Here is a 71439-nt window from a genome sequence, read left to right as displayed (position 1 = left end):
GAGCCAACCTGAGTATGCTCTGAACCCAGCTGTGAGGGATTCCATGGCAAGCATCTAAAGAGGGCAAAGGAGCTTGGAATGCTGGAAGCTTTCAAGAATAGCTTCCTGAAAGCACAGCAGTGCTCCACCCCTGCACAGGGGCAGGGAGAGGGCAGAAGCAGAGACCATCAGGCCTTAACAGGGAGCTTGTGGTGTGCCTTAGGGCAAGTGAAGCAGCAGCAGCACGGTGGCCGAGACTCGGACGCGTGACCGAGCCAATGGCCCGAGCGCCGTCAGGCAGTGCCGGGATCCCGGCTGCGGTTCTGGTCCCCAGAGCTGAGGAATCACAGCCCCTGCCTCAGAGCCTGTCAGAAAGCCAAGCAAGTGAGAGCAGAGGGAGGGCAGCCTTCCAGTCTCTCCTGGGCATGGCCACAAAGCAGCCCCTGCTTCTCCTTCCTCTGCCTGTGTTTGGGGTGTGCTGATGGCAGCGCCAGCCAGGCTGTGCTCTGTGTTCCAAAGGCTGTGGAGAGCGGGCATGAAAAGTGCTGTGTGCACAGCGGAGAGTCCTGGAAGGTGCTGGCAGGAGCGTCCTGCGGGAACAGGGCTCTGGTCTCTGGCCGGGAAGAGCCTGGTTTTGCTGCTGTGAGCGCAGGCAGGCGTCGAGGCAGGTGAAGAGGCAGCGGGCAGCTTGTGTTTGTAGAGGGCCTGGGGCTGCATGTGCGAACCTCCACCTGGAATCACACTGGGGGAAATCCCAGCTAGAGCTGGAGCGCCTGTCCAGAAAGCACCAGAAGGAATTCAGCCTTGCCAGGGTTTCTTAAGAGTGTGTTGGTGTTCCCCAGGAAAGGTACACATTTGGGGAAACGCCTCTGGGGGAAAGGGGCTTGCTGCGGAAGGAAAGCACTTTCCTAGGAGCTCCCAGTGATGTAGGAGCAGCTGTCCCCCTTTGGCTCTCTGTGGTCCTTTCAGTCCTTGAGGCCCGTTGCACTTGGCAGATGGACAAAGGAGAGGAGAAGGCTGTGAAGAGCGGGTTTGGAATCCACCCGGACCTGCGGAGACCAAGGCCAACACCTGCACCGGGGTGTGTTCCCCCCCGTTTGGACACAGGTGTGAGCAGGACCATCTCTGTCCAGCTGCCAGCCCCAAAGCTGTCTTTGAGAGCTGTGAATTCAAAGGCCTTCACGCACACACCTCTCACATCTTACCTGTCTGCTGTGTTTCAACTCTTGGCAATATGCATTTGCCTCTTGCTTGCTGGAAGCTGCTGCGGCCCAGAGGGTCCGCACCGAGCTGGGCTGTGTGGGCCAGTGTCACGATCCGCTCACACAAGCGGGGTTCGTGATGGTTCGTTTTAGGGATCTCAGAGCACAAAAGACACAGCGGGGGACAAACTCAGTTTACTCAATCACAAATGCACCTTTATTTAGTGCCAACAAATGCGATAGTGGGGAGAGAAAAAGAGAATAGTTAGAAAAACAGAAAAGAGGGGAAGGGGATTATAGCTACCAACATGGAGGGTCGAGTCCTCGAGGCTTTTGAAGATGCCTATAGACGCGGTCTTCTCCAGTGGGGAGATCTCAAAAGTGAGCGGGGGTCTCCAGGGTTTTTATAGTCCTCTCCGAAGCGACAGGCAGTTGGCCAAACAGGTGGGGGAAATCATTGCAGTGTGTTCATTTAGAGAACCCAGAACAAGTCGGTCGTCAGCAGGTACAGTGTCAACCAGTACAAGTCAGCAGGTGCAGTGTCAGTAGGCACAGTCACTTCACCGTGACTTGCCCATTGTTTCTGCTCAGATTCTGATGTTCCGATATGGGTGCTGGGTGTTTTCCATCAAACACACCTGCAGGCAGCACTTGGCCAACATCCCACCTCAGCCAGGCCAGAACTCCTGCATTGAGATTTTAAAGTCCCTTTTAGGGGTTTCAGTCTCTGTCCTTGACGATGGTCGTGAGGCAAATGAGGGATCTTCGGACCGTCTCTTACACCACCCCGTGACTCACGATTGTCGTCAAGAGAGCTCCTTCTGCAGGGTTCCGTAGTCTTGCGAAGTCTTCAGGACTCGTCCATGTCAGTAGCATATCCCGGAAAAACAGAGGCAGTAGAGAGTGTGTGTGAAAGAGAGAGAGAGGGGGAGAGAGAGAGAGAGAGAGAAATAGGAAAAGGAAATAAAAACAAAACAAAATCAATCAATATTGATTAAAACAATTTCATCAAAATAATCAGAACAAATCATCAAATTTCTTAAAGTTATAACAATTTACAAACAACAGCTTAATTTTGATTACAATATAACATAGTTAAAACAAATAACAATAATCAAAACAAGCCATTAACATTTTCAAATTAATCTGCTGTTGGAGGCCTAATTTTTACTGTTGGGGTAGTACGTCTCGTGTCAATAACTTTGGGGGTGTCTTTTGCAAAAGGGGTATTGATTAAACTGTGTGCTTCCATTATAGATGCCAAGTGTGTCAACTTCTTCATCATTTTCCAATTTAGGATGTATAAAATGACTGATAAGACAAAACCAATCAAAACCAAAATCAAAAGAACAACAATGGGATGACACACTTTGTTCAGGATACCTGTAGCCGTAGGTGACCACCCAAAAAGGGTATCCCACCACCTGTATTCAGCATCCTTTTTGATCCTTTCTAAAACATGATGTATTTCTTTCACATCATGATGGACTGTCACCAAAGTTTTTTGTCCATTTTTCTTAACCCTTTTTAAAATCCCTACTAAGTCTTCGTGAAGCAACAATTGCTTGATTAAAGTCAGATTCATTCCAATGGGGGCAGATGTTATTTGGTGAAACAGGGTAAAATTTGATTGTAAAAGGTGATAGGATGTAACTGGGGCTGAGTAAGAAAAGTCACACCCTGTAATTGTGGTAAAATTGCAAACACAAAAATTTGAGTGATTTTTAGGATTCACTACTATTTCTCCTACAAACACTACATCACAAGCAGTCCTTATACAAGCACATCCATTGCCTATATACACAAGCACTGTTTTAGGAGTTTCGTTAGGGTGTACTTCAAAATGACAAATATTTTGCTCTGTGTCTAAACAAATGTCTTGAGCTATGATTGCATTACTTTCACAGATGAAACCTTGCTGTTCCCGAACAATACATGAGTCTAAATTGACAGTTTGCCATCTCTCGCCATTTTGACGGGCCCATTCTCTGTGCTCAAAAGGATAGAGAATAGTTCCATCATGATTCAGTCCTAATGCAATGATAGGAAATATCGAGTGTACAGAGGCATTACATATGGTTAACACAAAAGCTGTAACTGTGTTAGTATTGGGGTTATAGGTAAAGTTTACTAGTTTCCACCAGGATTGGAATTCCTTTTCAAAATCATTTGCATTATCCCAAATTATTTTCCGAATTTCAGTAGGAAAAGTGCCTTCTTCTCCTTCCCTTATGATTGAGGCAACAACTGTTTGCATCCATAACTGTGCCTGGATGCAGCTAAGAGCCAAAGAGACATTGCTTTGTGTGGCACCAAGTGTATCAATTATCAATTTGTGATCATTCACATTTATCTTTTCCCAATTTGGTAATATGTTTGATAATAACCACTGATGTGTCCCTAAGGCAGACAAAGAGGACTGCAGGGGTTGTTGTAATTTTGTCAGATCCGTCGTGGTGGTAACTAACTTATTCAATAATACTTCAGAATCAATGCTATTTAGGATTCCCAATCCTGTCCCCAAAACACCGGTTATATCTCTTGCCATTCTTTTCTTAGAAGGGTTCCGTTTCCGCAGCCAGGTATTCCATCCCTGAAAAGAAGTTTGCAAAAAGGGTGAACAGCTTGGCTGAATTTCTGAAACATTATTCTGCATCAGTAATTTGACCTTTTTGAGGGACCACTCAGGATTAAACAATATTTGTTGTTGGCCAATTCTCCTGATTATATATGGTCCAATTTGAAAAATCTGTGGCCTTAGCATAACCGGTGGTTGGGTAGTGGGCGGTGTAGGCTTTACCACATTAACATCAAGTTTTCCCCAGTACTTAGTATGGTTTTCACCACATACCACTTTGTGGGAAGATTGCACATTAGTCAAATTCAACCAACAATTTTGATTTTGAGTCTCACAGTGTAAAGCACGGTCGTGCGGTCCTATGACAAAGCTGTGTATGGGTTCAATAAGGGATCCAACAATTAATTCACATCGAATTGCTATATCATTACCTTGTGTTACCATAAAGGGAGGAAAAACATGATTTTTGCTATTTAGCACTAGGGGAGTTTGCACACCAGGTTGTACGATCACTACTGTCAGCATAGGTCTTGCCACGGCATTGATTTTAAACGTGTAAACCAAGCTTTTTGAACCTGACTGACCTGCCGAGTCATTTCGCCAACTGCATATCACATAGGATGATTTGGTTAAGGTAAAGTTATGACTACAGTCAATAGGTTCATTTTTACACAGCTTTGTAATTTTAGCGTTGTTAGTGTTAGGGCTTAGTGTATAATTTCCAATATTTTTCTGGCGACAACACAATACAAAGGGGGCATGCTTTTTGCATTTCCACTTTTCAGTGGGACAAAGTTCTGCTGTGATGTTAGGGTGCAAACTGCTTGTTATGTCTGGTTCCAAAAGGTTTCCCGTTATTGTAATGGAGGCAGCTTTCTCTTGAGAAGATCCTGCTTTTTTGCATGTTGCCTTAATTGGTTCACCAACTATACCATTTAGAGTTGTAATCTGCTCATTCTTATCCCATCCCCACTCACGTGGACCACCATGATACCCTGAGGTTGCCAGGTTTAGGTGACGACTTCTGGGATGTGGTTCTTGAGTACTGGTATATCTAACAGTGGCTTCAGACCGCGGCCACTCAGCTGGCTCCTGGCCATGGGAGTGTGGCAGGATGCAGAGAAGTATTAATAATGTTAACATGGTTATTTTGTTTTCATGTCACTTGAAGTGTCCCCTCGGAGTTCTCCTGCAATAGCAAAACACAGAAAAAAAATCTGCCACCTAAGGGCAGAACATTAAAATGATGGAATTATCCAGCGGGTATTTATCCGATGTTCTTTTCCTAAGGCATCAGATGCTATCCACGCAACTTTATTCAGAGAAGTTTTCAACACAAGTGGTACTTCTCCCACCGTAGGGAGGTCTACCAAAACAGGTTGTCCCGGGTAATGAACTGGATTTTCGGGATCATTTGGTCCTCTTTGTGAGGAGACTAAGCTCAGAGGATTTGGGCAAAAAGCAGTAATTTTTGGGCACCCATTCACCCCCCATCTTTCATTTACACTCTGCACAGCTTTATGCAACCGGCCATCCCAGCCTCCCTCTTGTGGTTTCAGAAGTCGTTTTAAAAGACCGTTAGTCCTTTCTACAATTCCATTAGCTTGAGGGTAATAGGGAGTGTGAAAGGTCCATTTTATCCCTTCACCTTTTGCCCATTCCTGTACTACTTTAGCAGTAAAGTGTGACCCATTATCGGATTGAATTTCCTGTGGTTTTGGGAAAGTCCCGAACCATATCTGCAATGCTTTAACAGTGTTTTCCCCTGTAGCCCTTTTAAATGCCTCGGCTTGAACTGATCCAGATGTAATCTCAACCCCCACTAACACAAAATGTTTACCTCCTGATTGCTTAAAGGGACCTATGTAATCTACCTGCCATGCATCCCATAAACCTTTACCTGTCCTCAAGTGTAGTGGGTCATCCTCTAAAGGATGTCTTTCTAGCCGTTTGCGACACTGCTCACAGGCTGAAATGCAGGTGTTACACATTTCTCTGGTAACGGGCCAACCCCGGGCATGAGCTTCCTTGTATAAATCTTTTGTACCTGTGTGTTGTCGTTTTACATGCAGCCATTCTAATAAGTGCTCCCAATCTTCAGTGATTTCATCCTTTTTCAGAGGACTTAGTTTTGCTAATTCATCAGCTCTGTTGTTCCATTCTCCTGCTGGATTATCATCTGTCTGGTGAGAGGCTACCCACCCTACAGCAAAATTCCCTTGACTTGCAATTTGTAAAATTTCTTGCCACTTTTCTTTCTGCCACACTGGAATTCTGTTAACTTCCCAATCGTTTTGTTGCCAGAAAGGCAGCCATTAAGTGCAGCCCTTATATACAGCATAGGAGTCAGTGTAAATACAGACAAGAGAGGTGTTTTGTGCCTCCCTCTGGAAAACACTCCAAACAGCTATAAGTTCCCCAATTTGGGCACTGCCTTCCCCTTCTGTAATGATCCGCTCTCCAGAAGAAGTGTGCAAAGCTACAGCTCTGTATTTCCACACTTTTCCTTCACGCTTAGCTGAGGCATCAGTAAACCATGAATATGCTGTTTGCTCAGGGGAGAAGGGAGGGGCTATTTTAATAACTGAGGCAGGTTTGTCTTGGCTGCTATTCAGATTCTCTGTGTCTTGTATTGGTAAATTTTTCACAGCGCCTTCAGTAATTGAAAAGATGTTATTATAATGCTCTATTTGTGCATACCATTTCCTTACTGAGGCTCGTTGTGCTATCCCTTCAGGAGGTGGAGTCCCTGTGATCACTATTTTAATTACTTTAAAGGGACCTCTCAACACAATTGGTTGTTTTCTTGTGATTGTTTCTACTTCTATGAGAGCTTGGGTAACAACAAATAAGCCTTTCTCCCAAGTTGTATATCTTTTTTCAGCATCTTTAAAGCCACGGGAGTAGAAGCTAACAGGTCTGATTGGGCCTCCAGGACCCCTTTGCCATATATGTACTGACAACCCTGAGGTAGCAAATCCCCATTCTACCTGAAAAGGATCTGCTGGGTGGATAGGGCCTAGGGCCTGGTGAGCTGTGGCTTCAAAAATCAACAATTGTAATGCTTCTTCCTGAGAAGGGCTCCAGTCCCATTTTACTCCCTTTCTCAACAAATCATAAAGAGGTCTAGCAATAATTGAAAAATCTGGAATGTGTTTTCTCCAAAATACCAATAGTCCTAAAGCTTGTTGGAGTTCTTTTCTAGATTCGGGCATCTTGATTTGATCTAAAGAAGTTAGGGTGTCTGGTGGGATGCATGTCATACCTCCTTTCCACCAGATTCCTAAAAATTTCACTTCTTGAGAAGGTTTTTGTATTTTTTCTGAGGGGATCTGCAGACCAAGGCTCTCTAAGTGGGAAATTATTTTCTGTTGAACACCCTCCACTACTTCTTTTTCTTCTCCTCCCACTAAGATATCATCTATGTATTGGTAAACAGCTACAGTGTCAGGTTTAGATAGTTCTTCTAATTCTTGGGCTAAAGCATGGTGGGCTAAAGTGGGAGAGTGTCGGTACCCTTGGGGTAGACGTGTGAAGGTATATTGCTGTCCCTCCCATGTAAAGGCAAAACGGTCCATACCTTCTTGTTGTATGGGTATCATGAAAAACATGTCTTTAACATCTATTGTTGCCATAATAGAGTGAGCTTTTTCCTGAATTGATATTATTAATTCAGCTATATTTGGGACCGCTGCTGTGAGAGGGTCTGTGTTGGCATTAAGCCGTCTGTAATCAACTGTCAGTCTCCACTTTCCATTGGGTTTTTTAACTGGCCAGATTGGTGAGTTAAAAGGGCTGTGAGTGTTAACAATTACTCCTTGATCTTTCAGTTCCTGAATGACTGGCTTGATGCCATCTTTAGCACCAGAGGGTAGAGGATATTGTTTCACAGAAGTAATTTGGCTGAACGGTAGGGAAGGAGCTGTTTGTAGCAGCCTGATGTTAAGGCTGGGAGCTCCGAAAGACCAGAGAAAGCCTTCGGAGTCTTCCCATTGTCTCCCAGCAAGTATATCCATCCCTAACAAACTGTCAGGAATGTTTCCAATGACCATTTGGACAGCTATTGGGTTGTCTTCTCCGGGCAGTGTGAGCTTTACTAGAGCGATACTCATAGACTCTGTAGTTCCTAGGGCATTTAAAACACAACATCGTTTTTTGCTGGGAACAACTCCACACTTTTGAGCGTGTGTGATTTTCAATGCACTGATTTGGGCCCCTGTGTCTACAACAAAAGTTATTAATATTTGTTTGGGGCCAACTATTGCTGTAATCAATATGTCCCCTGTTCTTGGGTCCTTTGTGAGCTTCCTCAAAAACATCCAGTCTCCGTTTCTTCGCTCACTATCAAGAAACGGAGTTTCTAGTTTAAAGGAGGTTGGTGTGCTTCACTTCCCTGAAGTGGGGAGAGAGCATACTGTGTCTCATTGCTTAAAACCTGTGTTGGGGAATGTTGTGGCTGGTTGCCCAAGGCTTGTGGAAGGGGAGGTGCACTGGGTTGTTGGTTGGATGATTCCAACACAATAGGTTTGGGACAGGGCCAATTGGAAATTATTTTAGCCAATTTATCATACGGCAATTTATCCATTACTTCTCGTGGAACTCCCCTTTTCAGCCCTAGCAACCACAGCTGCTGCCGGTTGGAAATCTGTTTTCCTTTTTCTGGTTTTTCATTAGGAGAAGCAATGTGCCTGACTCCTCTGGGTTTTTCTGGTTTGTCTTCTGAGTATTTCACTGGTCCATATTTTCTACTGTAACTTATTAACTCCTCTGCTACCTCACTCCATGTCCAAAGTTTATGACTGCTGTTAGATTGTGTACTAGGAGTTGTGAAAGGTGAGGAGTCAGTGGAACCAGTTTGATCTCTTGTATGGCCAAGAAATCTTTCAAGTCTATCTACCGGAGAGATAGATGCTATTGTTTTTTGAAGAAGAATTGCTGTTGGTTTAAGAGACTCTGGCAGACCTCGAATTAAAGGGGTCATAATCTCAGGTTTGACAGGCTGTTGCATTGGTGACTCATAGCCAGAGATCAATTTCCTTTCATGTATCATTTGCAAGCATGCAGCTTTGTGTATGTTTTCTAGGAGTTGGTCTGAGGTGCCGACTATTGCCAGAGGGTCACCCCTCTCAAGGGGGTTTAACCCCCCTGCCCAGTAGGCTGCACGCTGTGTCAGGGACCATGGAGCACGCATATTTCCTGTTGTTAAGAAAACTCCATGTCCCCAGTAGCCACTTGCTTCTTGTTCACTTAATTTAATTTGGTCGCCCCCTGTGAGGGAAACTCTAAAAACATACTCCGTCTCTGATTCACTAGGGAGGCGGGAGTATTCTTTCTTTAATTTAGCTAATTCAGTGGCTGTGTATGGTATTTCTTTGGTGGTTATGTGGGGATCATGATCCTCTTCATTTATATAATTATATTCTGTTTTAATGAGAGGTCTCAAGTTGGAGCAACAGTATTCCCCACAATTTTGTATGTGTACTAATTCTTTCTGAGGGTATATTTGTTTAATGTTGTATGTCTCCTTTCCTTCTATTTCTGTGGATGAATCTGCAGATTTTAAGTTTTTACTTCGCCCTTCTGCAAGGGAAATCTGCAGCAAATAATTCTGATTTCTTTCCTGTTCTAATTGTTTTTGCAAAGCTTCTACCAAATTTTGCAGGGATTCTATTACTGCTTTTTCTTCACTTACCCGCTCAGAACGGGTCTCTATGGCTGCCGAAAGGCAGGCCCCCAAAACTGAGCAAAGAATGGTTTTATTTCTGCCCAGTTTGTATCTAGCATCATGTTGTAAAGAATATATTCTATCTACAATGTTTTCAAAGTTAAACCAATTATTCTGTGCCCACCTTTCTCCGTCTGGAGAAGGTCTAGCACTATGTTTAGCTAACAAAGCATAAAATGCATTCTTATGTTTTTCACTCATTTTGTGAAGGGACCAAAACCACTCGCAGGGAGGTACGCTTAAAGTTACACCAAAGGCACAGCTAAAACTGTGTTTCCCTTCGCTTCCCTGGAATGGGCGAGGAGACCAAAACTGCCTGGGAGGTTCACCTTAGTTACAAATGGTTGTCTCCTCAACTACACCAAGCAGCCCAAAACACAAAAAAAAAAAAAACCAAAACCTAACTACAGTCCCATCTTTTGCACAACGAGATCCTTTTGTGAAATCCTGATGACAGGGAGTGCTACACGCCTGGGTGTATACAGTTTGCGGGAATTTTCCCTCGCCCCCCTTGCTTTCTAACAGCGCTCACCGAAGTGGCGTGCTAGTTGCGGCTGAGACGAGGGTCCTTCCCCTGTTACAAACTATATAAAACCCGCAACCCCTCTGTCCATCAAGATCCTGTCCGTGACGCCAATTTAATGTCACGGTCCGCTCACACAAGCGGGGTTCGTGATGGTTCGTTTTAGGGATCTCAGAGCACAAAAGACACAGCGGGGGACAAACTCAGTTTTACTCAATCACAAATGCACCTTTATTTAGTGCCAACAAATGCGATAGTGGGGAGAGAAAAAGAGAATAGTTAGAAAAACAGAAAAGAGGGGAAGGGGATTATAGCTACCAACATGGAGGGTCGAGTCCTCGAGGCTTTTGAAGATGCCTATAGACGCGGTCTTCTCCAGTGGGGAGATCTCAAAAGTGAGCGGGGGTCTCCAGGGTTTTTATAGTCCTCTCCGAAGCGACAGGCAGTTGGCCAAACAGGTGGGGGAAATCATTGCAGTGTGTTCATTTAGAGAACCCAGAACAAGTCGGTCGTCAGCAGGTACAGTGTCAACCAGTACAAGTCAGCAGGTGCAGTGTCAGTAGGCACAGTCACTTCACCGTGACTTGCCCATTGTTTCTGCTCAGATTCTGATGTTCCGATATGGGTGCTGGGTGTTTTCCATCAAACACACCTGCAGGCAGCACTTGGCCAACATCCCACCTCAGCCAGGCCAGAACTCCTGTATTGAGATTTTAAAGTCCCTTTTAGGGGTTTCAGTCTCTGTCCTTGACGATGGTCGTGAGGCAGATGAGGGATCTTCGGACCGTCTCTTACAGCCAGGCGGCACGGAGAGTCTTGGCTGATCTTGGGGTGTCCGTGGCCTCAGAAAAGGCTTGGAAGGTTTGCCTCCCAAGGCGCCATGCTCACTGGCTCTCCCTGTGCATCTTGGAGGGAACAAGGCAGGCATTTCTGGCAGCTGGGCATTAGCAGGCCTTCAAATGGGGGTGTGTTGTGGAGCAGGCCCAGCTGAGACACCCTGAGAGGAGCCCAGCGCTCCTTGCCCCTCTCCGCAGACACGTGAGCGTTGTCTGCTTTCGGGATGACCCCGGCTGTGTCAGGGGGTGCTGCTACGTGGACACGAGACAGCCGGTCCTGTCCTGCCGGGTCCCAGCAGTGCCTCGCAGCAGTCCTGCATCCCCGTCAGGATGCCGGCCAAGAGAGGTCCTGGAAGCTGAGGGAGCTGATTTGAAGCTTGCACGGGTGCCTACAGGTCAAGGCCAAGGGCGTTCCCTCAGGATAGAGCAGTCCTGAGAGGTCTCTAGAATTCAAAGAAATCAGCAGACAAATGCATTGTCCACCAAAAGCTCTTTGATTGGCAGGAGGTTAGGGCTCTGCACCCCACCACAAGGCTTCTGTGCCACATCCAAATTGCAGTGGGTTTCTGTAGGAATTCTGTCAAAAATACCTTCCGTCTTTAGACTGCTGAGGTGATTCCATAGGCAGGGGCTTAGAAAGAAACACATTGCATCAGAATCCTAGACTTGAAGCTAATGTCCACCTGCTGGCCAGGAGGAGTCTCAGCGCACCAAAGCAGCTCATCTTCCTCACCCCTTCCCTGCACAGGGCTGATTCTGTAGCCGCCCTTAGGTCTTCCCCAAGGCTATGTCTAAAGCTTTTTGTCAAGTCACTTTCTTGCCAAGTTAGGCTTCCAGGTTTTTCATATGTTAACTGGTGCTTAGTACTTCTGGATATCTGTGCTAAGTACTCTTTCCTTCTGTCAATTGCCTGTGCTTCCTTACATCAAACAAAGGCCTTGTTTGGTTCCTAAATGTGCCTGATGCTGGCCCAAGTCTTTTGGCACTGCTTGCTTTCCTGTGGCATGCTCTACCTCCCCCTAGAGTAAAGAGGGAGCTGGAGAAGGAGCATGCCAGGTTGCTCACCATTCTTTACCAGCAGTCCTGCTTAAGCGGACAAGTCCGAGCTGAGTGCAAATGGAACAGCCGTGCACGGGAAGGGTGGGTGGGAAGGATGATCCAGGAATCGTAGGCCTGGCAGCCTGAGCTTGCTGCCAGGGAAGGCCTTGGAGCACATCCTCCTGAGTGCCATGCCACGGCACGTGCAGGGAAGCAGGGGGTGGGAAAGCTCTGCGGAGGGATGGGGACAGCTGCGGGTCTTGGCAGGGTGTTGAGCTGGGGTTGGTGTTGCTGGGCGTGTTGGGGAAGGAGTCGTCTGGAAGAGGAGAGGTCTAGGCTGGAACTGGAGTCACTTTGAAGGCACCACCTGTGGTATGGCACAGCTTTGGTTATGGAGAACAGAAGGAATAGCTGAGACTTATCAAAAGCCTGATGTCTCTGTGGAAGTGAAGAAGGACTCGAGAAAAATGCAGAACACTTCCACAAGCCAAACACAGGTCCCAAATGGGAAAACAAACAAACAAAACCATTGTGACCTCCAGAAGGAGCCCATGCACCCTTCGGCTAGAGCGCTGCAGAAGCCAAGACATAGAGCTTCACTGCGCCAGATGCTCACCTGGAGCACGAGCCCTTTGGTGCCTCAACATGGCAGATCAAAGCCCATTTCCCAGCTGGCACTGGCTGGGGCAAATGCTAGGTCCTGGCAGGACTGCAGCACTCAGGATCTTGAGCCAGCAGCAGCAAGTGCTGGCTGGGCAGAAACTTGCACCTCTGCCTTGCACTAAAGACAGCACCCTCCAGAACTGGCATTTACTATCTCAGGAAAATCTGACTCTGCTGTCACCACAGCTGTAGGGTTGTGGTATTTTTGCTCATTTTGCTCCTCTTTGGCCTCTTCTCCAGCAGAAGAGAGAGCCATCAGCACTGCAGGTGGCTGAGGAGCTACCACTAACTGTAGCAATGTATCTGCAGCAATGTATCTGCATAACTTGGAATACAAAGTGCTCAAGCCCAACTACCACCTAGAGATATTAGTTACAAGTAGCAGCTCTTTGGGAATATATCAAGGCCACAGAGACACAAACTGGTCTAAAAAGAAGAGGAGCCTGGGAAATTGAATACCAGGACAAGAAGAATGAGCTAGAGGTCATGAAGGCTCAGAATTATAGCCAATCAAATTGCCTAAGGCACGTGTGCTGAGCCAACAAAGCAGACGAACCAATCAAGAAAGGCATGAAGGTGTGAACAGTGGTCTTACAATCTATAAACATAGTGTAATGTAAATATGAAATGGCTTCTGCAGAAATCCTATTGGTTCCGTCGTTCAGAGGTACTGAGCTCCCACAAATATCATTCAGATGTATTTTCTGGCAGGCAGAAATGAAAATTCAGGACTCAAACTGTAGCCCTAAAGAGCAGGGAGATGCTTGAGGAGGCACCACCTTTGTTTTAGCAATTCAGCAAGCGAGCGAGTCCTTCTGTGAAAGGAACCACTACCCCCCTTGCCTTCCTTCTGGCACCTGAGAAGGACAAATACTGTCCCAAATGCAATCTGCAGGCTGCCACAAGTCTGTGCTTCTTGTGTCTTTTCAACACAGCTCTACCCAAAGCTGCAGCCACAGCTGACACCGGAGAGGAAAGCCCCTGAGAGCAGCAGAGTCTGCGGGGGCTGTTGGCATTTATCTCTCCTCCTGTGGCAGTGTCGAGTGCTTTACAAACCTCTCCAAAAGTCCGAGAAACAAAAGAGCCACAAAGAAAGGAGAAAGCGTTTACATCTTGGAGTGCAAGCCAGTCCAGACTGGAGATCTCTGCTGGAAATGCCTAAAACCTGCAGGATGCAGAAGGGCTCTGTCAGAAGGCAGATGAGGCATTTTGCTCTCAAGTGCATGGCCACTGGGCCTGAAGCATTGAGGATGACTGCCTCAGCTCAGAAGGAGAGTTTCTTCTTTCTTCTCGGGTTTCAGTCTCTAAATTATGCAGTTCTAATCCTGACCATGGAATATTTCCTTCAGCAAACTCTTGGAAAGAAAGCTGTGCTAGGGGGTAGGTTTCTCTTTCAGGCAAGCAAGATTCTTCTTCCTCTATTTGTGTTGCCAGCTGATTATAGATATACAAAAATGCAGAGGAAATAAACACAGAGATGTCCCACGCTTGAGAGACCAGGAGATCTACCAGGTCATTTTCCTTGCTCCAGGCAAGACCTTGGCAGTGTGAGCATTTGAGAATTTGACAATGCCTTCTGGCCATGCTTACAAATTCTGACTGGTACTGAGAGATGGGACAATCTATCCTCAGTGTCTGAACATTTTTGCAGCTTGCCTGACTTCAGACTTGATAGATATTCTACCAGGAAAACACCTGGCCGATGGTTTTGTGGTTGGAGTCACCCGCTGCCAATATTTTTGACTTTGATGGATTTTGTCATGGGATTTTCCATGCTCACAATTGTCCCTGAGGAAAACAAAATTCAAGATGCTGACTTTCAAGCAGAGATCCCAGCTTCCAGGAGGCACAAAAGGCAGCCCCATGGCTGGGGCTCTGAAAACTTTGTGGTCAGCTGGGTAACAACAACAAAACAACCAGACAGACAGCTCTGAAGCAGAAATGGCCAGAAGAGACTGATTTTCTCCAGAAGTTCCTATGGGGAATCCTAAATGTCCCTGTGATATCAAACTGAGGAGGAACATTTGGTCCAGCTACGCTGCCACGTGCACACAATACGCTATCCTCCAGACAACAAATACACAAGACGTACTCAGCAGCTCCAGGGAGTCCTCCTCGATCTGCAGTTGCTGAGCAGCAGCTGTGTCAGTGCAGGAGATGAACCGACTGCCCGGGATCACCGTCTCAGCTCGGGGAGCAAAGGCTCCTTGACACAATGCTCCTGCTGCAGCTGGTTTGGTGCAAGAGCCTGTGTAGATCTGGGAGAAGAAATGAGTTTGGTTCAGAAAGGTGGCTGGCAGAGATGACCCTGAGATGCCATTCCAAATGGCAGCCCTTAAGAAGATGCTGTTAGCCTGCCACACGCAAGGCCCTTCAAATGGATTTTTTGCATGTCCACTTCCCTTTGACTGGATGGCTCAAAGCCAAAGACTGGTTTTACTGCAGTTCATGGCCAGATTCATCTTCCATTTTCAGGGATCTTCTGAAGGAGGACTGCCACAAGGACCATTCCACCTCCTCCCAAGGACCATATTCCACTCCCTCTTTTCCCCCTCCAAGGGCTACAGACACACTTGCAGCTCCCTGTTCAAATGTTCTACCTCCTCCCACGGAGTGCTCTTGTCCTCCACCACTTTCAGGTCATGCTCAACCGGCAGCACTTCTGGTGGAGACAGTTCCTGTGGCTCACACCGACCCTGGGGCTCCTCCTCCTCAGTCATTTGCAGGAGGCCTTTGCAGGCTGCCTGGCCAGATGTCAACACTTCCACCTCGAGTCAAACAGAACAAAGCAGTCAGAGACTACAGCTCGTCCCTGTCAGCCAAGAGTCATCAGCTGTGAGCAAAGGGAAAGAAGAGATTTACAAGGGCTACAGACAGCTTGTTTCCATCCTCCGTCTTGGGCACCATGTTCCACTGTTAAAACACCACAGGATCAGGAAGGGCAGAGCCATGGGGGAGGGAAATGCACAGGGACTCCCCCTGGGAGGGACCTCGGGAGGTTTCCAGGCCAGGCCAAAGCACAGTCAGTGGAGAAAGGGACACAGGGAGGAGCTGTCTGTGTGCTCTGCCATGGCAGGATGAGATGCAGAGCTGCACAGACACCCAGACCATGTGGATCCCTGCAGGAGCTGATCTCACTCAGTGGCTCCCAGGTCGCTGCTGCTCTCTGGTTGCTCTGGTTTGATGTTCCCTGGTGGTCACACCCAGCCCCACACACACCAGTGCTGTGTGCACACACACCAGTCTCAACAGTGCCTGGGCCCCAAAGGACACAGGACCTGATGGTTTGTGGTCCCCACGCCAGTATCTGGCACTTGGACATCCCTCAGTACCATGAGCAGAGAGAGCTCCCTTGTCCCAGAGAGTTCTTGGCAGCAGGGGGTTTAGGAAAATGGCACAGGCTGTGGGGATCAGCTGTAGGGCATGGCCAGGGATGGGCACTGACCATCACCTCTGAGCAAACCACCTTGATCCCCCATCCTTTCCCTTCCTGGGGCCCTTTCTTAGATACCCCATGGGAAATCTCGCACATTGCCCAAATGCCCTTTGTGGATTTCCATCGTAAATCTCAGACCCCAACGCAGAACCTCCCATGCTCAGATGACATCATGCTGGAAAGCTCTGCCATTTACCCCCTTGGTGAGGCTTTCATGAGGAGGTGTCAGAACTTCCCTAAAATTAAATTTTTATCTTCTGGTTTTTTTTAAATTGGAATGGCCCTAAAATATCATGTACTGCAGCCCCCTTGCTGTGAGAAGGCACAACTACCACTGCAACAGATGGTCAAAGCTCCAGATCTTGAACAGGTTTTGGGATGGGGCACTCACTTTTGTGGACAACCTGTTCCTGTCCTGTCAGTATAAACACAAAATATTTCATTCTTATATCAAGTCTGAATTTATGCTTGACAATTTTAAAGGCTTTTCCCTTTCCACTGCCAATACAGGCTTGTAAAAACATGCCAATTTTTCTGGGATTATGACCATGATGTTTTAATCTGAAAAGACCTTGAAAAGACACAAAAATCTCCCAAGATATGATCTGGAGGCCACAAGCACAAAGCCCGTGAGACTAAGGGCCCTGGGCTCAGTGGTGTGAGTAGCCTGAGAGGGCCTGAAGGGCTGTTTCAGAGATGGTGGAGCTCTTCTTCATTGTGTGAAACTGCCTGAGGATGAAAAAATGCCAAACAGATCTCCTGGGGAGTTCCAAACTGGACACAAGGAGAGAGGAATTTCCGTCCCAGGGCAGGGCTGTGGTGCAAAACATCCCCCAGAAAGAGTCTGGAGCAGCCCAAGGCTCTGTGTGGCCAGGCAGAGGCAGGCAGGACGCAGAGCTGTCAGCAAAGGAAGGGCCCAGCCAGGTGGGGCAGCCGGGGGATGACGACAGCCTGCAGGGACAGAGGCGCAGGGCACGGACACCGTAGCACAGCCTGGGCTGCACAGGGCACAGGGATGGGCAGCAGCTGCAAGGCCCTGACAGAGCCAACTCCTGCAGCACTTTGGCCATGGCTGCTGGGCCTGGGCCTGAGCCATGAGGAGGAGACAAGTGACCCTTGCAGGCCTGGGGCCTCATTGCCTCCTTGTCCCTGCTCAGCAGCCTGGCAGGGGCCGCCCCATGCTGCTGCCCTTGGCATTGCACATCCCCACATCCCAGTGGGCCGGGAAGAGCCCTGAGCACTGAGGGAGGGACAGGATGTGCCTTGGCAGGGGCTGGGGCTCGGGCCTTGGCCCTTTGCCTTTTTGGAACAAATGCAGGTTTGCTCAGCACCAGAGACACCTTTGCCTTGTTTGTCCCCACCTGTCATCAGTGCCTGCGGTGTTCTGCTCTAACTGGAACCTGGGGACACTTTCTCAGTCGTGTCCCTCAGTGGGACCCATTAAAACTTCAAGAAACTTTGGAGTTTCAATTTGACTGTGAGTTTTGAGAAGTTTTTTGAACACACTCTCAGGGACAGAGTTGAATGTAAACAACACCAAATCCACAGGAGGATCATTAAAGTCCTTGTGCTTTTCCTGTGCTGCTCAGCTGGCTTGGGCTCCTGGAACAGAGGCAGCTCCTGGCAACCAAGAAAAGTTTCAAAAAGTCATTTCTCCTGAGGAGAAATCCACCTTCAGATGTGCCACCTTTGTTATTTGAAATGTAGACTCAAAGTTTTCAGTGGCATAACATACTTTTCTGTTCCTTTCTCATTAATTGTTAACCCTCTCTTTTTTGTTTGTTTTGGTTTAGTTTTGCTCTTAACAATATAGAACATCATTCTCTTACGTGGAATATTAGCTTTTGCATTAATGCCTGTTGGTATCAATGCCTATGCAATTTTAACTTTTGAATACAATACGTGTGTTTCACCAGCACACTAATAAACACATAGAACTGAACAATAGAACTAATCTGTCTTTAGCTCCCACTGCTGCTTCAGTAAATCGTCTTGCTCCTTTTTCAGTTTGTGTTGCTTTTTTCTCCTGCAATTTCAGTTCTTCCATCAGCTGAATCAACATCTCTGCTTGCTGTTTCTCTCCCTCTTGTCTTGTTCTTTCCAACACTTCCCCTTGGGCAGTTCTGTAGTCATTTTCATGACATTTCTTCTCTTCAAGGTCGGTCACCTTCTTTTTGGTTTTTTTGCTTTATTTGGTCACTCCTAGCTTTTCTTACGCTCCTTTTGTGCAGCTCCAACTCTGCCTCTCAGAGCTCTGCCCCTGCTTCCAGCTACGCTGTGCTGCCACCAACACTGGCACGTGCTGCCCCAGGATCCGCAAATTGCGGCCGTACCTTGGGGTCGGTGTCTCATATGTCACCAAGACTCTCAGGCTCTCAGGGCTGCCTACATTGCTTTTACGCTCTCAGGTCCTCCTGGCTGCAACTCGTCTGGACTTTTAGGCTCTCAGGTCTGCCTGTTTTGCTCTCAGGTTCTCAGGTTCGCCTGCTCTGCTGGTCAGGCTCTTGATCAGCCTGGCTCAGCTCAGCTGGGCTCCACCATCTTACTGCTCTTAGGTCTGTAGTCGTCTGCCAGGATCACATCAGGGTCACCACTCATTGTCACCCAGTCCTCATAGGGGGCACCAGCTGACAGTGGAGTCACAACTGATGCCTGTATCAGTCCCTCATTATCTAAAAACTCTCATACCTTTCTCTCTGTAGCCTACCCACGGACAGCTCCATGGAGCTTTCTGACTCCTTCTCTCTTCCTACTCTCTTCCTCCTCGCTTCCTTCTTCAGCACTGGATTACTCTTTCCTGCCTTTTGCATGATCACCTGACCCTTTCTGTCCATCAAACACCTGCTAGACCCTTCTTCCTCACAGCACAGCCTCCAACTGATTCTCAACCAGCTAACCCACTGTTTTATAACACTCATTCTCATTGGATGTAGCTGGGATCTATTAAGGGCAAGGCTGTTCCCACTCCTGGGAGATGGTACCGCTGCAATTGATCAGGGGCAAGATTGCCTTCAGCACTATCTCTATTCTCTTTACAATCCATCCTCCCACACCATGGAGAATCTGTGTACAGTACAGAACCTCATGGAACCAAGGGGCAATTGTGATGCTGCAGGGCCCCAAGGATCCAAGAACTTGGAACAGGACTGGCTGGCTTGGCCTCTGGTCTGACTGGTCCAGCTGACCTTGACATGTTGAGGGCTGCTTCTCATCTACCCCTGAAACCCTGGAGTTCTGTGCATTCCTGCCTGTAGGAAAGAAATGTCCTCCTCCAAGGCTTGATGGCCAAAACTGGGATTTTTCCCCTAAATTCAATTATATCCAAAGATTGCTCCCATATGAAACCTGCCAGGACAGACAGCTCTGGCTGGCCTTGGCCTCTTAGGGGCCATCTCTTATCTGCCTTCAAAACACTGGAGGGCTGTGCTTTTCTTTCTATGGAAAAAAAACCCAAAAAACAACCCATCTTTCAAGTCCAGATGTCCATGGCCAAAACTGGGAACCTGCCTCCAAAACTCCTTCTATCCAAGGACAGCTCCCAGACAAAAGCTGCAAGGACAGTCTGGGTTCCCTTGGCTTCCTGAGGGCCAGCTCTCACCTGCCTTTGAAACACTGGGGCTCCCTACTTTCTTTCCTGTGGAAAAGAACTGCCCTTCCTGTCCTGACATCCATGGACAAAGCTGGGATTTGGCCTCCTGAACTCCATCTATCCAAGGATTGCTACCAGACAAAAGCTTCCATGACAAACAGGTCTTGCTGGTGTTGGCTTCCTTGGGGCTGCATCTAATCAGCCTTTGAAACACTGGGGCTCTGTCCATTCCTTTTTGTTTAGAAGAACTGTCATTCCAGTCCTGGCACCGATAGCTGAAATGGAATCCCACCTCCAAAACTCCACATATAATCAAGGGCTCCTTTCAGACAAAACTGCAAGGACAGACAGGTCTGGTTTGCTTTGGCCTCAGGTGAGTGCCTCTCATCTGCCTTCAAAACCCTGGGTTTCCTTTCTATAGAAAAGAACCGTTCTTGTCCAGGTGCCCATGGCGTCAAGCACAAGGCCACAATCTAGGGACAAAGGAGCTCAGTGCTCATTGGAGTGGAGTCTGGGGACAGGGGATGAGAGCCCTGGGAGTGCTTGAAGGGTGGTTTCAGAGATGGTGGATCCTTTTGACATCATAGAAAACAGCCAGAGAAAGGAAAAAATAATGCCAAGGGCACCTGGGGGAGCCCAGACTGGGAAAAAAAACGAAGGAATTTCCGTCCCAGGGCAGGGCTGTGGTGCAACATGTCCCCCCGAAGGAGTCTGGAGCAGCCCAAGGCTCTGTGTGGCCAGGCAGAGGCAGGCAGGACGCAGAGCTGTCAGCAAAGGAAGGGCCCAGCCAGGTGGGGCAGCCGGGGGATGACGACAGCCTGCAGGGACAGAGGCGCAGGGCACGGACACCGTAGCACAGCCTGGGCTGCACAGGGCACAGGGATGGGCAGCAGCTGCAAGGCCCTGACAGAGCCAACTCCTGCAGCACTTTGGCCATGGCTGCTGGGCCTGGGCCTGAGCCATGAGGAGGAGACAAGTGACCCTTGCAGGCCTGGGGCCTCATTGCCTCCTTGTCCCTGCTCAGCAGCCTGGCAGGGGCCGCCCCATGCTGCTGCCCTTGGCATTGCACATCCCCACATCCCAGTGGGCCGGGAAGAGCCCTGAGCACTGAGGGAGGGACAGGATGTGCCTTGGCAGGGGCTGGGGCTCGGGCCTTGGCCCTTTGCATTCCTGAAACACATGCAGGTTTGCTCAGCATCACAGACACCTTTGCCTTGTTTGTCCCCACCTGTCATCAGTGCCTGCAGTGTTCTGCTCTAACTGGAACCTGGGGACATTTTCTCAGTCATGTCTGTCAGTGGGACCCAGTAAAACTTCAAGAAACTTTGGAGTTTCAATCCGATTAGGAGTTCTCAGATAGTTTTTTAAACACTCTCTTAGGGACTGAGTCTGATGTAAACAACACCAAAGCCCCAAGAGGGTCATTAAAATCCTGGTGCTGTGTCTGTGCTGCTGAGCTGAGTCGGGCTCCTGAAACAGAGGCACCTCCTGGCAACCAAGAAGAGCTTTAAAAAGACATTTCTCCTCAGGAGCAGCTCCTCTACCAGCCCAGCAGGGCTGAGGGCACTGCCTGCAGGTACCTGAGAGCAGTGAAGCAGACAGAGGCTTAAAGCAACTGGAAGGACAATTCTGAGATAATTCACGGAGAAATCTTCACAACTTTTAAAAATTCTAAACTTCTTCATGGAGAAATCCTCACCACTTCAGACACGGTCAGTCTCTGGCTGCAGGGATCTCCTAAAGCTGACCCAGGACAGGACTGACAGCACTGTAAGGATGGCTCTGCTGCCCTTTCTGCTTTGGGGGAGGATGTGCTCCAGAGCGGGGCTGCCCTGGGCACCGTCAGAGGGACAGGGCAGGACGGCTCCTGCTGCCAGGGACGGCTGCAGGGGCTGAAGCTGGGGCTGCAGCCAGGGGTGCCCAGGGCTGTCGTGCAGAGCAGGTGCTGCAGCCCTGAGGGCTCTTGGCCAGGCCGGGGGATCTGTCACCTGCCAGGGGCAGTTCTCAGCCGGCCTGGGAGCTCCCATGGATGCTGGAGGGGAGCTGTGGGTGCAGTGAGTGACTCCTGCCAGGGTAGGTCCTGCTGCTGTGGAGAGGGTGCTGTGTGTGCCAGGGCTGCTCAGAGCTCCAGCTCATGCCCAGGTAATTTCTGAGGGGACTTTTCATGAGCTCGTTCAGGGCAGGAGTTCCCTGCTTGAGTCTCTACTTTCCTGAATCTGTGCTCCCACTTTTCTCTGGCTCAGCTTGGCGGCAATGGAAACTCATCTGTGCAGAGTAGAGCAGGGGCTGAGGCTCTTAAAACATCACACTGAGCTTTCCTGGGAACACTTCACAGGGACAGAGCAGCTCCCCTCAGTCTGCCGTCAGCCTCAGACAATCCTCCTCCTCCCTGTTTTCCCCAGGTGCAGCTCTCTCATTCTGCTTCCTGCAATCTCCATCTCTTTGCTCTGGCAACTCCCGTGCCTTATCAGGAGATTCTTTGTCCAAGTTCTAACACCAGGACTGGCCCCTGCCCTCACTGTTCCCCTGCACTGACTGGGGGTCAGGGCTGACTCCCAGGTGTCCTGCAGGTCAGGGTCTGGCTCCTCACTGAACATTGGCCAGCAGCAATCAGGGCTCCAGCAACCAAGGTGAAGAAGTTCTCCTAGACATAGACAAGAGGGAGGTGTTTAGTGACAGAGAATGTTCTCCGAGAAAGGACTTTGACTCTTCTGTGAGAAATCCCCCCTCAAATGTCACTGTCTTTCCTCCATCTGCAGGTTGGGATGTCCAGACACAGCAAATGTCCAAAAGCAGCTCCATCAGCCACTTCCTCCTGCTGGCATTGGCAGACACGCGGCAGCTGCAGCTCCTGCACTTCTGCCTCTTCCTGGGCATCTCCCTGGCTGCCCTCCTGGGCAACGGCCTCGTCATCAGCGCCGTAGCCTGCGGCCACCACCTGCACAGCCCCATGTTCTTCTTCCTGCTCAACCTGGCCCTCACCGACCTGGGCTCCATCCTCACCACTGTCCCCAAAGCCATGCACAATTCCCTCTGGGACACCAGGACCATCTCCTATGAAGGATGTACTGCTCAGATCTTTTTCTATTTTACATTTCAGCAGAGTATTCCCTCCTGACCATCATGTGCTATGACCGCTACGTGTCCATCTGCAAACCCCTGCACTACGGGACCCTCCTGGGCAGCAGAGCTTGTGCCCACATGGCAGCAGCTGCCTGGGCCAGTGCCTTTCTCTACGCTCTGCTGCACACAGCCAATACATTTTCCCTGCCCCTGTGCCATGGCAATGCCCTGGGCCAGTTCTTCTGTGAAATCCCACACATCCTCAAGCTTTCCTGCTCACATTCCAATCTCAGGGAACTTGGGCTTCTTGCTGTTAGTGTCTGTGTAGCTTCTGGTTGTTTTGTGTTCATGGTTTTCTCCTATGTGCAGATCTTCAGGGCTGTGCTGAGGATCTCCTCTGAGCAGGGACGGCACAAAGCCTTCTCCACCTGCCTCCCTCACCTGGCTGTGGTCTCCCTGTTCCTCAGCACTGGCACATTTGCCAATCTGAAGCCCCCCTTCATCTCCTCCCCATCCCTGGATCTGGCATTGTCAGTTCTGTACTCGGTGGTGCCTCCAGCCCTGAACCCCGTCATCTACAGCCTGAGGAACCAGGAGCTCAAGGCTGAAGTGTGGACACTGATGACTAGATGATTTCAGAACCATTAAACCGCTTGCTTATTTCTGCAAATCACTTGTGATAGAAGTCATCTTTGATACCACTTGTTGGTGTGGTTGTCAGGGTTCTATTCTTTCTTTGAGTTTTCAGTGGTGTTCACAAAGCAAGGCCATTGTTTGTGCCCTGTCTTGTTTTGTTTGCCTCCAGATTTTCTGTGGTCAAAGACTGTGTCAGTGAGGAGCTGTGCACTCAGTGGCTCTAAATGAACTAAAGAGTCTCCCAGAAAAGTTTTCACTGGAGATCCCTTGTTTTGTTCCCTTCCTTTGCAGCTGCAGCAGCAATGTCTGTGTGCTAACTGTGATGGCACAGCAGCTCTGCCCCAGCTGGCCACACCATTTCTGATCCAGGCCAGGAGCCATTGGCCCTCTTGGCCACCTGGGCACACTGCTGCCTCATGTCCAGCCTGCTGTCCAGCAGTCCCCTCAGGTCTGTTTCTGCCTGACCGCTGTCCAGCCACTCTGTCCCCAGCCTGTAGCACTGCAGGGGTTGTTGTGGCCCAAGTGCAGGACCCGGCCCTTGGTCTTGTTAAACCTCCCATTGCTGGATTTGGGCCCTGGATCCAGCCTGTCCAGGGCCCTGTGCAGAGCCCTCCTACCCGCCAGCAGATCCACACTCACACCCAGCTTGGTGTCAGCTGCAAATTTGCTGATGGTGGACTCAATCCCCTCATCCAGATCATCAATGCAGATGTTGAAATCCACGCTGGCTGGGTCTGATCCCTCGGCCATCCTGTGGGTGCCGTGTGATGGCACTCAAGGTGATCTGTTCCATAACCTTGCTGGGCACCGAGGTCAGGCTGACAGGCCTGGAGTTCCCCAGATCCTCCTGCCAGCCCTTCTTGGGGATGGGCTCACATTGGCACCTGCAGTCCTCTGGGACCTCCCTGGGGAGCCAGGACTGATGAGAAATGATGGAGAGCAGCTTGGGGAGCTCATCCACCAGCTCCCTCATCCCCCTAGGATGGATCCCATCTGGTCCCAGAGACACCTGTGAGCATCTGAGTGGCTCAGCAGGTCAGCAGCTGCTTCCTCCTGGATTACAGGGGGGCTGTTCTGCTCCCTGTGCCCATCTACCAGCTCAGGAGAACACTTGTCCTGAGGACAATCTGTCTTAATTGTTGGAAACTGAGGCAAAGAAGGGGTTAAATACCTCAGCCTTTTCCTTATCTTTAGTTGCTATATTCCCCCCACCATATCTAATAAAGAATGGATGTTGTCCTGACCTCTCCTTTTCTCCTTTTGCCATTAATGTATTTATAAGAACATTTTTATTATCTGTCACCGAAGTGGCCTGGTTAAGCTCAAATTGAGCTTTCACCTCTCTAATTTTTATTGTGCATGACCTAGCAACATCTTCAAACATTTCCTGAGTTGCCTGCTCATCTGTCCAAAGGAGATGCACCGTCTTTTTTTCCCATGAGTTCCTGCAAAGGCCCCATGCCCAGCCAGGCCAGTCATTTTCCTTCCTAGCTCATATTTTGGCACAGAGGGACACGCTGTTCCTGCTCCTTCCAGATTTCTTTCTTGAAGTGTGTCCATCCTTCTTGGAATCCTTTGTTTTAAAGGGCTGTTTCCCTTAAAAATATCAGTACCTGATTTGGCACTCCCCAAATCTGCATCCTGATTAGACTGAAGTCTGCTCTCTGTCAGGCCAGTGTACAAGTTTTTTTGATGCCCCTCCTTCTTTCACAGACTATTTAAAACTCAATAATTTCATGGTCACTTTGCCCCAAAATGCCTCTGACCACCATTTATCTCCCATCAGCCCTTTTCTGTTTTTGAACAGCAAGACAGAGCTTTCCTTGGCAGTGGGAAGAGAAGGAAACCTCTCCAAAGCTTGAAAGGTTCAGTCTGGAGCTGAGCAAAAACAAAAGTCCCTCCAGGGCAGAATTTTGGAGCAGGCGTCCCAGCGTGAGGCCGGGCCATGGCCTGGCTCTGTGTGCCAGGAGCCAGCAGCGCTGGGTGCAGGGAGCCCAGGGAGGGCACAGAAATGCTGGGCTGAGAAATGCTGGGGGGACAGCGAGATGGGCGTGTGCAGCCGGCCAGGGCACAGCAGCAGCACGCACAGGGGGCACAGCCTGCAGGACACATGGCCAAGGGCTGGGCAGGGCTGGCAGGGCCACAGGCACCCAGGCCTTTGTCCCCTGGGCTCTGCCAGCGCCTCTGCAGGCCCCACAGAAGGAACTTTCCTTCCAGGGGCTGCACTTTGCTCCTGCCCGGCCCCTCCCTGAGGAGGCTGGCAGGGCTTGCAGCTTTGTGCCATTTGTCCTCGCTGCCCCTCCCATCCCACTGCCCCACAAGCAGCCCCGAGCCACCCGGGAGGGACAGGCCCTGCTGTGCCAGGCCTGGGCTCAGGGCTTGGCCTTTCTGCTGCCTCCAACCAGCCCAGGCCTTGCTCAGCATTGCAGTTCCCTGCTCACAGCCTGCAGCTCCCTGCAATCCTGGCCTCAAGGATCTGCTCTCAGCAGTCCCTGGGGAGCCTTTGGCACTCCCTGCCCTCAGTGGGGCCCAGGGATGCTCCAAGGGACTTGGAGTTTTGCTTCTGCCTCCTTGAGCAGCTTCTTCAACCCTCTCTCCATGCCTAAGTGTCCTGGACTCAGCCCCAAATCCAGTGTGGGGCTCATGAAAATACAGAATACCTTCACGAGCTCTTTCTCTCTCTTCAGTTGTCTTCATGTCTCCAATGTAAGAAATAAAATACAAATTTCTAAACGCAGTTAAAGATTTCTACTGTAAGGTGCCTTCTCTCAGTTAAAATACTGGTGACCTTGTTATCTTGTACCTATTGAAAGGTCTCTTTTTTTAAATACCGTTTACCCCATACCTGCCTTCTCTCGTTAAAGGCTACTTATCGCAGTATCTCGTACCTATTGAAAGGTCTGCTTTGTTAAATACTGTTTACCCCATACCCATTGTTATTGTAATGCTTTCCCTGGTAAATGCTATTTACCTCAAAGTCTCTTCCTTTAGAACTGTATTCTTCCCCGCCGAGTACCTGTTCCTGTCCTGCCGGCTCCCGCCCTGCTGGCTCCCGCACGGCAACCGGTGACTCCACCCGGTATGTAAATGAAGAAGACTCCCACGGACCTCAGCGCCCAGAAGGAGCGGAAAAAACCCCTAAAAGCAATGAGCCGACATGAAACCAAGGGCTAAGACAAACCCCTCTGGGTCGGCAGAACCATAGAGAACCTGAGAGCAATCAGTGCTGGATTCCGCCTCGTCACCATAACTGCAACAGCACTCGACCAGACAGGCATCTCTAGACCACGAGTTATGAGTGATTTTCCTGGGGTTCTGACCAAGGGATTGTCGCGAGGGTGGAAAGCCTGGCTCTGCCCTGCGGCGGTGGGGAATAGCTTCTTCCCTGCGTTATTCGTCGGGAGCAGTGGCAGTGGGCGCAGCCCTTCGAGCCCCCCACTCCCATAGCTGACCTTAGTAATGGCATTGAGAAGGAGCTGGTCTCCTTGCCCGTTCTTATCACTTAAGGCTTGTGCAGCTGCTTGGAGTCAGTTTGGAGTTCTGTTAAGGAGGAAGATTTCCAAGTGTGGGGTTTTTGGTTTTGTTTTGTTTTGTTTTGTTTTTAACCAAGGGCACATTTTTAATATTTCACTTCATTGAAGAAGTGACAGAAGCATTCCTCAAGTGATCTTAATTCAGAATGTCTCCTTAGGAGGTCTGGGCATGGTGAAGAATGAGCCCCTTGCAGGCTGACCTTGTTTGGACAACCTGCTCCTCACCCCAACCTCACCATATCTAACCTCACCCACCAAGGACTGACATCCCAAAACATAAAAAAAATTACGTTAAAAAATAAAATGTAATTAATTTTAAAATTATATTTTCCAGATTTATGTTATTATTGTTCTTTACATACCTAATTTTAGATTTAAATTGAAAAAGGTATACATGTTTAGCAACTAAGGACAATATTGGTCATTTGTTCTAAGTAACACAATTCCCTTCATTAATTCATTGACCTCTATTGGCTATTGATTTGTCCCTTCTTATGCTAATTAGTCCTGTTCTTAGTCCTTTTGTAATCGTATTCATCATTTTCTCAGACAGGGTAAAAGGGGCTACTTTGGGGTCCACGGAGACGTTTCTGGGGCCCATTTGGGGATGTTTTGGAGCTGGGGAAGGAATTTCTAGAGAACTTAAGGGTCTGGAGGACACTTGGGGGAGCCGCGTGGGCCCTTGGCGGGGCACTAAAAGATTCTGTCGGATAATTCGGGGTCCGGGCGGGCACTTGGGGGGCCCTGTGTGTGATGGAGACTGCAATCAGCTGGGAACTCACTGGGGGAAAATAGGGAGCAGTTGTGAAGGAAAATGCAGGTGAGGGACAGAACTGTTCAGAGAAGGGCTGAGCTACAGCTTGAGCAAGCTGAAAAATGTCATTTGGTGTCACCCCAGATTGATTTCATTTCAGAAGGTATTAAACAAGTTTATTTTGGGGGGTGTCATGTTTTCCCTTGGAGATGCACCCTCTGCAAACTTGAGCTGCATTGCCAAAATGCTCACGGCAAGTCTGCTGCAGGTCACACCGTTTCTTCTTTGGCTGATCTCGGCCCGGTGCTGAGCTCCAGCAGAGCCCTGGCAGAGCCCAGAGCAGCCTCAGCATCCGCAGAGCCCGGCTGCAAGGACAGAAACCAGAAACCGCCCGTCAGCTGAAGGCTCCTGTGCCCTTGTCCCAGCCGCCCGCGGTGCCCAGGCCATGCTGGCCGTGCTCAGAGCGGGGCCCAAAGCTGCCCATCATTGCTGCCTTTGGCAGCAGAGCAGGAGGGCAGGACACGTGCCCAGCCTGCAGCCAGCCAGGCCAGATCCACCTCCCCAGCAGCTGCCCAGAGCAGGATGCTCCTGTGCTGGCTGCCATCTCCCAAAAGCTCTTACCCCACCTGTGCCAACAAGACGGGGACACACCTCACGCCATCCGCCGCGGAAAGAAAAGCTGCTCCCAAACCACGTCCTCAGCCTTCTCCTTCATCCACTCCACAGCTGGTCCCAAGCACTTCCCAGTCAAGACTGGACACCACCTAGAAGGCTTCCTTTAGAAAAACAAACATAAAATTAACAAAAAGAGATTTCAGACAAAAAAGGGAAAAAAGGGAAAAGGTAAAAGATCCTGCCTCTGTCAGAGGTTGAGGAAGCCACCATGCCCTGCATCCTAGGGAAAAACCCACCCACCAGTGAGGGAAGCCCATGCTTTCACTCTTCCCCCCCTACACTGCCCCCCAAAATAATGGTGATCCCAAAGAAAACAAAGGGAGTGGAGCAGCCCAAGTCCTTCCTTGCCGGCAAAGCAAAGCAGCCGAGCACAGGTTCTGGAGTCCCACCTCTGCTCCCACCTTGGGGGTTTGTTTGTGTCGGGCTGGCTGCCCCAGCCCCAGCCCAGGGCATGGTGGGGGGTGGCGGCTGTTGGCAGGGCCAGGAGCCGACTCCCATTTCAGAACCACCCCAGCCCGTGCCCCCAGCCCTGCCAAAAAGCAGCTTGGCAGCCCACTGAACAATCAGTTGCATCAGCCCCAGGAAAGGGGGGAACCTTTGGTTCCTGGCCAGGCTGTGCAATGCCCAAATCTGGGAGCATCCCCCTGTGTGCGAACTCATCTGCAAATTGGCTGTGGAGCCTGACTTTGAAGAAGGTGCCAGAATTGAAGTTCATCACCTTCAATTGCTGGTGGCCAGGTTCAGGAAGAGGTTGTCATCCTTGTTGTCGTCCTCACTGTCTCCAGCAGCAGCAGCCCCACCTGGTCCAGCTTCTCCAGGGGCTCCTTCTCCTTCCCTGGGGGTGAGACCAGGCTGTCAGTGTTCTGCCCAGGGCCCCAGCTGTCAGTGAACCAGCACAAGCCAAAACAACTCGCATGGCAACTCAGCTCCAGCACAAGGGCTGCCTGTGCCCACCTGATGACCCCTGTGCAGTGACACAGGCAGCACAAAAAGTCTGGCTTTCTTTGCTTCTGATTGCCAAGGCATGTGTGCAGCTGGAACTTACCAGGGCCCTGCATCAAAATGAACCTCTGGCTCTCTCCCTTCTTCTACTCCAGATGAATCTCCTGCATCCAAGGATCACCAAAAAGGTCTTCTAATGAAGGCCTTTCCATGTCATCCACGGCTAAACAGCACCTGATGAGATCCTTGCACTCTGGGAAGAGAAACCAGAAACTGCCAGTCAGTTGGAGAAGGCCCCTGGCTGCTTTGCCCCATATTCCCATGCCCAGGCCATGCTGGATGTGCTCAGAGCTGGGCCTAAACTTTCCCATCAATTCCCTGTTTTGGAGGAGAGCAGGAGAGCAGGACATGTGCCACCTCCTCAGCAGCTGCCAGAGCAGGATGCTCACGAGCCAACTGCTGTCTCCCAGCACTGGTATTCCCCCCGTGCCCAGAGATGAGGATCCACCTGGAGAGAGCCGTTGTGGCAGCGGGAGCTGGCCCCAGCTGATGTTCCAGCCGCTCCTGAAAGGGTGCTGCCCGCAGACCATCTGGTGCAGGAGCATGCCCAGGGACCAGATGGTAGCTGGCTCGCCGTAGTACCAGCCAAAGTCGGTCCATTCTGGGGGTCTGTATGCTGGTGTTCCTGTGGAATACAGATGGAGTTCATCAGAGGGATGCTGCTGCTCCCAGAGCCTGGCCCCAGCATCCCTGGGCATGTGGGGACTGCCCCAGTGGCACATGGTGTGACCCGCTGCCCTCCCACCAGGACCTGGGCTTTGTGTGAAAAACGGGCATTGGAAAAGAAACCACTGGTGTAGGAAAAGGGCAGCAGAAGCCCTGGAAAGGCCTGACCAGAACAAGAAAAAACCCACTCAGAGCAGGAGGAAAACCATGCCTTCCTTCTCCCTGCCTGCATTGCCCCAAATAACATTATGAACACAAGACAAAGAAGGCCAGAGGAGCAGTCCAAGCCCTTTCTCACCTGCACACCAAACTGGCTGGTGCACAGGTTCTGACTCCACGCTCTCTGATAGCCCCACCCACGGGTGTTTCTGTCGGGCTGGCTGCCCCAGCCCCAGTCCTGGGCAGAGTGGCTGGCAAAGGCTGCCAGCAGGGCTGGAAGCTGGGCCCCAACCCACCCCTGCTCAAAAGCAACTCAGCTGAAGTCTCAGTGCCATGAGTGGCAGCAAAAGGGAGAATCCCCACTGCCACACCCAGGTTGGGCTGTGAGATGTTGGGCCATGAGATGTCAGGAGCTGGGAGCACATCCTTGCGTGGGCTCACCTGCAAACTGCGTGTATGCCGTGTCTTGAAGGTAGGTGCCACAGCCAAAATCGATCAATTTGGCCTGCCCGGTGGCCAGGTCAACCAGGATGTTCTCTGGTTTGATGTCTCTGTGCAGGACCCCGCAGCTGGTGCAGTGCCGCACGGCCTCCAGCACCTGGCGGAACAGCTCCCGCGCCACCTCCTCGGACAGGAACCTCCGTGCCCGAATGAAATGCTGGAGGTCCTGACACCGCTGCGGGCGCTCCAGCACCATCACGATTTCACTGGGGAGCTCAAGCCAGTCCAGCAGCTGGACGACACCAGGGAAGCCAGTGGAGACCCTGTCCAGCAGCACGATCTCCAGCGGTGCGCTGGTGCCGTTGGGCTGTGGGATGACCACGATGCCGTCAGTGGGGCTGAGGCCGTGCCAGGGGTGGGGAAGACCTCACCCAGCCCGGGATGTTCTGCACCCTCCGCTGGCCCCACGCCCGCTCTCCCTCGAGGCGTCCTGGCGGCTTCCACCCTGCCGGGCCTCGGCTCGTCCCCGCCCGGCACGCCCCGGCTTCTCCCGCTGGCCCCCGCTCACTCACCAGCTCTCCCCAGTGCCGGACGCGGTTCCGTGGCACCCTTTTGATGGCCACCTGCAAGCCAAGGGGAGCAGCGGCCTGAGCTCGCTGCCCACGCTGCCCACGCTGCCCAGCCCCATGCTCTTCCTCCTCCGCCCTCCTCCTCCTCCTCCTGCGCCCGCCGCCAGCCCCGCCGCTCACCGGTGCGCCGTCCGAGAGCCGCGTCCCTGCGAAGACTCTTCCGAAGCCGCCGCGCCCCAGCAGCGAACCCAGCCGGTACTGCTCCTGGAGGCCCTGCTGCGCCTTCCCTGCCGGCGAGACGTGGCTGTCAGTGCTCGGCCCGGGGCCAGCAACGGCCCCCGAGCGCCCCTCAACCGCCCCGGGCCGGGAATCCCCAGGCGTTCGCTCCTGGCAACGCGACAGCGGCAGCTCGGGGCCGGCGGCCACGCTGCCGAGCGGCGGAGCTCGGGCCGGGGAAGCCGCGGCGGAGGCCGCGGGAGCGGCCGCGCCGCCTGTGTCCTCCGCGGGGCCCGGGAGGGGCCGGGGCCGGGGCCGGGGCCGGGGCCGGGGATGGGGCCGGGGCCGGGGCCGGGGCCGGGGCCGGGGCCGGGGCCGGGGCCGGGGCCGGGGCCGGGGCCGGGCTCGGCACAGGCGGAGGCAAAGGGCGGCGATGCCGCTGAAGCCCCAGGCACTGATCCTCGTCCGCCACCGCCATCGCCAGGACAGCCAGAGCCCGGCGGAGGCGAGACCGCGGCGGGAGGCCCGGGGCCGGGGGCGGGGACGGGGCAGCCCCACCCGGGGCCGGGGGCGGGCCGGGGGCATGGCCCGGCCCTACAGGGGAGAGGGAGACTGCGAGAGGACGGGGACACCGGGACAGGGAGATCGGGAGAGGGTGCGGGACTAAGGGAGAGGGTGCGGGCCTGCAGGAGAGGAAGAGGAAAAGCAGGAGGAAGTCTAGAAAAGTCCTTTTTCTGCTGCTGCTGCCGCTGCTGCTGCCGCTGCTGCCGCTGCTGCCGCTGCTGCCGCTGCTGCTGTAGCAACTGAAGCCCCGGGGCCGTTTTTCCCCAGGTCCGTTTGTCCGTTGCCCGCTCAGCCCCACGCCGAGCCCCGCGCTCCCTGGGGGCAGCCCCGAGCCTGTCCAAACACGGGAACTTTGCCCACAGGAGCCAAGACACAGAGTCTTGACTCCTGCACTGTGGCAGAGCATTCCCCTTGGTTGCTGCTGTGCATTGTCCCTGCTGAGGGTCAGACACTGTCAGAGCACGTTCCCTGAATGCAGAATTTGTACCTGGCCCAAGCACTGCACTTGTGTCTCCAGCATTGCTTTCCAAGAAAAACAGGGGAAGGCAAATTGTGTGTAGCTCATGGTATTTTACAGCATCTCAAACTTGCCAAATCATGGATCTTAGAGGTGAGATCCATTTGTAGTTCATGGGATGGAGAAGTAGTGCAAGATGGAAAAGGGGAGCATCAAAATCATTTGACAAGGACATCTTAGTATTGGTTCTATACATTTTCATTTCATTTCTTAAATGCTCTTTCAGTTTTCCCAGAATCTTCTCCACAGTCCCGTCTGCTCTTTCCAAGAACACTTCCTGGAGAACGAGGTGCAGCTTCTGTCACAAGACGTGCCACCAACTGCAGCTTCCCTTGGCTTTCCACACTGTGTGTGCAGTAGGAGTCTTGCAGCAAAGCAGGACAAATATTTGAAGAACTTGACAGCTTGTCTGTTCTTTTCCTTGTGGACTTGGGAGTTGTGCCCTTGGTAAGGTTTTCATTGTTACCGTTGTACCCTAAGAAAACAGGACGGGGTACCGGGGGAACCTGCTGGGAGTCTGTTATCATCCACCCAGCCAGGAAGAAGAGGTGGACAACTTAATCTAAAAGCAGCTGGAGAATGTTTCAGGATCACCAGCCCTTGTTCTTGTAGGTGACTTTAAGCTGCCAGATATCTGCTGGGAACTTAATATAGCAGGAAAGAGGCAGTCCAGGAAGGTTTTGGAGTGTATGGAGGACAACTTTTTGTTGCAGCTGGTGAGTGAGCCCCACCAGGGGAGGGCCTATGTTCGACCTGTTGTTTGCAAATAGAGAAGGGCTGGTGGGAGATGTGGTGGTTGGAGGCTCCTTGGGACACGGTGATGATGAAATTATAGAGTTCTCGATATTTGGTGAAATCAGGAAGAACATCAAGAAGACTTTTACCCTGGACTTCCAATCAGCAGACTTTGGCCTATTTACAAGACTTATTCAGGGAGTTGCTAGGGAAGCAGCCCTTAAAAACAAAGGAGTCCAGGGAAGGTGGGCGTGCTTCAAAGCAGAGATCTTGAGGGCAGAGGAACAGGCTTTCCCTGTGTGCCAAAAGATGAGCTGACGAGGCAAACGTCCAGCCTGGATGGGCAAGGAGGTTTTGAAGGAACTTAGGAATAAAAAGAGGATGTATCATCTTTGGAAGGAGGGTCAGGTCAAGGAGTATTTAAGGGGATTGCTAGAGCATGTAGGAAAAGTGTTTGGGAGTCCAAAGCTCAATTCAAACTTAATTTGGCAATTTTGTACAGGATATTAAAAAAAGTTTTTCAAATATATTAACTGCAATAGGAAGGCCAACCTTTGTTCTGTACTGGATGTGGGAGGGAACTTAGTGTCCAGGAGGAGGCAGTCAGAGAACTGCTGAGCTGCTTGGATGTTCATAGATCTATGGGCCCAGGTGGGATCCACCCCAGGGTGATGAGGGAGCTGGCAGATGAGCTTGTGAAGCCGCTCTCCATCATTTACCAACAGTCCTGGCCCACTGGTGAGATTCCAGATGACTGGAAGCTGGGCAATGTGACACCCATTCACAAGAAGGGTGGGAAGGAGGATCCTGGTAATTATAGGCCAGTTAGCCTGACCTCAGTACATGGTAAAGGTCACGGAGCAGTTTATATTGTTTCATGGACAGGGTATCAGAGCCAGCCAGCATGGGTTTAGGAGGGGTAGGTCATGTTTGACCAGTTTTTATGTCTCCTTTTATGGCCAGGTGACTTGTGTGGTGGATGTGGGAAAGGCTGTGGATGTTGTCTGTTGGGACTTCAGCAAGGCCTTAGGCACTGTCTCCCACAGCACGCTCCTGGAAAAGCTGGCAGCCCACGGCTTGAACAGGAACAACTCTTTGCTGGGTTAACAACTGGCTGCATGGCCGGGCCCAGAGAGTGGTGGGGAAGGGTGCTGCATCCAGCTGGCAGCCAGTCACCAGGGGTGTTCCTCAGGGGTCTGTGCTGGGGCCAGCTCTGTTCAACATTTGTATTGACGACATGGATGGGGCTATTGAATCTCTTATTAGTCAATTTTTAGATGACACTAAGCTGGGAACATTTGTCGATCTGTTGGCAGGTAGGAGGGCTCTGAAGAGAGACCTGGAACAGTTGGATGGGTGGGCAGAGTGCAACAAGGTGAAGTTTATTAAGTCCAAGTGCTGAGTTCCGCATTTTGGCCACAATAACCCCTGCAGTGCTCTAGGCTGGGGACGGTGTGGCTGGACAGTGCCCAGGCAGAAAGGGCCCTGGGGGTTCTGGTCGACAGGCAACTGAACATGAGGCAGCAGTGTGCCCAGGTGGCCAAGAAGGCCAATGGCACCTGGCCTGGATCAGGAATGGTGTGGCCAGCAGGAGCAGGGAGGTCATTCTTCTCCTGTACTCGGCACTGCTGAGGCCACACCTCGAGTGCTGTGTCCAGTTCTGAGCCCTCAGTTAAGAATAACCTTGAGATGCTTAAATGTGTCCGGAGGAGACAACAAGGTTGGTGAGCGGCTTGGAACACAACTCCTGTGAGGAACGACTGAGGGAGCTGGGGTTGTTTAGCCTGGAGAAAAGGAGAGTCAGAGGTGACCTTATCACTCTCTACAACTCCCTGAAAGGTGTTTGTAGTCAGGTGGGGCTTGGTCTCTTTCTCCAGGCAGCCACTGACAGAATGAGAGGACAGAGTCTTAAGGCTGCACAAAGGGAAATATAGGTTGGAAATTAGGAAAAAGATTTTTACGGAAAGGGTGATAAAGTTCTGGAATGATCTGACTGGAGAGGTGGTGACATCACCATCTCTGGATGTGTTTTAAAAAAGACTGGATGTGGCACTAGGTGCCATGGCTTAGGTGAGGTGTTGGGACATGGGTTGAACTCAATGATCTTGGAGGTCTCTTCCAATCTAGTCATTTTGTCATTCTGTAATTCTGTAAAGGTTTCCAGGTCAAATGGGCTAAGTCAATGAAGCTACTGCTATGATAAGAGTTTTATTTTGAGTTGGATGTTTTATTAAATGGTTTTCCAAGTTCCTTGATTTTCTCTATTTTGCCAGTAGAGCTGTGTGTTGCTTTGACCTCTTAGCTCAGTTGGTTAAAGTATGGTGCTAATATCACTACGGTTGTGGGTTCAGTCCCTCTGTGTGCCATTCACATAAGAGTTGGACTTGATGATCCTTGATGGTCCCTTGAAACTAAGAATATTCTGTGCATCTGTTCATCCTGAGACTATCTGGTTGGCATTTCTCCTTGTGCACCAAACTCGAGTAAGAGAACCTTTGGGTACCCCCATTATTTCAGTGTTCTGGGGTGTTACAGCCCCGCAGGCTCATTACGGCCTCTTGTTTCCATGAGGCCCTGCTGTGTCACACTGGCCCGCAGTGCCATGAGGATCGGGAGTGTCACACAGCTTTGTGCCATTTGTCCTTGCTGCCCCTCCCATCCCACTGCCCCACAAGCAGCCCCGAGCCACCCGGGAGGGACAGGCCCTGCTGTGCCAGGCCTGGGCTCAGGGCTTGGCCTTTCCGCTCCCTCCAACCAGCCCAGGCCTTGCTCAGCATTGCAGTTCCCTGCTCACAGCCTGCGGCTCCCTGCAATCCTGGCCTCAAGGATCTGCTCTCAGCAGTCCCTGGGGAGCCTTTGGCACTCCCTGCCCTCAGTGGGGCCCAGGGATGCTCCAAGGGACTTGGAGTTTTGCTTCTGCCTCCTTGAGCAGCTTCTTCAACCTTCTCTCAGTGCCTGGAGCTTCTGGACTCAGCCCCAAATCCAGCATGGGGCTGATTCAAATCCAGAAAGCAGTCACGACCTCCTTTTCTTCCTTCACTTGTCTTCGTCTCCAGGGCTTGTGCAGCTGCTTGGAGCCACTTTGGAGTTCTCTTATGGAGGAAGATTTCAAAGTGCACCTCCTGAGTTTTTTCTAATCCAGGGTGCATTTTTTTTAATTTTTCAGATCATTGCCGACATGAAAGACGTATTCTACAAGTGATCTTAATGCTGAGTGTCTCCTTAGGAGGTCTGGGCATGGAGAATGAGCCCCTTGCAGGCTGACCCTGTTTGGACAACCTGCTCCTCACCCCAACCTCACCGTGTCTGAAATGACCCACCAAGGACTGACATCTGAAATAATTTTTGTAAATTAGCAATTTTTCTTTTTTAAAAAAATTATAAGGAAATTATAATAATACTTATAAATATATAAAATATTATTATATACGTTTTAACCTATGTTTTACATGTATTTAAAAAAATTGATACATTTTTAGCGACCCAAAAAATTATTGGTCATTGGTTTTAAGTAACACAATTCCCTTCATTAATTCATTGACAACATCTGGCTATTGATTCTATCCCGCTTTATGCTAATTAGTTCTATTTTTACTCCTTTTGTCATCTTCTTTATCGTTTTCTCAGACAGGGTAAAAGGGGCCACTTTGGGGTCCACGGAGACATTTCTGGGGCACATTTGCGGCAGTTCTAAACCTGGGGATGGAATCTGAAGAAAATTTGGGGTCTGAAGGACATCTGGGGGAGGCGGGTGGGCACTTGGAGGTCAGGGAGGGGAATCTGGGGCCCTTCGGGGTCCGGGCGGGCACTTGGGGGCCCTGAGGGGACTCTCTGGGGCGCGGGGGATGATGGGAGTTGTAGGCGCGGGTAGAACACGGTGTAAAGGGGCCGCGGAGCATCACGGGAGTTCGAGGCGCGGCTCCAATGGCTGTCGGTGGGGCGCGGGGCATGACGGGAGACGGAGTCACGGCTGGAATAGGGCTCCGTGTGCGCCGCGGAGCATGCTGGGAGCTGTAGTCCCGGAAGTGCATAAAGCCGAGCTGTGGCGGGTCCGGGAAGGCGCTTGGCGGACACTTCTGCGTCCGAGTCGCGACTTGAGGCCCTCGGGGGAAACGTGTGCGGTTCGGGAGGAATTGGGGGGAACTTGGGGAGCTCGAACCGGGCGCTTTAGGACACGGGGCACAGCAGGAATTTTCGGCGCGAGACTGTGTTGGGCAGAGCTCTGAGAGCACGGGGGATGATCGGAGATGAATTCCCAGAAGTGGCTCTAACGGGCATCTCTGGGGTTGGGAGCATTCAGGGGAGTCGGGGACGATTTTGGGGGGTTCCAAATAAATACTGAGGGGGCACTTAGGGATCCTGGAGGGTCTGGGGGAAACGTAGGGTACACATGGGGGGCAGGGGGGATACGGGGGCGGGGTTCTGTGGAGCGCGGGGCATGACGGGCATTGTAGTCCGGGGTGCAATGGGGCTCAGTTGGGCCGCGGTGCATGACGGGAGTTGAAGGCAAAACCGAAACGTGGCACCGACACCAGGCACCGCCCCGAGGCCCCGGTTTCCTGGCACTGATTGGGTGCTGGCGGTGACGGGCGGGAGCCTCGGCAAATGGGAGTTTGCGGAGGCGGGAACAGCCGATTCAACCCCTCTAGTCCTTCCCAGTATAGCCCAGTTCATCCCCAGTACAGCCCAGTTGTACCCCAGTGCCCCTTCAGTCCCCCCCTTTACAGCCCATTTCATCACCAGTACAGCCCAGTCCCTCCCAATACACCTGAGTTCATTCCCATTCCCTTCCAGTTCCCCCCAGTATCTTCCATAGCACGCCCCAGTATTCCCCAGTCTTCCCCACAGTGTTGCCATTGTCCCCAGTTTGTCCCAGTGTGTCCATGGCCACAGCCCCTTGCAGTGGCCCAGGGCAGGTTGGGATGCTGATCCACCCTCACAGCCGGCCCAGGGCAGGGCTGGAGTGGTTTTGGTGGCCCCTTGGGCTGGCACACACTTGAGGAGTGTGTCTGCTTTCAGTGGGGAAAATTACGAGTTTTACGTTGCTTCAAAAATAGAAAAGCCCTTTTTGCCTGAGTGCAGGCAGCTCTCTGAGCAAAGCAGGTCCCAGGTGAGTGAGGACAGGCAGGATGGGCTTGGGGAATGTGGAACAAGGTTGTCCACACTGGGTCAGACCTCAAGGCACAGCTTCTCTGGCCAGGCCAGGCCTTTGGAGGAGAGGCCCTGGATCAATATCAATCACAGAATGCTGCAATCACCTCTGCTCCAAAGAGAACAGTGATAAAACACACCCTTTATAACAGGAATGTGAATTTCTTAGAAGCTCTTTGAAATCTTTCTCCATAACTGCAGTACAAAACCTTCCTAATGAACTGCACCAGAGCAGAGGGAAATCAAGGCAGAGCCGTGGTTTGTCAGGACTTGCTTGATCCCAAAGAGCCCCGTGGTGCATTTGGTGCTGAGCCCTCAGGGCCTGAGAGGAGATGGCACAAACCTTTCCAGGAGTCCAAGTCAGAGGAAAAACCCAACGTGTCTCAAAGCATTCCTGGGGCCCACTGAGGTCCATCCCCAACACAGGCTCCTCATGGACTCCTTGGAGGAGAGAACTGGAGGCCAAGAGTGCCCAGAAACCTCTCAGAGACGGAGTGTGGGAAGGAAAACCCAAAGTACCTTAAAAGACATTGAGTATCTCAGAGCATTAATGAGCCCCACTGAGTGTCAGTACGAAGCCTCTCTAGGGACTAATTACAGCAGATAATTGGAGGCCATGACTGCACAAACCTCTCAGAGTGATTCAGTGTCAAAAAGTAGTACTTTAATGACTCTTGAGTAACTTGAGGCATTAATGAGCCCCACTGAGTGTTGTTAGTGACAAAACATCTCAAGGGACTAATTACAGCAGACAATTGGAGGCCGTGATTGCACAAACCCCTCAGAGACTCCCAGGCAAAAGCAAAACCCAAAGTGCTCTGAAAAACCTGCAGTCCCTGGGAGCACTGAGGAGCCCCCCAGGGCCATTCCTGACCAAGGCTCCCCAGGGACTGGTCCCCACAGATCCCTGGGGCCACTGGGATGTGGGGGGATGCTGAGGGCAGGACAAGGGGGTGACAGTGCCCAGCCTTGCTGGGGCTGTGCCAGGAGGCCCCAGGGCCTCAGGACAAGGTGTCCCCTCCCAGCCCTTGGTGGCCCAGACCCTGCTGTGCCCCAGGGCACCAAGACTTGGCTTCTCCTGGGCACTGCCAGCCCTGCCGGGCCTTTGGCCACGTCCAGCACAGCTTGTCCTGCGCTGTGCCACAGCTGCTGCTGTGTCCCTGCAGGCTGCACACTCCCATCTCGCTGCCCCCCTGGCTCTGCCCTGCATTTCCCTTTCTCTTCTCCCTGATATCCTGGGATGGAACGTGTGAGAATGGTTCAAAGCTGTACCAGGGAGGGTTTAGACTGCACAGGAGAAAGTCTTTCTTTACTGGGAGGGTGACTTTGGGGTTTCAAACTTTGGGGTTTCAAAGCAGGGCTGATGGCTGTCCCAGGAAAGGAGCTGGGACAAGGTGTCCATCGCTCAGGAGCTGTAATTTGGATTGTCACTTGCCACTGTTCCTCTGAGCTCTTCTCTGTTCCAGAGATGGGCTCTTAATGAGCTGGTGGCTCTCCTGAGATGGGCCCGGGAGCAGCCCGGGCAGAGAATGAACTGAGTTTGTCCTGCTGCCATTGTTGGTGCCCTGTCTGGGAGTGCAGATGAGTCTCTTCTCTCTTAACCTGACACAACCCAGCAGGAGCGTCAATCTCCTGAGGCAGCCGTGTTTGGAGGCTGCACACACAGGGACTGGTTTTGTGTAACAGATGATACCAGATCCTTGGGATGGCTTTCCAGAAATGCACCATGCTTAGAGGAAAGGCTTTGTTCTTGGCCTGGCAATGGATTTCTTCAGGGCCAGGATCACAGATTTGTTCCCAAGGCTGCAGATGAATGGATTTAGGAATGGGAACAGGACTGTGTTCAGCAGAGCTCCAGTTCTGTTGGTCCTCAAGGAAACAACTTCTGCAGGACACATGCAGAGAGCAATGCAGCTCCCACGGGCAATGGATAAGGTGATGGGATGGGAAGAACACGTGGTCAAAGCTTTCTTCCTCCCAGAGGCTGCTGGAAGATGCAGAACACAGAAAAGGACGCAGATGCCAAATGCCAGAGTCAAACATAAGGAGCCCAGCAGGACACACGGTAAGAAGACAGAGTCTGTTTCCCAAAGCAGGCTGGTGTCAGAGCAGGACAGTTTGAACAAGGGGGAGTTGTCCCAGAGGAAATGGGGGATTTTGAAGCTAACCCCCAGGGCCCTTTCTGCCTGGGCACTGTCCCGCTACACCGTCCCCAGCCTATAATGCTGCAGGGGGTTATTGTGGCCAAAATGCAGGAATCGACACTTGGACTCATTAAACTTCATTTTGTTAGACTCTGCCCACCCATCCAACTGTTCCAGATTATTGGAAGAAGTGGATATTTCTGACCAGACTTCTCTGGATGTGAATTACAGAAAAATAGATTATTATAATGCTGTTTGGGAGAACGCAAGTTCTAGTCAAACAGTTGTATGTACTGATATGAATGAGATTTAATTTAGGATTTTGAATAGAAAATATACCCGGCTCCTGGGAAAAAATAAGGAAGTCTCAGCCTTTGAGACGAAGATGCTTCTAGAAAGGAAGTAATTTTGAAGTTCCGGCTCCTAGGCATAAAAGGAGGTCTCTATTTCTTTTGAGATAGTGATGATTTTAGAGAAAGAAGAAGAGAATCCTTGCTTTATATTAGAAAAGCATTCTTAAAATGGTACCCCAAACATGCAGAGGCCCATAAGCAGCTTGGGAACCTGTTATATGGGTGGGACTGCACAGAATCTGCAAAAATTCCGTGTGGTTGCACATTTGTGACCATGAGAACCACCAGACCTTTTCCTGTGGCATGTATCTCCATAAACTCTAGAGAGGCTCCTCTCCCAAGGTGATGCAGGATTGTGTTTAAATAGCTGCAACTGGCTAAAAATCATGGTTTTCTCTCTGTTGAGTGGGAAAGTGAACGGTTTGTGGTAAGTGAAAAGATGTTTGAATGTCTCATTTTTCCTTTTTCTCTTTTCTTAGTGTATGCTAATAAAATCTATCTGTTTTTACTTTTAGGTTGAGCCTCTTTCAGCTTTTTCTCCCAAAATCTTATCTCCCAGCTAGTAAACAAAATTCAGCAAACATAAAACCACCACAGGAAGGGACAGCATCTGCCTTGCCAGGGGCTGGAGCTCAGGCCTTGGCCTTTTGCATTCCTGAAACACATGCAGGTTTGCTCAGCATCAGAGACACCTTTGCCTTGTTTGTCCCCACCTGTCATCAGTGCCTGCGGTGTTCTGCTCTAACTGGAACCTGGGGACACTTTCTCAGGCGTGTCCCTCAATGGGACCCATTTAAAACTTCAAGAAACTTTGGCGTTTTTAATCTGACTTTGAGTCCTTGAGAAGTTTTTTGAACACTCTCTCAGGGACTGAGTCTGATGTAAACAACAGCAAATCCCTGAGAGGCTCATTAACATCCTTGTGCTGTGTCTGTGCTGCTGAGCTGGGCCGGGCTCCTGACACAGAGGCACCTCCTGGCAACCAAGATGAGCTTCAAAAAGGCATTTCTCCATCAAAGTGGCTCCTGTGCACAGCCCAGCAGGGCTGGGGCACTGCTTGCAGCCACCCTGGGCCCAGCACACAGGCACAGAGAGCTTCAATCACTCAGGGCTGGGAAGATGCTGAGGACTGACTGGGCTAGAATCATTTCCAGCCCTTGACACCGGAAGCCTCTGGCTGCAGGACAATGCAGCTGCAGCTCCTGCAATGATCTCCTAAAGCAGGAACATCCCATTATGGATTCTGTAAGTACAACTCAGACTATCTCTGCTGTAACCATGTGGACATGCTCAGGGCTTCTGCTCACTCCAGGAATATTTCCAGGACAATAATTTTTATAAAGATAAAATTTACTGAGTCATTGTTTTCAGTTTCTTACTCCTGGTGAACGGGGGGGATAAATAATAAACAACTTCATGTTTAAAAGTCCCTAAGGCATCTGAACTATACCTCCAGTGCTATTCATGGGCTCCCAAAAGTGCTTTCATCCACTCCTTTGCCCATGGACAGCACCAGCATCACCTTCACTGGAGCCATCAGGCTTAGTCTGACCTGTCCTTTCTCCAAGCTCCAAACAGAACCTGCCCCCAGCCAGTGCCCTGCAAACAGGCAGGTTTCTGTAGGGCCAAGGAGGGTGCACAGAGATTTGGGGTCTGTGAGTGCTGGCAGGGAGAGATCAGGAACAGGGAAATACCTCCAGGAGAAAAATCTGCAGGAAGCAGAGAGAAGATCAGGAAATGAGAGAAAACAAAACCCAGAAATGCTGTGGCAGGGAGAGATCTCCAGAGGATCCTTTCCAGTGCAGCCCCTCCCTCGGAACAAGCCCCCTCCCTCTTGTCCCCCAGCCAAGCCTCTGCCCTCAGGGCTGGGGGTCTGTTGGGGGTCAGGTTTGTTCCTTCTTTCTCTAAAGAATTTTTTCCCCAGAAGTTACCAAGGAGACCAAGTGTTGGATACTTGAGGGTACTTAACCAAAACAAAGAGGTGGACAAAGTTAGAAGGAAGAGATAATGCAGGTAAAAGACAAAGCTTGAGACAGCTGCGGGCTCTTCTTTTTTCGGCGTTCGGGGGGAGAGGGAACGGGTGTTGCTGGCTGGAAAAGTTTCAGCTTGGTGCTCTGAGGATCCTGCAGAGACACCGAAACCAAACTGCCCTATTTTTTGTGAAACAAAACCCTCAAGGATCTTGGTACTGTTTTTGTTTATTATTAATGCTGTAGTTGTTTGGTGAGGGTTTTTTTGTGTTTGTTTACTTTGTAATACATACTAATAAAAAACTGCTATTCCTATTTCCCAAATCTTTGCCTAAGAGCCTCTGATTGTAATTTATAATTAAAAAAGAAAAAAAAGAGAGTGAAGGGGGGGGGGTTACACTCTCCATCCCAAAAGAAACTGCAGTTGTTGTTTTTATTATTACCTAGCAGATACCTGTCTTCCCAAACCAAGAGAGGGTCCAAGGCATGAAGCCCCTCCTGTGCAGGCAGAGCTGCAGCAGAGCCGTGGGGCAGCTCTGCAGCCCCGGGCCCAGTTCCCTCTGCAGAGCACAGGGCTGGGAGCTGCTGCCTGGCACTTGGGGGCTCTGGGAGGGGGCACAGCTGGCTCAGGATGACCCTGTCCCCAGTGCCCGGCTGTGGGCAATGCTGTCACTGCAGCCAGGGAAGGAGCTCCATCTCATTTAATCCAGTGCCATCATTAGGACACTTGAAAGTCTCCCTGAGATTTCCTTCCAAGCTTCCAGCTTCCCTCCACAATGCAAACCTGCCCTGTAGCATCTTTGTGTTATCTGAAAGCCCCACGGGGAGACACACAAGTTCTGTGATGGAGAAAATGCTGTTGGGTTGGTGGAATGAGTCCCGTGTGTTCTTGGGTACAAATGTGGGGCTGAGCCCTTGAGAAGAGGATGGACATTGGGTGGACTGTGGTGGATCCATCAGCTCTCAGCAGTGTCAGGACGGTTTTTAAAGGAAACATGGGAGGGTGATCATCCTGTGTAGGGGACAGGTGAAAGCCCAGAGAATCCTGGAACAGGACAGGGTGACAGAGGTCCTCCCCTCATTCTCCATGCACCACCTTGCCTCAGAGAACTTGCTCTGTTCTCCCTGAGTGCAGCAGCAGAAATGCTGAGAGTTTCTGACATCAAAAATAGTCAAGTGGAGATGAAGAAAAGCTGTTGAAAAAACTCTAGAACATTTAAACAGACTTTACCATTCCTGGTCACTGGCAGTGGGAGTACAAGCTGACAGAGACTTCTGTATTAACAGGGTTTCAAAGTGGAACACGAGGACGGGTTCCCTGTCCCCCTCTCACGTCTGCACGGCAAGGCTGAATTGTAAAAACCCTGCATGTAATTGCCCAGAACCTGAAGACCCACTCAGCCAGCACCAACCAGGGCTCCCCAGTTGGAGTTTAAGGAAAATCTGCTAGAAAATCAAAAGGCTGTCAGTGTGATACAGAAGAATGGTCTGTGGGAAAAGGCTTTGATTTTACTGAAAGAACTTTCTCCTAACCTGTCACTGATCTTTTCTCCTTGAACAGGCCCCCATGGCCAGACACAGCAAATGTCCAACAGCAGCTCCATCAGCCACTTCCTCCTGCTGCCATTGGCAGACACGCGGCAGCTGCAGCTCCTGCACTTCTGCCTCTTCCTGGGCATCTCCCTGGCTGCCCTCCTGGGCAACGGCCTCGTCATCAGCGCCGTAGCCTGCGGCCACCATCTGCACAGCCCCATGTTCTTCTTCCTGCTCAACCTGGCCCTCAGCGACCTGGGCTCCATCCTCACCACTGTCCCCAAAGCCATGCACAATTCCCTCTGGGACACCAGGACCATCTCCTATGAAGGATGTGCTGCACAGCTCTTTCTGTTTGTGTTTTTCATTTCAGCAGAGGTTTCCCTCCTGACCATCATGTGCTACGACCGCTACGTGTCCATCTGCAAACCCCTGCACTACGGGACCCTCCTGGGCAGCAGAGCTTGTGTTGGAGAAGGGAGAGGCAGACACCAGGTGGTCGTCAACCAAGCTCGTTTATTGTTAATTCACACAATGCTTTTATAATAACACTAATAAGCTCATGCATATTGCAAAAGTTAAGCTCAGGATTGGTGCTCAGACTAAAAGTCAGCTACGCCTCTTTCTACATTTCTTTGTGGTTACATAGTTTGAGTAAGTTTTAGTTTTACCGTGCTTCTCCCTCATATCTTTCAGCTACAAGGCCTTGTTATCGTATCCCAGCTGTGCTCAAGGACATGCGAAGCTTACTGCCTTGCTGGTTCTCATGAGAGTGCCTGTGTGCTCAGCAAAGCTCTCTCATGTCTGCGTGACCTTTTGCAGCTAGCCAGTTATCAATCACACTCTCCACACTTCCCCCGTTTTTCTGTTGGACAAGAAGGGTGGTATTAAATGCAGTATCTACCATTTTTTGCATCATTTTCTTGTAAGCACAAACAACAACATGGTAAAATCAATACAGCTAAAAAAAAAATCACGATACTAACTATTATAGCAAATTTGACAATAGAACATAGCCATGCACTCAAACCCAATAATTTTAGCCAGCCATCCAAACTTAACCCTGTTTGTACTCGTTAGTCAACACCACTCCCAGCTGGGCTAGGACATCATGGCAATAAGACACTGCACAGTGAGAGGCAAAGCAACAATTGAGAACACAGTTTGCACCAATTTTTTATCTAGCTTTACCAATAGTAATGGCAATTTTTGTGCCAATGTCAATCCACCGACCCCTGTAACTGGATGTACTCGACTGCAGTGGCCAATGTTGCGGCCAGTATTCTGGAGCAATTATGCTAGTGTCTGCACCGGTATCCAAAAGACCTTCAAGTCTTTTCTGCTCCCCTTGGTATTCTATGGATACCGTATGCCTTGGCCGATCGTGTAGGCCCATAGTCAGCAGGGTAAGTCCTCCAGAGGAGCCAAAGCCTTGGTCACCTCTTGACTGAGCATGGTGTGGAGGTAAAGCCTTAGTAAGTTGTGGCAAAGGTACCAGCTGAGCTATACGTTGCCCCTTCTCAATTTGAATTGGGGGAGTATTAGTGTGTCCATGATACAGATTTCCCCTGTATAATCAGCGTCTATTACTCCAGGTAGAACGAACAGTCCCATCATTGTAGCAGATGAGCGACCCAATAATAGGGCTCCCATGGCTTGTCCTTTTATTACTATAGGTCCTTTTATTCCCGTTGGTATTTTTGCCGGTTGGGTAGTCAGTAAAGTTATCCTTACTGCGGCTGCCAGGTCCAAGCCGAGGCTTCCTGGGGTGACTGGCCGGAGAGTTGTTGCATGTTGTTGGTCGCAGCAGCTACTTGTGTCGGAGCGTGGCGGCTGGGGGGTGTGCCGGTCTTCCCGTTTCCCGAGTGACGTCGTCAGACTCTGAGACTGTGTGTGTCCGATCGGCAGTTTTGGCACCAGACATTGTTTGCCTGGCAGTTTCGCCGTATGTGACCAGCTCCTCCACATCGATAGCACCGCATCCCGCCACTAGTGGTTGGACGCGGCGTGCTGGTTACCGTTGCTTGTAAAGGTGCAAGAGCGGCAAGTACCTGCTGTGTTGTAGCCTCTGCCTGTTTTTTCAACCCTATTCCAATTTCCCTCAAATCATCAACTACCAAAGCCTGACTCCCCGTGGGCATGTTGGACATTCGCTCCAGAGCTTCCTCTATAGACCAATTGGCCCCTAGAGTATTTAGTACATTCTTTGTAGCCTGATTGCTATTTTGCAGCGCACACTGTTTTAATAGTGTACCTTTCATAAACTCAGGAACTCCTGCTTGGTTAATTGCATTAGTTACTTTATCTATAAATGGTCCAAAAGCCTCATCCCTTCCTTGCTTTATTCCCATATATGCAGAGATCCCACCTGGCTCTTTAATTCTGTCTAATGCCTGCCGCACCAGGCGCATCACTTCACAACACTTAAAAGGACCAAGAGTTGCCTGTGCTTCTGTTCTCAAAAAATTACCAAGCCCCATTAGTTCCTCCATAGTTACGCCCTGCAATGGATCACCGGGTCTCCTGTTCACTGCTACACTTTCCTGACAGAGTGCCTGCCAATGTGCACCCCCCTTTCAGTCCACCCCCGGTGCTACTCGATCGCCAAATACACACTGAGAACGCAGTGAGGTGCTGTGGAGTTGGCAAGTCCTGCTCCAAGCCCACCTGATGCCCCTGTGACTCCAGCGCTTTCTTCAAGGAGGTGGCAGAACTTTGCCACCAGAGCTTCATTTCTGAAATAGTTTTCTTTGGAAAATGCATCCATTTCCTATTTAACAGCGCAGTCCTCTCTCCCTGATCTCGGAAGAGCTGCCTACAGCCATGGAAACCACTTTCCTCTCCTGGTCTCCACACTCAGTCCTTTAAAACACTGTGATACTGAAGCCAACTACCTCCAGATCCAGACTGTCCATGCAGGGACAGTGTCTCTTCTCTTCAAGGTCAGGGAAAAATGGCAAAAGCACCTACAGAGCTTCAATGCCTCCCTTGAGCAAGAAACACCATGGATTTGAATCTCCTTCTGCTTGCAGGGAAGATAATGTCATGTCTTACGCTAAAAAATGATAAATGGCAAAAAAATTATTAAAAATGAGTAAAAATGATGCCACTTCTCACTCCACTGGTAGAAATGACCCATTAAACCAAAAAACCTGTTCCAGTTTCAGACTGAAGCAACAGCATATTCCTGGCTTCTAACGCAGCAGGAACAACAGCACTGAAAGGAAATGTTTGGACAATCACATCTTCATTTAAAGAGAACCCGATCTCTTCATCTAAGCCATCACTGCCCTCGATCAGGACATCCACCATATAATCAGGACATCTAAGTGAAGAAAACAAATCTAAGCAGAGGATCTAGACTAACTGGGAAAACAACAGAGGCAGAATGCAACACTCCAGGAATATAAGGCATTTTTTTTAAATTCAATTCCTCCAAAAAAAAAAAAAAGTCAAAGAAAGGATGAAAGCCCCATTTGTCACGCAATACATTGTTAAGTGCAACACAAAAATCACAGCTGAACTTCACTCTGCCTGTCAATGCTGCTGTCCAGCACAGGCTGCCCAGAGAAGCTGTCGCTGCCCCCGGATCCCCGGCAGTGCCCAAAGCCAGGCTGGATGGGGCTTGGAGCACCCTGGGCTACCGAAAGGTCTCCCTGCCCATAGCAGGGGGTGGAACTGACAACCTTAAGGTGCCTCCCCATCCAAACCATTCTGGGATTCCACAATTCTATGAACAGCCCCAGGCAGAAGGACTAAATTTCCATTTTAGTTCAAAAATGCTGCTGCAAGAGCATGAATAGAGACTTCAAATACCATTAAAGTGGCACAGCCACATCAGAAATTACTTTTGGGGGTTAAAGTGGTAACTGCAACTCCAACTTCTGATACCAAGTTCGCATGGAGGGCTGAGTCCTGGAGGTCCTTACTTAACAGGATTTCTATAGTTATCCATCCCCAGTTTGCTTACTGGGGCTAGAAAATGTAGCCCCAAGTCGTGGAATTGTGTTTGAGGAGTCACCACATACCAGCAATGTGAGAGACGGGGATGCTGAGTTTATCAGAGTCCTGTTTAATTAAACACGGCGACCTGGAGCATGCTGGCTTCCTGAACCAGGTCTGCTGCCTTGTCTGTGCAGGGGCAGGGCTCTGGCACCAGCTTCAGCAGGATCTGTCAGCAAAGGTGGAGAGGAAGGTAAGTGCACTGGCTGTCAAGCGCAGGGGAAGCATATGCTGCTAAGACCGTGTGCAAAAAGGTGTTGGAAGATGGGCAGGTTTTAGAAGGACAACTTCCATATCACTTCTGCAGCATTCTGTCTACGGTTCCTGCTCTGCATGGGAGCGGAAAAAAGAAAGGTCCACTGCAATTTGGCATCTAGATTGCTACCACAGACTGAGTCCCTGGGGAGACCGCACTGGAAATGAAGCACTGGGCATTCAACATCCTGAAGAGTAACAGCAAGTGTCAGCTTTCCTCGTAAAAGATCACAATTCACTGAGGTCTGATAATTTTGGCACCTAAAGAGGAGATCAAAGATACCACACATATGGCTCTCTACACTTATACCTACAATGCTGTAATAATAACTGATACTTTTGGATTGCATTTTCCTGCAAATAATTTTCCTGTCCTCCCATTCGAGTCAAGAATGATGCCACCTCTGTATAAAGAACCCCAAACAATGCTTTTCTGAGAATCCATTCACTGGTCTTCGACAGGTTTCTCAACAAAAGAACAAAATCTCTAGCTCCCACCAACATTATTCTTTGCATTGTTTATCCAGCTAATTTGAACACTGTTACCCTTTCCAAAAGCTGAATCACTGCTTCCTTCTGGTCTTCTGTTGCATTATCCAAACGTTCCAGCCAAACTGAAAGTTCCCTTCCATGTGTACTCAAACACTCCACTGTCACGTAAAACCTGTCCAGGAAACAAAGGGGGAGGTGTGTAAATAAACCTCAAAGCACCTCAAATACAAAACTCCAGGAGATGCAGATCTTTTTGTACAGTAACTTCATGATTCCTTCTTTTGGGAAAGAAAAGAGGAAGAGCAGGTCGATGAAAAGAAGTACCTGCCACTCTCCTCACCCCCTCAACACAAGAGGCCTTTTCTTTCCACTCACTAGTGGGACTTGTCAACTGCACAGTGGACACTAAAAACCTTACCTCTATAATTTCTGGAAAGCAGGTTATACTGCTTTCAGAGGGTTGTACATCTTCATGTCATCACAGGCAGAAAAAAAGTGCGCCTTAACAACAGCCTGTAGGACAGTTTAGAAAACTACTGATCTAACAAAGAAAATCATCGCTAAATTAAACCTGAATCAGGTGTCGACCACACAATCATGCAGTAAAGGTATCTGCTGCTTCAAGAAAAAATTTTACCATCCTGGCATTTCAGACCAGTGGGATATAGTGAATATCCCGATATTTCAATTCAAATATGTACGTTGATGATTAATTGTTTGCTGGAAGTTTTCAGATGAGAGTGGGTACTTGTAACAAACATTTTCATCAGTAAATAGAAGACTGATTTTTCACCAGATAGCTTCTCTGTTTCAGAGATGTCCTACAAGAAAAATGTATTAGAATTCCTCTGCTACAGCAACACTGTATAGGACTATGTTGCACTGACAATGATACGCAAGGTAAGCGTGTTACTTTACAGACCTGCCCAAAAGTCCCAAGGCCAGAAACCAGTGGGATCATTTACACTACTTTGCAGTCAATGAGCCAGCATCGTTGCATTCATTTGCAAAATGTTTTCCTGAAAAGTGGAAGAAGACCGTAGTAACAGAAACCCCCAACTATTGAAAGGGCCCAAGACAAAGCAACTTCCCTCATCAATCATATTTCATTCCCTAATCATTCCATGTCTATCCCTGCTACCTCCTCAAAGCCAGGTCCAATCCTTTCTCCTGACATGACAAGCCAAGTCTTGACAGAGTACTTATTTGACAAGCCTGCAGTAAAATAGAGCTGGGGCCCTGATGGTTTCCACCAATTATGGAGAGCATTAAAAAATGTTGGAATCCTCCTTGGGAAGGGGTGGGACGGCTCCCATCAGTAGCTCATTTCCCTGGTCTGCAGCTCAGGCTTTCCAGACAAGTGGAAACCAGCACACTCTTTCTTGTGAGGGAACATCTCCAGAGACACAAAGAGCTACAGCAACCTTCTCCTCCGTTCATCAGGGAGGCAAAAAATGTTTTCCTTGTAAAAAACCTTCCAGCTCAGAAGGGAGTTTTCACTACTGCTAAGACTGTAATTCCTGCTGCTTTACAAAAGGGTCACCCCTAAAATGGCTGGACTAATTTAAAACTAGGCGATGCCAGAGGAAAACATTTGAGGACAACAGAGCAAGCAAACATAACTTTGCACCAGCCTCTTACCTGTCCTCTGAACCAGGCAAACTTGTTGGCAGGAAGTTCTAAAGCCACTTTCAGGATATGGTGCTGCAGAAGAGGAGGGACCTCCTCCCGCAGGCCCTTTCCAGTGACGATACCTGAGGTGTGAACGCAAGAAACAAACTTCACTTCGGTTCCTCTGCCTGAGACTTCAGAACACTCCTGTTTTAGGGTTTAGAACACAACTGTGAGACAAGCTGGCAATTCACAGATCTTCATGTCATGGGATCCCCAGACACGCTGCAGCGAAGGCTGGCCAACCCAAGGTGGGAATCCAGCCCTCGGAGGGAGATTTCATCAGCTAACCCCAGCACAAAGCACTGGTCGTGCATGGAAATATAAAATCTCTTCTATCAGTCTCAGCAACCTTGAAAAGCTGTGACCTACAGGCAGGACAAAGGATGGACAAACTGGAGAGCAAAATACAGAATTTAACTCAACAAATGCTTGTACCACGACAATACTTGCTCCAGACAATGGAACTTCACACTCATGCCTCTCCCTGCATCCCTGCTATCACCAGCTCATGAATAACCTCACTTATTCTTGTGACAAGTCAGGGAGCTGTCGCAGTGCAATCAGAACCGGAGCTGCCCCCATCTGACCTGACATCAGCAGCACAAAGCACTGGTGTCTGAGCCTCTTGGAACCTGTGTAGGATCTTTGTGGCCCTCATTCGAGAAACAACACCACATTTTAAAAAGTCACCACCAAGGCAATCCAACAGTAAGACCAAACAACAAAAACTTAAAAAATAATAAAAACATAACAGAGAAACTAAAATGGGCTTTTAGAAAACAGTTCCTTTATCTCCATAGAAAAGCAAACCTTCCTTTCTGCTGTGGACTTTGTAAACAGCCAGAGAAAACACTGGAGGAAATACAAACCCCCATCACATACCTTTTAGCAGCTTGCTAAAATCAAAGTTGCTCTGTGCCACCAAGTGGGGCACAACCTTCTGATGAAGACATGACCTGAAGCAGTGCAGCTTTCAGAAGCAGCATCTCAGCATCATCTGAACCTAAACAAAATATTTCCATAATTAGCTTCTCCTTCCTTCACAGCAAGAGTGAAGTGTCACACCTCCATTACCCAGCACAGAAACACTAAGCATTACCAACTTTATTTCCAGCAGACTTGCCTAGGAAATGACCTGCCATCTTCCCAACAGGAATGAGAAAAACACCCACGGAATCCCCAGTTTCCTTCCCCACACATTCCTGTATGAACACTTTCAAAACTAAATCCACTTATTCAGTGCTTAGATCGAGAGCTGTCGTTTCTAATTTGACTCACAAGTGCTCACACATGTAAAACACAACCTGAACATCTGAATACTCACTGTAAGAACCCCACCAGTCCCACTGCTGTTCAGTGCAGGGCTGAACAACAGGAAAAAGCGAAGGAAAGGATATGGTCATGCTGCTGATTTCTGGGCGCGCTACTTTTAGCTAATGTCAGGTAGGTTTGGCTGGGGAAGTGCACGAGACAGTACACTACAGTTTGTGGCAAATTTATTATTTCACTTAAAAATTTCTCTCTTTCCCTTTCCCCTTTCAAAATAAGGCTTCTCAGCGTAAGCTTTTGGCAAGAGGCAGACAACAAATACCTGTCCGAGAGAAACAGCAGTAGCACTTAATGCAACTGTTCACTTCCTAGGAAAAGCCATCTCAGGTTTCAGTTGTAACATGAGGAGGCATAAAAGCTACCTGTTATCCAGCCATTAATGAAAGCAAGCAAAGCACATGGACCAGAACAATCAACACCTAACTTTTCCCTGTTAACTTCATCTCCCGCGGGGAGCTAGAAAGAACTGGATGAATGCCATGGATAAACTTTGTTTGCCTGAGTCTCAGCTCCCATTAGAAAGGAATTCTCTAGAGGCCACAATGCAAATAAAGCTGTTAAAGGTGAACTGGGAGTAAGTGACAGCATCATGACCACAGAATGCTGAGGAACTACAGCTGCAGTCCTACAGAACCCAGCTGCCCCACTGGTTTCCAAGCCTTGGACTGTCAGTGCTGACATTTTGCTGCCCAATGGGAGGCACAGAAGGACGTCCACTGAAAAACCTTTTGCTCCAGGAAGTGTCTCTGTGGAATATGCCCTCTGAAGGGTGAAACTGGTTTCAGATTTATCTCCAGCCTACAAGGAAAACTTCACAGGCCAGTGGCCAAGATGCAGACAATCCTGAAACTTCCCATCCCCTGCTGTGGGAAGCAGTGGGACTGTGGAAGGAAGCCCTTCCGGAGGGATGCTGAGCTTGAGAGAGGAAAACTGAAGCCTTCACTACATCCCTCTTCCAACGCTCACAATTCCACTCCTGTATTACGTCAAGACAAGCATTTGTGTCGCCACAGTACCTAACTGCTAAAAAACAAATATGACCTCCTGGTAAAATAACCTGGACAAACAAAAACCTCTCAAAAAATTATTTTTCAGGCATATGAGTGTCCCTGCGAGTTTTCCTTTGTGGCTGCGAAACAGCCACCAGCATGGAAAGTTCAAGGGCAGGAGGGCTGAGTTCAACAGGAGGAAGAGCAGAGCCCTGCACCTGAGAAGGAACAGACCCATTCCACAGTGCAAGTGGAGAGCAGGTTGCCAGGGAAGGATCTGAAGGCCCTGGTGTCCTGACGTCAGGGAGCATCTCCTTCCCCTCCTCTCAGCGCTGGGGAGGCCAAACCAGGAGTGCTGTGTTCAGGCCTGGACTCCCCAGAACATGAAGACACTGGAGGGAGTCAGGCAAAGGCTCACAAAAATGCTGAAGGGACTGGAACATCTCTCCTGTGAGAAACGGCTGGGAGAGCCGGGACTGTTCAGGCTGAAGAGAAGGCTCAGGGCCACCTCATCAATATGTATGAACACCTGAAGTGAGGCTGCAAAGCTCCTCCCAGAAGCACCCAGCGCAGGAGCAGAGACACTGGGCACAAAGTGAAACACAGGAACACTCTGAGCACCAGGAAACACTCTCTGACTATGAAGGCGATCGAGCACCCACACAAGTTGCCTAAAGAGGTCCTGGGGTCTCCATCTTTGGAGATGTTCAGAAGCTGTGTGAACATGGACCTGGGTAACCACCAGGATTAGGCAGAGGTATCAGGCAAGATGATTTGCAGAGATGCCTTCCAGCCTCAACCATTCTGTGATCCTGGGACAGCAAAGTCAAACTGCTTAACCTTCCAGTAACAGTGGCAGCCTACACATTCAACTGTGTTTTCAGGCAATTCTAATGCCCTGAAGAAATGAACAAAGAAAGGGTGAGCAGTAAATACACAAGTGAGATCTGGATTCTGCTGAAGTGAAGGGTGGGATGAGGATTTCACAACACCCATTCCCACACAGATAGGAAGCTGTAACTCCACCTGCTTTGCCTACCATGCTGCTCAGCAACTTCCGTCTCGGTCATTGCCCTCACACAGTGGAGATATCACCTTCCTTTTTTCTCTGCTGGTCTGTCGCTGTGTTGTCTCTCTTCCTTCAGAAGAGACTGCCAGACAGCCACGATACTACTCACGTCCGGTAAAACCTAAAAGCAAAACGGGTAAATTGCAACAGCTCTCCTTTGTAAGACAAAGCTCCTGCGACAAATACATCCCCAAACACCCAACAGGAAGATCTGCTGCTCTTCACAAAGGTAAGAATTGACCTTGTGTGCAATCAGGGAATGACCTGAAATCAAGCAGTTCCACTTCTGTAGAACAAAAGTACTGGAAAGAACATTTTACCGAAAAGGTTTCCCGTGAAAATTTTGTTTGGTTCTTCCTTCTCGTGGTATATTTCCAACTCAAGTGCTCCTTTGTTTAGTAAGTTCTGAGTAACCTCTGCGGGCTACATTGACTTGAACCAGGAAGAGAACTTGCTTCCTGGCCTTGAAAGGCATTTGCAGCTCAAGAGCCATTAATGTTACAGATCATCTCACCACAGAATTTTATTTGCATTCCTGTCAGACAGATGTGTCAGGAAACGCAAGCTCCTACCTCACCATTTCATCCACAGCCTCCCCCAGGATACCATCTCCTGGCTCCTAGGGTTCAACTACTTGAGGAGAAAGTACAGAGGAAAGCAGTTGTCAGCCGGCTGCAAAATGCCTCCTGTCAGCCCCCAGTTGTCTCTTTCTTTCTACCTTGCTGACAGCTTCTCTGTAGAGCCGCACCAACTCCTGCATTGTTGGCAGCGTGTAGATTTGTGACCTTTGCCAGGTTCCTCCAGACAAACAGTGCTCAGTGTTCCTCAGGGCTCTTCTCAGCACCATGGATTCCAGTGACAGGATGCTGTGCTTCACCACTGTGCTGGGCAAATAAATGAAGAAGTCAGTTAGAGACATTTCAGGGATTCCTGTTATGCTTTGCACAGAACCTGTACTTTGAATGTGTTAAAACTGGTCAATGAATTAATTATTTTCTAGGTCTTGGCTAGCAGTAAAGAATCCATAGGTTTTCAGATTCCCAGCCTAAACTACCACCGGACAGCGGAAGAACTGGTGCTTGTGAAAGGCACCTGGAATCAATATCAGCGGTTTTCATTCATTTTCCAGTGCTTTCCCAAGCCAGATTTCTGCTGGGGCGGACAATACAAAACACAGGTAATTAACCAACTAAAGAAATTTCTTCAATGATCACACAGCAAAATCAAACAGTACTAACTGGGAGAGAAAAGTCACTGAAATACCACAGACTGCTCTTACATTTAACCCCTGGGTGAACATTATTTTATTGCACACTGCAGGGACTGTTGTTACCATCACCATCGAAAGCAATCTGGGGAGAGGAAGAAATTCTGAAGTCTTAGAAGACTTGGAGATCTCTGGTTGAGCCTCATAGATCTGAAAGAAAAGAAAGAAAAGAAAGAAAATTTATGCCCCATTGGTACATTCCCAGACATGACAGGTTCCTTCTTCTGGGGAGCATTATACAGAAGGATTTTGACTTGTCTGAAGTAACAGCATCATTAAATATCAATTTTTAGGCAAATATGCTAGAGCATCCTCCAGAGTCCTACTCAACTAAATGCACTCTCTGTATGCAACCAGCATCCCTGCTAAAGGCCATCCCTTTTCAAGAGATTCCAGATCCTACTTGATCATTTTCATCTAAACAAATAGGCAGCGGAACACTCGGAAACGATAGAACGTTCTTTTAGCTGAGCTTTGATGCTGCTGCCTCAAAAAATACATCACTGATGTGATGTTTTCCACTGTTTCTTACACCAAAATTCCTTCTTTCTCAGTTCAGTTGAAGTGTTTATAGAGCCTCCTGCTCTGAGCATGGTTTTTTACCATCATCCATACTCTTACCTTCTTGAGTAACTTCATGTTGTCCATCCAAGCAGACATCGCTCTAGGAGCGAAGGAATAGTGGGTCTCCTACAAGTATCTATTCAGTAAATCTGGGCATACTTTGAAAATATTCACCATGAGGTCAGCAACCATTTCATCTTCTGCAGTCGTTTTTAAACCAAGCAGGAAGTGCAGAAGTACCAGATTTCCTCCCTTGTTGAAGACAAAAACTTTATTTTGAATAAGAAATCCTTATTTTGATACTTTATATGGGATGTGAACTCTGCAGCTTCTCTAACTGTTAATTGAAGGCAAGATCTCTCACCCTCCTGGCATAATTTCTGAGTTTACGCTCAGAGAAGTAAGAAATTAATTTACCTCCACGTTTTCTGCATGACAAACAGTGAATTACTACCACACATTTTAGGGCAAACACGATAACCAGTGAGGTCTCTTCTGCTTCTAGCAAAAATTCCATGCCCACTCCCAGCCGCACAGTGACTTACTTGCCAGAAGTTCCAAGACTCGGATCATAGAAGGTTATGCCACGTTTCAGAGAGTAGCAGAGGTCCATTAGGAAACTATGCACAAGCTCTCATACCATTGCCTTTCCCACTTCCTCAGAACCTTGAGCCACCTTTAAAAACCAAAAAGGAGTAAAAAAGGCATATGAGATTTGACATCACAGGTATCAACTGCACTCTACATTTCATATGGCTCCTCTTAGGGAAATACTAAAAGAAAGTTTGGCTTCTGTTCAGATTAAGAAGAGAAGCTTCAGGACCTGAAGGTCCCTTCCAACCCAAACCATTCTGTGATTCTAAATTCCATTAACCTTCTAAATCTGGAACAACTCAAGATGCCTATGGATGAGGAGACTCCTGACAAGTGTGGCTGGGAAATCCCGAATCACATGACGTACAGGGACTGCCAGGAACTGTAACAACTTAATCTTATTCAGAACTGAAATGCATGCTTATGAATGGGGTCAGAGATTTGCACAGCTCCAAGCAGACCCCTACTAGAAACAGATCTCCTCCAAAGGGTGTTTACGGTGTATCAGGATGGGAGTGGTGGGGTCATAAGCATCTAGTAGAGGAATACACGAGAGCAGACACAAGAGTAAAAAGATCTGTAGCCAAAACCCAGCGAGAAGCAGCAGAAATTTGGGAGATTCTTTTTAAATAGGCTCAGTAGATTCCTCTTTTTGAACTCATCAAGCTCAGAGCCATTGGGAGCTGTTCCAAAAGCTGTGGGCTGCAAGAGGCAGGGTAAAAAACAGGCAGCAGAAGGACTAGGAGTAACAAAGAAATAATGACAGACCCTTAAATCCTCAGGGCTGACATCAGTAATCCCATTTCAACAGTACAGTGAAGCGATGTGAAGCAACACTCCCGCAGTGAAAAAAACGCACCTTCCACCTTTTACTGATACTTTTATTATGAACCACCTAAAAATGAGAAAAAAGCAAACTCTTCTAGTTATTTCAAGTTATGACAAAATCATGGCAAAATAACAACACACTTCATTCTTCTAGCACACACAGAGCTGGCTTTCCTCACCAGGGCAGAAGAAAGGGTCTGCCTGTCCTGTCAACACTTCTCTCACATGCTCCTGCTCCACTTGTGTCTTGGTTTAGGAAGACAGGTATCTGCTAGGTAAAATTACAATCAGAGGCTCTTTGGCAAAGATTTGGGAAATAGGAATAGCAGTTCTTTACTAGTATGTAATACAAAGCAAACAAACACAAAAAAAACTCCCCCCCCACCAAACAACTACAGCATTAATGACAAACGACAACAGTACCAAGAACCTTGAGGGCTTTGTTTCACAAAACCCAGAGCAGTTTGGTTTCGGTGTCCCTGCAGGATCCTCAGAGCACCAAGCTGGAACAGTGGAAAAGTCCCGGGCTGGTAGCTGGGATGGCAGGGTGTCCCGGCAGGCAGGGGCAGGATGTCCCGGCAGCGCAGGGAGTGCAGGGTCACGCTGCAGCAAGACGAGCAGCGCCGAAGCAGCTCGACGGCGAGGCAGAAAAAACGGCGGCTGAGATCCTCGAGGAGCGGCCGACACGCGTCTCCCGAACGCCGGAAGCAGAAAAGCACGCAGCTGCCTCAAGCTGTGTCTTTTACCTGCGTTATCTCCCCCTTCCACCTTTTGTCCATCTCTTTGTTTCAGCCAAGCACTCTCAAGTATCCAACACCCGGTCCCCTTGGCAACCCGTGGGGAAAAAATTCCCCAGAGAAAGAAGGAACAAACCCAACCCCCAACAACTTGGACCCTACACCAACCTCGGCAAGCCCTGCACACGCTGGACAGGACAGATGTCCACGTTGGGCTGAGGAGCACAGATCATGTTTAGAGCATCACAGCCACAGACTACAACCACGGGAACCTGGGAGCAGACATGGTAAAGGCTGCTACAAAGGAAGTTTGAATGAAAGGGAATACACAGCCAAAGAAGTTCCTCAAAAGTTCTTCTACTGTGTTTTACTGCTGGCATTGCTTTAATTCTGATTTTTCTTGCTAGGCTGAAAGAGTCATACAGTGTGCTAGGGTCCACCAATAACCTAATGGCCCATGATTCCCATACAGGAAAAGCTTCATTTGAAAAACAAAGTTTTCGAGGAGGTTTATTTTACATTTAAATGGTAGCTTTTTTTATTCTCCTTCTTTTTCATGTTATTGCAACAGCAAAATGAAAGAACATTTTTGGCTTTAATTGGTCAGTTGTGAAAAGCCCAAGTCTGAGGCAGGCTCTTGTGGCTACACTCTAAATTGGAAACTATTTCTTCTTCATTCCCTCAAATGTTCACCCAACAGCTTCTGCAACATTGCTACAGCAGTTCAGAACAGGTATTTTAAGAAAACATAGATACTGGAGCTAAAAACGTCTTTAAAGAAATAAAATACATCTCAGGTGCAGCTGCTCTACAAGCAACAAGTGCATCCCAGGGAATAGGCAGGGCCACGCTCAGAAGGTGACAGAGCACAGGAAAGGCAGCCACCACTAAACCAACTCTCACACCCTTCAGCAATTCCTGCTTCCCTGTTTTCAACCCTGAGACAGTAATATAGCCAAGCTACCAACCCCCAACACATATTGCCAGTCACAGACACTGCAGCGGCACACTGCCAGCAGCCCTGAGAACTGAACACTGAGAGAAATCACTGCAAAACTGTTTCCTGTTGTGAGGAAAATAGAAAACATGAGGCAACACAGTTTCAAGGGTGTATCATACCTTAGTTCTCAGGGTGGAAAGTAACAGATTGACAGTAGAAACTCTGTCTTCCTTTATTTCAGAGCAAAGAATATCTGGAATGAAATCTAAGAGGACATTTCAAATGTTAAGTCAAAATGTGAAAGCTCTTTTCATACTAAAATGCTTCAGGGAATTCACAGCCATTCCTCTTCCTTCTCACATTATTTACCCTGCTGTTACATTCCAGGATGAACCTAAAGGCAGCAAGCAGAGCTCAGAAGGATGATGTGTCTGACTACGGTGATGAGCAACTGAAGCTGCCAAACCTACTCTCATCTTGACTGGCTAATTTGCCCACTTGCTGATTAACACTGCTACAGCATCTGTCAACTTTAAACACATTTTGGGCCCTGAAATGCCGTACCTAAATTCATATTCTTCCCAATGAAGCACTTGTAATTGTTTCACTGAGTGATTCTCAAATGTTTGGAGATTCCATCTCCAACCACATGTATCATCCTTTGGCTCACCTGTGCACCCCAAAGTTAGACAACTTCAGTTTAGAGAGAACTCAGGGCTCTCACAGGGGAATGAAAGCCAGCTGTACTGACTGGGCCGGGGTGTGCAATCCCCAGCCTGAAAGAACTGAACAACTGCCAGCACCTAAAGAAAATCAGCAGCCCAGGACAACTGCAGCCAGTTCTCAGTCCCCCGCCTCAGGAGAAATAACCTGCTGCCAGCTAATGGCTGAAGGACCTTTTTTTTAAGCAATATTTCTACATCCCTCCTGAATTCTCCCATAACTTTACCAAGGGTCACAATTCACAGGGCAGAAAGGCAACTGAAGCACACACTTTTCAATAGAAAATTAATGCAATATATCCACTGTTACTGTCTGATGAGCAAGACTGGAGGCCATGATTTGTTTTATGTTTATTGACTCTATGACCTCAAAGTTTTACATTAGATTTACTTTTTTTTTAATCTGCGTCACCAAAGACTTTCTATTTTTGCAAAGTTCTAGCAGTTAGCGTATTGCTCTCCAGCAGGAGACTTATTTATTAAACTACCAAAGAAGTTTAAAGCTTTTCAGGTAATAAGAAGAAAATATATATATTTTGCTTCTCATTAGTGCTCTCGACCTGGTTTGCATTTTAATTAGGTCATGTAAATGACCGTGCCTTAGAAAACAAAAACCCAAATGCAATTATGAAGTACCTTTTAATTCCAGCACCTGTGCCAAGACTGCATTGCCGCCAGCAATGAGAAAGGAGAGCGCAAACTGAATACAGGCCATGCGGGCATCTGTTCTCCCCTGGAAACATAAAAATGTAAATATAAAATTAAAAAAAAAAAGTTGTCAGCACACAGGCTGTACCCAACTGCAGAATCAATACTGCAACTGCTGATTACCTGTACCAGTGCCACAAATGGGCAAATGAAACAACTTCTGTAAACATGCTGCATGCAGCCACAGACCCACATTTACATGCAATACATCCACAGTGTATTCAGCTAAAACACTTCTGGCATGAAGCAGATCACTTTTACCTAAAAAGGAAAATGTGCTAGTTCACGTGCTCTTCAATTCCGGAGATATAAGACCAGGCCACAGATCTAAAGAAAAAGGAAACATTAACAGCAGTTTCATGCCAAACCCTGCATCACTGAACTTCCTCCCTTGTGCCCTGCTTGGTCAGGTCACAAAAATGCCCATTAAAAGGGGCAAGTATAAAACTACCAACTCAGGCACACTGGAAGCAGCGACACCCTGACCTGTAACAGCACCACAGGATATGAACAACGGATCACGGAACGGTTCGAGTTGGAAAGGACCCTAAGGATCACCTCATTCACCTCCTGCCATGGGCAGAGATGGCTTCCACTATCCCAGGGTGCTCCAAGCCCTGTCCAACCTGACCTTGGACACTTCCAGGGACAGGGCAGTGACAGCTTCTCTGGGCAACCTGTGCTGGACAGCGTCTCACCACCCTCATGGCCAAGAATCTCCCCCCAATATCCTATGTAAATACACCCTCTTTTAAAAAAACCCTCATCCCTCACCCAATCACGACACTCCCTGACAGAGTCCCCCCATGATTTACAATTTTTTATAAACCTGCTGTGCAAAATAATCTGCATGTAAAGATGATTCTGAGTAGGCAAAAGATAAGGCAGCAGGGACTCATGAAAAGGCTGAAAGAAGAAATAAAGAGAAACAAACAAAATTTTGCTGGAAGCTTTGGGCCTGGTATTTTTGTGTTAAAAACTCACCTCTGATAACCAGCTGTGACACGATTTCATTGAAAGCTGTACAAGAGTAAGACCTTTGGGATGCTTTTTTCCTTGTACCTTACTGGAGTACTTGAGCAGCTTGCGGTCAAAAGACTGCACCCAAGCATTTAAAATTAAGGGTGGAGGTACTCCTGCAGACAACTCCTGCAGTGAGGTCAAAACTTGTGGAATCTGACAGTTCCAGAACTATAAAAGGTGGTTCCAGGGAAAAAGGGATGTTTGGTTTTTTGCCTTCCCTTTGACTGCTTAATAAAGAAAACGTCTGAATTTTCACCTCAGATGGCACAAACCTAACACAAACTTACACATTCACTCTGCAAGTAATCTTTAAAATCTAGAAACAATATGTCAAGATTGCAACCAATACTGGATTTATTTTATACTTGCATTTGGAATGACACTTAGATATTCTTGTTCTGGTTTGGATCAATCCTGACTATTTTGAGCAAACAGGGAGGAAACAAGAGATAGTTTCTTCAGGAAAAAAAGGAGTGACTTCTTCCCCTCATTCACATATTCCTCTTAAGGATTTCCAGTTAGAGATAATTTGGATTATTCTGTTTATGCTTTCAAACACAATTACCCTGTATTAGTACTGAGCAATATCCCCTCTCCAGTTTCCATTTATTTCAGTGGGACCAAACTGCAAAATGACTGACTAGTTTTCAGGAGTGTACTATCACTTTCACTCTGTTTAAAACACCAGAAGGACAGTTCACAGAAACTGCACATTTATGTTTCTCCACAGCTCGTTGGCAACACGTACGGCATTTTCATGTGCCCAGTTAGGCACAGTCAAGGACTTCAGCCTGACACAGGACAGGAAGGGAGAGTTAAGTTCTTGCAGATGAAAATACAACAAACATTGGCAACAGCTTTGTTCCCAACAGTTAGCTAAAAATGCTGGTGGAGCCATGGCATAGCATTTCATTGCATGCAGGACCTTAATTTACCTTCTTGCATCTTCTTTCCAACAATCCAGGCAGGTATTTGTCATTGAAATCGAAATGACTATATACATCCCTTGCTGAACCCGGGCCCTGAGCCACCATTGCTGACAGCAGTGTAAGGCACCCCTGGCTCACCCTAAAAAGACAAAGCAGAGGGAAAACCTGCAGGTTATTTCCAGGATCATGGTTATACTAATCACCAAACCAACAGATTAAAACTTAGAGAGAAAATAGAAGGGAAGTTAAATAATCAAAGTAATTATTTTAGGCACTAATAACAGCAGCTGGGAAAGAGGGGTGAGGGAAGAAGGGAGAAGGAAATGCCTTTTTATATTCTTCCCCAAAATTAAGCCATAAGGTGAGGCTGGATAATCCCTTTATGAAATAGTTTTAAAGGGTGAAAGTGTCAAAATTAACAACTCTAAGATGACCCGTACATGGCAGTGGGGCTGGACTACGCAAGCCTTAATTATGATTCTATGAACTCCTAAATTCATAGAGGTCTGTCATTTATTTCAACAGGAATATGTAAGAGGACAGCAGACCTCCATCATCTGAACAGCCACTACCATGAACAGATTTGTAACCTGTCCATCGTGCATCTGTCATGGACAATCTGTAAAAAGCCGTGTGCTTCAAGCAGAGATTCTATCTAGACATGCAATAAAGAAAATCCCTCTGCACAGCAGAGGTTGCACAGAAAATGCAGAGCATCTCCCATCAGAAATCTGCAGCCCCCTCTGTGCAGGTTCTAGAAGGATTCCTCCAGAACCTGCAATCTTTAAACATTTTATCAGAAGCGCACATCTTGCACAGCCTCAAAATTTGTTTCCCATATACAGATTTGAGATTCTTTGTCAGGTTAAAAAGCCTGCTGCAATAAGATCAACTGCACAGCTCAGGAAGCACAGCTGTGCCTATGAACTAGGCAAGCAGAGAAAAGGTTTTCCAGTTCTGCTCAAAGACTGAAAGATGAGACATTTGCCTCAGACAAGTCAATTTCAGTCTGTTTTTTTTCTCTACTTCCCTCTTCCTCCCAGGTTTGTACCGAAATGTCTCTGGAATTTGCAACTTTTTTCCCCATCCACAGGAGCACGAGAAATTGTTTGGTCTGGACTAAATAACAACAGTTATTGAACAACCTAAAATGACCTCAGTTTTAAGAGACTGAAAAAATTACAGAAGCAAAGCCAGTCTGAAAGAGAAAAATCCATTATAAACATGGCAACCTGACTCCAAAAAATACAGGGAAACACAGAACTCAAGAGCAGCTCTTTTTGCTATCACAGGAAGACTGCCCAGCCCTGTTCCACGCAGTACATTCCACCCCACAAATCAAGCAGCAATAAAGTAAGAGGACTCAAGGTACCACCTGTGTTAGCTGTCACCAGGGCAGGCCCAACCGATGAAAACTACACCTTCAGGAAATTATCCTACAGCACTGGATTGTATGATGCATCAGAGCTTTCACTTTGCAAAGACTTCCACAGGCAATTATTTTATGACAAGTGGAAAAGGATTATTAAATAAAGGTGGATTATTAGCAATAACTCAAAATGAATTTTGCAACGTCCAGTACAGTCCCTCCAGATCAACTGACAGAGATTCTCCAGCAGAGCACCAAGAAGACTTACTTGTGATTTTCAGAATACAAAGCAGCATAGACCAGTCTCATATAGGAATGAATCAACTTTCTGACGATGTTCATTCCCACAAATGTGAGCGGTCGCTGGCTGTCCTCAGTAAAATGGCTTCTAGGGCTTGAAAGACTAACAGCATCTGCAGGATAAAAAAGTATGTTAGCATCTGACAATTATCAGGTAAGACTTGAAATTATTAGCTGAGCAAATAGTAATAACCACCATCAATAAAGGGTAACCCCACCCCAAGAGGAAAGCTTCCACACATGAAAGCGACATTAACTTCTAGATTCTCTCCCAAATTAATGCTTCCTCTCTGAAAAGATCACTTTGGAGAGCATGCAGTTTCAAGGAATCAGTGCTTCAAGAGACAGCTGCTCCTAAGTGGACGACAAAAACCAAAATGCGCTGGAGAAAAACACTGGGGCTGTTCCGGTCTTGCAATTATTTCCCTGCAGAGGAATCCGGAAACCACACAGCACTGGGCTGCGCCCATTACAAACACCAGCCCCTGTGAGCAATGGGATACTGAGGGAAGGCTGTCACTGAACACGACACAGATAAAAATGATACTGGAAGACAAAGAATAGCAAGCGATGGTTAAAAAGCCACACAATACAGTACTATGTTGTAAGCAGTCAGCAATGCTGCACCAGCATTCACAGTGAAAAATTACTGAACTCTTTGTTCATTCGTCATATTCTGATGAGGATAAATTGTGTCCAGCTAAAATAAGAAAAATGAGGTCAACTTTACCAGCGGCTTCCTAGAAATACTGATATATCAGGGAGATACCTAAGAACATTTACTTTCACCAGACTATTGTTTTGCTTACTTAACTGCTTTTATTGATCCCCTTATTTCCTAAAAGATCTTTTGATAACATTTAAAGAACTTTAACAGCTTGATTTGGACGGGACTATTGGCTGTGTGTGTCATTAAATCCAGGAACACCTATGAACTGAAAAGAGCATCTCCCACTCGGTAGGTGCTTCTGCCACTGCTACTTCCAGAAAAAAAGAAAAAAACCAAACCAAAGCCATATTCAATTATCAGAGTTATCTACACCACAAAGCATTTAGTCACAGAACCACAGAATATCTTGAGCTGGACCCACAAGGATCATCCAGTCCAACTCCTGGTCCTGCACAAACACCCCAACAGTCCCACGCCTGACAGCGCTGTCCAAACCTTCCTGCAGCTCTGGCAGCCTTGGCCACTGCGACCATTTTCTGGCAACCTTTTGTCGCTTCTTCTCCAGGGTGGGATTGTTGGGACTGCTGCCGCCAGTCCCTGAATTACAAGCCCCCTGTCCAACTTACTTCACTTTCAGGCCTCCTTTCTCCATCGAGAAGCTTGAATATCTCAGCACACTCCATGGAAATTTTCACGTATCCCTCCACGACATCGTACACTTGGGCCGATGGCAGCGTCCTGGCGACGGGCACGAACGTCTCCAGCCCTGCAAAGGCGCAGCGTCAACCCGGGGCACCGGCGCCCCGTGCAGGGCCCGCTCCGGCCCGGCCGCGACCCTGAGGGGCCGAGCGGTGCCATGTGCGCCAGCCCCGCCAGCAGCAGCGCCGGTGCCACCCACCCCCTGCGACGTGCCCCGGGACAGCCGCCTCAGCCCGATGCGCCCGGGACGGCGCGGCCGCCTCTGCCCGGGACGGCGCGGCCGCCTCAGCCCGGGACGGCGCGGCCGCCTTTGTCCAGCGCGGCCGCCTCAGCCCGGGACGGCGCGGCCGCCTCAGCCCGGGACGGGACGGCCGCCTTTGTCCAGCGCGGCCGCCTCAGCCCGGGACGGCGCGGCCGCCTCAGCCCGGGACGGCGCGGCCGCCTTTGTCCAGCGCGGCCGCCTCAGGGCGCGCCTCTCCCGCCACGCAGAGCCCCTCACCTTTGGCGGCGGCCGCGGGGTCCCGCAGCAGCGCCGTGAGGCGGGCGCCATCGAACTCCTCGTCCCGCGGGCCGCAGGCTCCCCGCTCCGCTTCCCGGCCATGCCCGGTTCGGAGCCGGCACGGCGGCACCCCGGAATCGCCGCTGCTCCCGCAGGCAGGGGCGGGCGGAGCGGGAGCGGCAGCGGCCCGGGGATATCGCGGCCCGGGCAGGGTGCTGCTCCTGCGAGTTGTCGGGCCTGCCCAGCGACCGGTGCTCAGGTGAGCAACAAGAGTTAAAAATAATTACCATGGAACGGCACAGAATCCCCCTCTGGTTCACAAATTCAGAGTGTGCAGAGCCCGTTTTGATACAGTTTTTGGGCTTGGGCAACCGATGACGTCATCGGTTCTTTGTGTGTATGATTCTTGATTCATATTCATCTAGGGTCTTTTACGGTTGCAAGTCAGGTGAATAGTTTTTTCCGGGGAGACAGAAGCTTTTGTCCGGGTTTGCCGGAACCAGGTATTGAGATGTATGTCCTTGTGAGAGTCGGGATGATGGCTGTGGGGCGCTGAGCACTCGGCTGACGGTGGCTGATGGCGGTGCTCAGCTCCATCAGCCAGGGGTCACACCCTCCTTTCTCTCCGCGATGGATGATGATCTTCCCTCTCGGCAGAGGAATGTCTTCCGGGAAGCCCGCATTCCTTTACGCTTAAGAAAGTGATGTTATCCAGTAAAACACAAACTAACTCTAAAATATCTACTACACAGGCTTATAAAGTATATTATAAAAAACCCACGAATTAATCTCAAAACATTCACCTCAATCTCGTTCCACCATCCCTTCCCACCCCCTGCCGTGGGCAGGACACCCAGGCGGCTTTACCTCTAGTTCAGTCAGGCCACAGGGATCCGGGGCAGCCACAGCTTCTCTGGGCCCTGTGCCAGGGCCTCAGCACCCTCACAGACGAGAATTCCTTCCCAATATCCCATCTGCAGCAGTCTCTCTCTTTTGTTTCAGCCTTACAGTTTTCTTGAAACTTAAATTTATGCAGGTATCCAAATACATTGGCAATTCCAGAAATTGGTAAGCACATAATATGGAAAGTAAATAACATTCTCAAGAGGGAGTTGCTCTGCTTTTGAGGGGGTGAAAAGAAAGGCTAGTGCTAGCAGAACTAGGGGGAAAAAAATTGATTTAACTCTGTTTTAAAAGGCTTAAAGTACCCATACTGAAATCTTCAAGGTAAAAGTCCTAGTTACCAGGCTTACAAGCCTGATAGTTATCATCACACCATATTTCATGGTTCTAGTATTTTAAAAGTACTGCAGAATGCTACTGAAAATTATTTTTATTTCAACTTGAAGTTCAATTATTCTCTCCCCTCACTGCCTGTGGAGCTGTTAGAGGCTTCCAGGAGGCTGGGGAAGCAGACTACGGGTTTCATTTCCAGCCAGGTCACTTCCATGTTCTGCTGGAGTGGACTTTGAAGCCTGTGTCCTTTTCTTTCTCTATTATATCTGACAACTTTCCTCCCCCAAGTCTGCTTTTTGGCAAGACGCATTTATGGAGGGTCAGTCGAAGACCTCAGGCTCAGAAAAAAATCATCTGTTCTGCTGTGCTTACGTGTGCAACAGATGGGAGCAGCAATGAGTCAAGTAGTAACTTCTGAGCTGCCCGGTTTTTCAGTAAATCAAAATATTCTGTGATTCTTGCCAGATGAACTTATCATCATATCCAAGTTACACACACCCCTCTGGCATTTTCAAGGCTAAAAAACAATTCCTGGTCCCTTGCATGAACCTCAGCTCCCCCCCTTGTTCAAGGAACAGTTCTAGATACAAGACTAACTGAGCCAAGCGACCCTTTCCTGCCTCAGTTACGACCTCGGAGGCCTTTACTGTCCTGAACAGAATGTAAACAGCCAAGCCCCAGCCCCGCAGTCCTGCCCAACTTGCCTTTGCTCCCAAACCTGAACCTTTTTCTTTGCTGTGGGATTCCTTACTCGTGCAATCCTGAAGACAAGTATCTGATTGGGCAGATGAGACCATTTCTAACACAAAAGCTTCACCGAGGTTTCTCTTCTGATTTCAGCCTTAAACACTCCTGTCCTTCTCAGGCAGCCCCTATCTCCAGCCGTTAGCCATGGATCCTTGCTGTTCTCTAGCTGACATTGCCACCCCTCAAGTCTCTTGATACGCATTTACATCACTCCGTGACGGTGTCCTCCTGACCCTTCCCAAACTCAGCCTGATCTCCAGGCCTACAGCCTCTCCCTGCAGATGAGGGACTGTGAGAAGGGCTGCAGACAGACCTTTGCATGACCCCAGCTATACAGCCCATGCTACTCCCAGCCCAAACCTGTCCTGCTGTTGGGATACCCCACTTACAGTTACAGTAACCCCTGTGGTGGTTTCACTTCACTTCACTTCATCTGTGAGTTGCAATCTCCCACCCTTCACTCCTTTGGTAAGAAATGCATTAGTGTCTTAAAATAAATGTTTCATTTTATGTATAAATCAAGTATAGAAAGCATTCAGAGGGAATACATTTAATCCAAAATCACACCTTAAAACTGTAGCTCTCAATGTTCGCTCTCAGTTTACACAACTATTACACAGAAAAGTTTCCTTCAGTTTTTCCCCAAATTTCAAGTGTGATACAGAGCGCTTTGTCAAATCTTCCTGCTTTCCAGCCTTTGGCACCCTGAGGCATGGGATGACAGAAGGAGAGAGGGTGACGCTGCCCAGAGATGGGCTGACAGGACCACCTCCTCGGCACGGCCTCCCAAGAAGGGAATGCTCCCAACACTATCACTTCTTTGTCATCACATGTCCAAATGCCCTGTGCCCTGCACCTCCATGATCCTTGCTGGGATCAGCCCAGTGCCAACTCACACACTTGGACACATTCATTGCAGAGCTTGAATTCCAGGAGTTTGGCATCGAGGAGTCCAGGGTATGTGCAAGGTCCGTGTATGGACCCAGGAGACGAGTGGGCTGGCATGGCTGAGGTAAAACCACAACTTTTTTTATTCTAGATGCTGTAAAACAAAATCATCTCTCCTCCTCTTCTTCCTCCTCCTCCAATCCCGTAGTTATTTCAGCTGGAGTGCAAGGAGTGCATTTTAAGCCTGACTAATGGCAATTTATCTTCCTCCCACGAGGAATATTAGAGCCTGTCGATATGGAAGGATCTGCCGACCAGGCATTATGAGCATCAGGGGTTTGAGTCAGAGCATGGTGAGACTCTGGAACTAGGCTGCATGCCCAGCTGCCGAAGATGGGTGGAAAGACCAGAAAAAAAGGGAAGAGGACAGAAAAGTGTCAATGAGCAGGCTGTGCAGAGCCAGAGGAGGCATTTGCTGAGAGCACCTCTGAGTATCTACTGCGATTCTCGGGTATTTCTGTGTACTGAAATCCTTCCCACCTTATACACATGGAATAATCTTCAAGCATCATCCAGTCTGAGTTTGACATAGTCACTGAGTCACAGAATTTACCAGGGAGCCCTTACAGTCTTGATGGGAAAAGCAGGCACTTACAAGCACTGCAATATCATTTTAAATTTTTGTTATATGCTTCTAATTTCACTGTGCTCAGGTCGAATTAGCCTGAGGTCTGGTTCTCAAAACTATTAACTCTCTCTGATTAGATATTGATATGGGCTATTCTTTTCTGAAACACCACCAGTTTTGCATGCCTTTGCATACCTAACTTGAGAGATCTGGAAGCCCGATTTTTTCAAGGCTCTTGGAAAAGCCACAGTTTTTTCAGTGTTTTGACATTGATTCTGTGGCTTTAAAAAGCTTCTGTCTAGAATTTCAAGTAGGTAGTCATTGGTCATTTTGGAAAATCTTGTCTTAAATACTTAGGGAAGGGGAACAGTGTCATGATAACGACCCATCAGAGGCAGGCTCATAAAACCGTAGTAAAGCACTTTGACAAAGAGGTTGATTTCCCTGACCGTGCTCCACCCAGTAACTGTGGCCTAATGTCCTTCCTAACTGAGGGGCAGGACACACAGTCTTTCCCAGTGTGTCTTTGAAACATCATGTCGGGAAGTGACCAGGGACATTCTCTTGTTTGCAGCGTAAGCTCTCTGAGATGGGACATGCCTCTTACTTCATGTCTGTACAAGTGCCAGGTGCACTGCTAGAAAAAATAATCTGCGTACCGGAGAAGTGCCAGCAAGACTGGCAGCATTCAGGGGGGTGAGGCGCGGGGACGTTCTGCTGCCTCTCCTGAGGAAATGGAGTGAGGTTTCATTCCAAATGAAACGTGAGGAGATTGGCTTTGCGAACTTCATGGGTCACATCTTCTGTCTCGTGAAGTGGTGGGGGTCTCTATGGTGTTATGGCTAGTTTGGCCAAGGAGCAGCTCATGATCACCAAACTCAGAACTTGCTTAGCTCAGCTCACTCTCTCTGAAGCAAGTCAAAAAATAGCAGAAAACAGCAAATCATTCCCCTCCTTCTAAACCTGCTGGGTGGAGTACTTCACTCAGAATTCATTCCAATTTCTATTTACACACACAAGAATGTTTCCTTACTCTGGCTCACAGAATTGGTCCTCTCCAGTTCAAATTACAGCACACTTGAAGCTCTTGTTAGATCGTATCATCCATAGCACCTTGTGAGAACTTAACAGCATCCTAAACATATTCAGAATTGGAAAAAACTGTGGAACAGGCTTCTCTACAACGATTTTCAGCTTGTATCCATAGGAATAGAGGTTGGATTGGGGAAAATGCGCTCTGTTATTTCAAATAATGAAAATGCAGTGATTACTGTAAAGTATGTGCTTTGTTTTAAGTGGTCTGACACTCATTTCCATAGAAACAGAGAGAGGATAACAGCCCCCTTGTTTGAACTGTCCTGTGGATTCTGTCTGTGTCAGAATGCAGGAATATAAAGCTTTTAAAAATGTGGGAAAGGCCTGGGGTTTTGCTCTTAATTTTTTGTTTTGTTTTGTTTTGTTTTGTTTTAATCCTCAAAAGCCAAAAAGAACATTAGGGAACTTCTTGGAAATTTTATTCTGGGAGAATAGAATGAAAATGACAAATATCAGCTCTTAAAAAATTGCAGGGGAGAAAGCAGGAAGAAAAAGCAGTAGGATGGGGAGAAGTGTACACACACACAGAAGAGTGAGAGAGTGTGTGTGTGTGTGTGAAAAAGTATTTCTGAGATATTTTTCTGACAACTCTTGTTATTCTACATTAGATCTAGTGATTTTTTTTTCACTAAGAGAAGATTTTAGGCCATCTAACTGAAGTATTTTATTTCAAATTACTATTTTCACATTCACTTTCTTTATTTCACATTGTTTCCTTCTTAACTGACACACTAATTTTATCGGAATTTCCATACACTAAGCAATGATATGAGTTTTGAATTGGCAGTTTGGCTGAAATTCAGGGGAAAATGAATAACAAGGAGAAAAAGAAGTTAAGTGCTCAAATTTTGGCTTTGCTTTTTTAAAGCTTCCATGTAACAATACAATTCCTGCATTTCTGGCACAGTAAAATAATTCCTCCCCAAGTTCAAAAGA

At 48.8% G+C, this 71439-nt stretch overlaps 1 protein-coding gene across 1 annotated transcript; it reads left to right on the top strand.

Moving 5' to 3' along the window:
• The first annotated feature begins 22692 nt into the window (after nucleotides 1-22692).
• LOC136304099 (olfactory receptor 14J1-like) lies at nucleotides 22693-23265 on the top strand. Its single transcript, XM_066207759.1, has one exon. The coding sequence runs from the start codon at nucleotides 22693-22695 to the stop codon at nucleotides 23263-23265; it is 573 nt and encodes a 190-aa protein (XP_066063856.1).
• Nucleotides 23266-71439: the final 48174 nt, after the last annotated feature.

The sequence above is a fragment of the Chamaea fasciata genome, unplaced genomic scaffold, assembly GCF_029207755.1.
Source record: "Chamaea fasciata isolate MVZ Bird 193981 ecotype frontalis unplaced genomic scaffold, bChaFas1.0.hap1 SCAF_50, whole genome shotgun sequence".
NCBI lineage: Eukaryota > Metazoa > Chordata > Aves > Passeriformes > Sylviidae > Chamaea > Chamaea fasciata.
The sequence above is the reverse complement of the archived record's forward strand: the minus strand, read 5'-3'. Positions and strand labels throughout refer to the sequence as shown.

Excerpts from the sequence above, each read along its gene's own strand:
- LOC136304099 (XM_066207759.1), top strand. The coding sequence starts at position 22,693 with ATGTGCTATGACCGCTACGTGTCCATCTGCAAACCCCTGCACTACGGG.